At 42.5% G+C, this 72,089-nt stretch overlaps 1 protein-coding gene across 2 annotated transcripts; it reads left to right on the top strand.

Annotated features, from left to right (window-relative positions):
• The first annotated feature begins 15,325 nt into the window (after nt 1-15,325).
• DYRK2 (dual specificity tyrosine phosphorylation regulated kinase 2) lies at nt 15,326-25,394 on the top strand. 2 transcript variants are annotated; one of them, XM_065743289.1, is made up of 3 exons: nt 15,326-15,589; nt 15,777-15,904; nt 23,722-25,394. In XM_065743289.1, exons 1-3 carry the CDS (start codon nt 15,535-15,537, stop codon nt 25,321-25,323), a joined length of 1,785 nt encoding a protein of 594 aa, XP_065599361.1. In that variant the 5' UTR covers nt 15,326-15,534; the 3' UTR covers nt 25,324-25,394. The 2 variants fall into 2 exon arrangements, with proteins under 2 accessions (XP_065599361.1, XP_065599362.1); XM_065743290.1 differs by lacking the exon at nt 15,777-15,904 and having other exon boundaries at nt 15,327-15,589.
• The last annotated feature ends 46,695 nt before the right edge of the window (nt 25,395-72,089 follow it).

Genomic DNA, 72,089 nt, shown 5'->3' with positions numbered 1-72,089 from the left:
TATTCTTTGACTAGTTCATAGTTTTCGAACAATTTTGAATATTTGAATTAATAATATACCAAATTAATGTGATTTCCTTGGTAGTCACTCTCACTGTTAGCGTGCCCTCAAGATCCTCTGCATTTCGAAATGCAACACTCTGATGTCTAAGTTAAGCATCTCTAATTTAGGGCCACACTAATTACTGCTTCCAGTAGATTCCTGGTTTGTTTGCAAGCGTGCTGGGCCAAAGCTCCTAGGACTGACCTTTAGCTAGGCAGAACTTCTGGTCTTCCTATCCAGCCCAAACAGGCAAAATGTCATAATTCAGAATGTATTTTTACCTGTATACCAGCCATAAGAGCCCATTGCCATGTGCACTGGAGGAGAAACGACTACATAACATAAAAGAAAGTGATAGCAGACAAGGAAATTCTCTATGCCTATGGACAACAGGGATGGCTACATCAGACTGAGATTCCTATTTGGAAACAATCATATAGAAAGTCATAAATCAAGACCTTCCAAGGCTACAGTTTCAAGCTATATTTTGGTCTGTGCCTCAGAAGCATGTCCCCAGATATGCTGTGCCCATCTGCCAAAGTGCTGCCTGTGCCCCATGATGGTTGGACAGCCAGGGCCTCCCCTACCTCCCAGCGACCTCCCCTCATCACTACTTGGCCTGGCTCAATCCGAAACACTCAGATCCTCTGAGAAGAAGGAAGAGATTCACTTGGAGACATCTGGATGGAGACATTCTTCCTCTCCAATGGCAAGAACCTTTTTTGGCATGTTAGTATGCATCATGCTCTACTCCTGCTGTCACCTGTGCCCTAAGGTGATAAATCTTCAGGAGGGAGTCTCACAGCTGGTGGGACCTGTCTGCACCTGGGGCTCTGCTGATGACTGACCCATTGATGCATATGAAGAGAAAAAGCCTGAGCAAACAGGACGTGCTGTTACATTCCCTTATTTCCCTGTTATTTCAGGATAACGTGACTGAATAGCCAATATCATGTTATTAGTTCGTAGCTACCTGCAGTGAAATGCATTTTTAATTTCTGTATTAGGCACATTCTCTTCTCCACATACCTTATTTCCGTGCATGTTTCCCCAGTTTGCCTGTGGGCACTTGCAGCCTCACTCTCATTTATATTCATCTCTCTCCTGGTAGTGATGAGGGGTCTCAAAAAGGTCATAAATAAAGATTATAGCATTTCTAAGGCTCTTTCTCACTGCCACACTTGTGTGAAGTCCAGTGGCCTGAGTGTACCTTGCCTGGTAATGTTGGCAAGCAATGTTGGCATAAATCTATTTTTGCATATATATATATAGGCAAAAATAACATATATATTATATGGTCTTACTTAAACACATTTTGACTTGTACTGTGGCAAGCCCTGAATTTAGAAAGGTTTTCTTTCCTCTGTCTGGAATTTTTTGAATGCACATTGTCCAACTATGTGCAGTTACATCACTTACATCACATATTTATAGGCCTTTACTCCCAATAGCTTTGAAGTGTGGCTGTGATACATTAAATATCATACAAAATATATACTAAAACTGATACTTGATCTTGTGTAAACACAGATTTTATTTCACTGGTCAGTTAAACAGTGAATGAAAGAAAAATTAATCTAACCTCTAGCCTAAGCAAAATGAAACACATGTATTTTTCAGTGTTCAGCCCTGAACATCAAACAAATGAATTAATTCACTTCTGAATTTACTGTTGAGCTGCCAGAAGTGTTTTGGAATAATCAGGAACAAAAGAAATCGATTCAAACCCAGTAAGTGATGTTTACCTGAGCATAACTCATTTCATCCAAAAGAATACAAAGGCACTTGTGCAGATCCAGTTCCACTGACGCAGTCACATGATTAATCTTCCTGAGCCTGGCCTTGCCCCACCGTTTATGCTCTGTAGCTCTTTCCAGAGGCAGCAAAGTATTCCTCTTCTCAGCTGGCTACATTTTAGGGCAGTGCCTAAAACCATTGGTAGTGGTGTCGTTAGGAAAGAGAGTACCCCTGACAGAGTAAAATGAAACAGGATCAGATGTGACACATGAGAAGCGCTGAATGGAATTGGTCCCATGTTTCAGGGGTGTATATGGTCTACATGCAGAATATTATTACCAGTTTTACCATAACTGTATCAGAATAAAATAATCCTCTCCAGCCAAATCATGCTGTATATAAAGGTAATGTACATTAGCTGTGAGGCCTGGATGAATAATTAGTTACAATATCATACATTTCATTTGAAATCAAGGAAAGGTTTATAAAAATAAAGAAGATTATGCTCAGCAACAAATGGCTAATAGGAGGCAAGATTGATGTATATACTGTCAATTTCTGAGTTACATACTTATTTTCTGCTAAGGACAGAGAAAAATAAGCCAGCAGCCATGCAGATTCAATGTGCCTTGGTTGGTGTTTTTTGCATGTTTTTTTTTATTTTGCATGTGTCATTTTTCTCAATAATCACTGCAGCTTGATCTTTGCGATTGATGCAAAGGTTGTTCTACCCAGCAGCAATCACAATACAATTTGCAAGCAGCAGGCAAAATGTGACAAAATGTTCCCCAGAAGCAAGAACAGTTAATGTTCATTCTGAAAAACAAACAAAAATCAACCAACAAAAATAAACATGTATTCTGCAATGTCGTATTAATTCATCTTGAAATACACATAATTTTTATTGAATTTACACACTAGGGTCTAAAGAAAGATTTCTACCTGTGCAACCTGGGCTAGGGAGCTGCTTTGGCAGGGGGTTGGACTCGATGATCTCTGGAGGCCCCTTCCAACCCCTACAGGTCTGTGATTCTGTGATTCTTTTTTGCCAAGTCCCAAGGCCTGTATTACGTAAGCCTTCAGCCAGTGTGATCTCCATTGAACTGTCTGAACTTAAAATCTATGAATCCACGCATTGAAACAGCTTTGAAATCAGAATGCCAATAGATAGGTTCTTGTCCCAGGTAGATGCTGAGAACTCTGGGATAATTTACATTTTGACCCATTTCTGAGATTTAGAGCTTCTGCTGTAGAATATGTTCTTGACCCACTTTTGCATCTGTCTCCTCTTCTGACAATAGCGATCCTGTTTCAATATTCTCATATCCTTTTCTATGGCTTGCAGTTGAGATGCAGTTTTTTGACCAAAAAGCAGACTAGATTTGGAAGCTACTCTTCAACTGTCTAGCAAGAAAAATGCCTGTACGCTGAAAATAGAATGGGTAATCTAGATCCAGCTGATAGATTGGTTACACTGAGGATATCACAGCTGATCTTCAAACACGAAACAAAACTGATAAAAGAGCACTGATAAGGTGAACTAGCAAGGTGAATGAAACAGGAACAGTGGAGATCAGAGGTTGTGCAGCCTTGACTAATTCTACAGCTATATATGTTTCTCCTTTCCCATCTTGTTAGATATGTGTGCATATGTGCCTTCTTGACAGATTAGCTAGAGACACAAAACCTACAGGGAGATCTGATTTACCAAGCAGAGCTGTCGACTTTGTGCATCATTCGTGTGTGACCGGAGATTCCCAGAGATCCACAGAGTTCACTCCCATCACCTCAGAAGTGAGAATGAGTCTCCCAGGGCATTTCTCACATTCTGTAGTATTTATGATAGCAATCCATTCTTGTTCAGTCAAGGTCATCATTGCTTTTTGAAGTTGTTTGTGCCTGGCAGATTCTTTGATATCGCATATGAAAAGAGTACTCCATATGTTCTGAAAAAGTCTGAAGGAGCTGACAAAGATTCCTTGGTATTACTAAATTGAGTAAGAAACCTTAACAGTAGCAAGCCATCAGTTTACTCTCAAAGAGCCCCCTGTTTCCAGGACTCTGCTCCACAAGCATGTCCATCTACCACATCAGCTCTCAGTTCCCTGTCCACACTGTGCTCTGGCTTGTTGCTGACAGGCCATGGCAGACACAGAATTCCCTAGTTTCCCTCTCAATATCATCACATCCTTCTCTTTACCATATCCTTCCCCTGCTCCTGGCTTCCATCACTGTAACAGCATCAAAGACTGCAAAGCCTCAAAAATGAAAAGATGGGGCAATCGCAGCCTGAGGGGACAAAGTCATAGGCAGTTGAGGGCAGCAGGAAAGGTTAGGGCTTGTCATAGATGTGCAAAGATGCTCTCTGCACAGCACTGAAGAGACTGGAGCCCCATGGAAGCTTGCAGTGTTATTCTTGCCTGGGGCACTGTGGAAATTAGTGTCTAGGAGGACATGTCTCTAAGGAAACGTACAACCCTTAAAGATACAACACTATTTTTTTTTTTACAAGCACAGGCTATAAACTTGTGTTACTAAGAACTGGACATCACATCACTGATTTAAAATAGATGTTAAAGGTGTGAATTTTAGTAGGTGATTCTGTTGATCTTGTGTTATATCGTGGGGAACAGCAAAACAATGTTGAATTTCCTAATTAAAGATTAATGAAGAGCCCATTTGTGGAAATATCTACCAGGATGATGCTGATACTGAGCATTCCACTCAGGGTGTGCAGGATTCTGGGTTTACCATAGTGTCTATTACTTCTGAGACTCTTATCTCAAGTCTTTCTTCTGCTCTGAGCAAAGCAGCATCAGGATGTTCCATCTACATCCCCAGGATCTGTATCAAAATGGAAATTACACTCAAAGTGTATCCAGGGGACAAAAATGGCAGTCTTGACATTTTATGACCCACGTGGGAAAAAATGGCTCAAGCATTCTGTTGCCTTCTCTCTTCTGAAGATGCCTTGCCGTTTTTCAAAGTTCTACAAGGTTTACATCTAGGTAGAAAAAGGACAAAAACCAAGCGACCCTTGTATGACTTGTCTGGACTAAGCTGACAAGCATACTGTATGGGTGATTTATATTTAGAGCAAGGCCCAGGGGTGTCTAAAACAATCTACTTTTAGAAGCTGTCATATTCTATATCTGCTCTTAAAGGAAGCTGGACCTCAGTGTTACTCTGTCATTAAAACACATAACAATCAGAAGAGAGGGCAGTGCGTGAGAACAAGCACATAATGTCCAGGTTAGTGAGGCACCTGTTTTCACTCCTTCATGGCTGCAGATTAATGACTAAAGCAATTCTGTTCTTATCATTCAGTTGTACAAATGGTATTTCTGCAACTGATGGACATTCTTACACAAATTACTTCTTTGATTGTAGATGACTGGATTTTGCTAATTACCCCCATCTTCTTACATGTGCTACTCCTGCACAGGTGCTGCATTGGGTGCAGTTTTGTAAGCTGATGTCTTCCTCACAGCTGCTGGAACTACAGCATGTCCCCAGGGTACGCTGTCTGCCTGGGTTCCTGCACCGATTCTTTATTACTTTGCTACCACTGTCATTTCAATGAGTTCATATCACAGAGCTTGGGGGAGATGGAAAATGAAAAGGCTCTCCTTGTGGGAGACTCAATTGCTTGAGGTGAAGGCTTTTATCTTTCTCAAGCAAACATTTCTTCTCAACTGGAGGTGTGTTCACAGATGGCCATGCTTCATGGCTGAGACATTCTGTTGATCTTCCAGTTACCCTTTCATGTAGATTTTTGAGGATTTTTCTCCACACTAGCAAAGAAAATGTTCAAATTTTCATGAGGATAGGTCAAAATAAATGAAGAAGGTTTATTTATCTCTCCATGCTACTCTGTGTAGCAAACATGTGAGCATTCACAGCTTTCTCTACAAAGAACACGAAGCAGTCAGGTGTCATGTCTTTTTCCCCCCAAGCTTTATTCAACACCTACCAACATCACAACAACCACTGTGAATGGTCTTCTTGTCAAACAGGTTCCTCAACTGCTTCGAGCTCCCTAGCAGTGAGCATGTGGGATCTGCTATATTCAGCTACTGCCCTTACAGCACATTTATGATATATGAATATTTGCTCAGGAAGTCTTCAGAAGGAGTTGATACGTTTGATCATTTCTCTTCCCATTTAAAAATAAATACATACACATATGAAGAAATGATTTTCATCTGCACATACTTCTTTGCACTTCAACTTTCAGCTTGAAAAGAGAAAGCCCTTTTGAAATGAATGCCACGTGAAAACACTATAGACCAAAATATTCTGTGTTCTTCCAGGATCTGGGAAAAGTTGTGGAGAAGTGTGGAGTTTTCACTCTAAGCCTTGGAAGTAATAACCATGACTTTGGCTAAAAGCCAAAAGAGGAAGATGATAAATATAGAAAAGAAAAATAAATCAGTTATCCTTGGAAGAATTGTGCTCTATACTTCTTCAGCTCCTGTGTCTCTGGCCCTCTAGTTTGCTTCCTGTGGTTCTGGGATTTTGAATAGAGATTTTCATCTCACGAATGAAGGAGAGAGAGAGAGAGAGAGAGAGAGAGAGAGTAGCATGTATTTATACTGAATTGCTTCACTAAAATGCCTGAAAGGAGCATTTGCTATGAAAAACAACTGTTTTAACTATCTTTTTTGGCAGCACATATCATCTTTCTGTTATGTTCAGTGGCACTTTTCCATTTACTGAAGATGCCTTAGTTAGACCTGTGCTGTAACCTCCCATCACACATGCCCTGTGTCACCTCTGAGAAACAGAGCATTTAGCACATATCCCTGAAACTGCATTTTAGCTGCAGTCACCAGTCTGGCACCCCATTAAAACTTCCCGAAGAAGAAGACATACATTTCTTTTCAGTACACGCGACACCTTTTATCTGCTTGGATGAATCTTTGTGTGTCTAGTAGTTAAGGAATTCATTCCTTTGATCGCACCATTTTGAGGTGCCATTACATTCACAAGCTCTGAATTTTTGTCAGCATGCAATGGAACACTTCCTGCTATACAGGTTATCTCACAGTGACGCCTTCCTGAGCAACCACAAACCGGGCTGCCAAGGTACAGCTGATTTTATAGTCCTCCATGACAACAAAAGACGTAACAGTGGGAGAGGACGACCGAAGCATATGGGAAGAGCTTGCCCCTGCAATTGCTGACTGGATGAGGCTGTCAAGTTAAGGGACATGGTGAGAACCTAGAAATTAATGGAAAATAGGATCAAATAAAATATGGATTGAACAAAAATGGACAAAAATGAGCTTTCAAGAAGTAAACTTATTAGAAAATTTATTTATCTTTTTTTCTTTAATTTATCTGTCAGGGTCTCATCTTTCTCACCCAGTGCCCATTCCATGAGGTTTCCTTGTTTTGCAGCCACTTTCATTAGATAAAGACCTCAGGCAAAAATTCTGTGGCTGCAGGGGTAAGACAGCCCACAGGAAAGAAACTGAGGAATAGTGAGCTGTTTTCTTCAGCACACTTTAAGCCCACCAGTCATGCCCAGACCACCTCTTGTGCTCCCAGCTGTCCTTTTTCCAGTGGATGCCCTGCAGACAGTAGGACTCCAGCCTTCCCCCACCCTGACTCCTGGACAGAAGCAGCCCCATGACGGCATGATTTACTGAGGAAGGGACAGCTCCAGCCCGAGATGGACTGCTTATGGCACATGGGCTCCTTGTTGGCCAAAGGACAGTGCTAAGAAAGCTAGCAGACAAAAAGAAGTAGTAAGCAAAATGTTGGCCTAGGAGAGCTTGAATAGAAACAGCACTGAACAGACAGAAAAAGACAAAGGTCACACTACCAGGAAGCTAATGCTAGAAAATAAAAAAATGATTATGTCTTTGCTTTCTCATTTCATCCTCTTTATGTTCTCATCCATAATCTTTTTCTTTTTATTTTGTCTGTACATTGACTTCCTTTCTCCGAGGTATTTACTGCCTGTTTTCCTGTGTGTTTTCTGTTTACACAAACAGATCATTAGCCTTTACGAACTGAAGCTAAAATCTATTTGAAAATACTCATTCTGATTCCAAACCCTGACAAAGGCTACACAGTGCCTGACTGGGAAGAAAGAATGTGATTGTGCTGTATGTATGCTTTATTTTATTAAAAAAAAAACAAACAACAACAACAAAAAAAAACAACTTTAAAGACTTTCCCTCTCTAATGTCACAGTAATAGTCTTTTTCTTCTTTACTTCTTTAATTTCTGCTCTGTAACTCATTGTCCTTCTGGCCCAGTGAGTCCTGAATTCCTCTTTGCAGATGCAGTAGCTTGTAGCTTGTTGCACAGTTTCAGGAGCTGAAGTACAGAGCAGCACTGACCTTTCCCAGATTAGTTGTTTTGCCATTAGTCTACTGTACAGAAGGGGAGTCTGTGATGACAGCAACATTTTTTCTTGAAAGAATATGCACGTAACACCTCCAGGAGATGTTCCTGAATTGACTATCCTGTGTAGGTTGGAGTGTTATGTCTCAGGGCTACTCCAGACATCTGTGGTTTCTGTGTCTGCTTTGACATCTCCTTACAGCATAGTTTTCCAAGTACTGGAATGAGCACAGGCACCTATCTTTCTGCCCCAGAAATTTCCTTATGTGAGTTAGCCACATTTAGACGTATCCCCAAATGTTTAGCATTACCCATTTTTGTATCTAACCAAATCTCAGTTTATAAGGAGTTACCTATCGTTAGCAGCTTCAACCTTTCTGCAAATTAAAATTAAATCAGCACTAAGAAAATAATTTGTTGCCAGATTTAAAGCCTGAATCCTAATCACAGGTGGAACTTTTGTGAGTGGTCCTTTTGAAGTCATTAGGATTAATTCCACGAGTAAAGTAGCACACATACAGAAGGGCTCCCTTGGGCCTCCTTCTTTTTCTCTATTTGTAGAACGTCTAGAGGAATTCCCCTTTGTTTACTTAATTTTCCAAATTATAGAGTGTTTTTATATTGCAGTTTTCTGAATTAATAGTGAACTGCTTGTATGTTAAGGTGTATATTTATTTCTTTGGAAGGAGATTACAAATAATAACAGTGAGTAAAAGCTTCCATTTCACTCTCACAGCACGTATTTGCTGTTTTTCTTCCCTGACTCTTCACACCTGAATATGCACACAGTCACCAAGCATTCACCCAGCAATCTCAATGAGTGGCCAGGAGGCTTAGGGTATTTTCAGACCAAAGGACCAGTAGTGAGGTACAGTGGGCGTTATTAGGGAGTTGACTCTTAACTTCCCCTCCCCAGTGTAAATATATGCCTGCACATCCCTTACTGTTACCCAAATATCACTCTGACCATGACCCCTCGGGATACTTTTCACATTTCTGTGATGGAAGAAGGCTCATTATGGAAGTATTGTAACTGTAGTGCCTCCTATCCTTAGGGAGCATGGGTAGAGCTTCTCTAACAACTCACATAGTCTGGCTTTCCCACACTGAGTCAGTGTGAGGCTTGAACCCTGTGAAATGGGGAACTGAACAACTCTCCACAGCTGTCTGATACCTTCAGTTCCCAGCTTGAGGAGAGCTCGGTTTAACTAAGTACACTGGATTGGTTCCTCTCTTGTTGCCCTAACAAACCCTGATTATATTTTAATGAGAAAGTCCCTTCCCAGCGTGTAGCCTTAAATTTGCTTTTCAGCAGGTGGCTCACGGTTTAACTCAAAGATCACCATGTAAATCCTGACAGTAGATTATACTCGTTAATAATATGACACTCAGGCCCTGGGACATCAACTTAATGATTCATTTTCCTTTTAATATTAATATATTCTGCCCAGTGCAAGTTCAGGTAAGGAAAAGAATTTAGCCAGTTTTTTTTCTTTTTTTTTTTGATTATGAGTTCCTCTGGCCCATTATCTTTTAATTATGTCTCATTTTTGTACTTTTGTAGAGTAGTGATTTAATGGTATTAATAAGATTTAGCACAAGTGAGTGAGATATGTAATTTCTCAATTTCAGTGCACCCTATGAGATACTGGGCTCCCAGACACCCGAGAGCTGAAATCTCTCAGCATCTGATGGAATTAAGTTTCAGTTTCAATAAAACACTGCTGTGGAGAGTAACTGGCTGCCATAAAGCCTTTAATGGTAAGGCTCTTACAGTTTTACATGTGGAATTGCATGAGCAAAGGTTACCAGAGTTTCAACAAGCCCGGGCTAAGCCTGTGTGCGAACAGATGTGTTTGAAACAGCCCCAATAAGCATGTGAAGGATTACACTGAGTTTCTGTATTGATCTTCAACGTGGTTAGGAAAGGAAACCGAATTCACAGAATGAGGTTTAATAACCTTGTACTTTCTCTGCAAAATAGTTTGGTAGAAATCCTAATGATCAACTGCATAGTAATCTTGCAGTGACAATTATTTTATGGGATTTCTTCAGGAAAGATCAACACTCAAGAGAGAGGCAGTTTGCATAGCTGGGGGAATGGAAGAGCTTCACAAATGAGGTGGGAAACGTCCGTGCAGGAAGAGCCAAAAGCGCACTTATTTCCTTCCTTTCTTGTTCCAGAGGTTCATTTTTTTTCTGAGTGCATACAGGAGTGTGTCAGTGACTAAAAAGGATCAGCCACCAGTAGGCTTTTCCCTGAGATTGGTTTTGTATTAATGCCACTTCAGTGACTCCATCAGGATTGCTTTGGTTATACAAGAATGGAAAACAGGAACCTTTTCCTCCCATTATGCATGCTGGGAGTTTACACAAAGGAATAAGTCTAATGTTCTAATGAATATTAATGTTAAAAGAACCCAGAAAGGATACAGAAAATAAATAATATAGATACTTAGAAACCTTGGCATGGTCTGGGGAAATGGGAAAACGTTTTCCTTAATGTGTAATTTACCAGCAGTAAAATACAAATATATTGTGAGATAATCTCCTGCAAAATAATAATAATAATAAAAAAGAATAAAAAATTACCATATGCTTGCATACACTCAGGATCTGACAATCTTCACTGACCAATAAAACACTGCTCCTTGTTTTAGTGCTGTAACTGATATAGTGAACTTATGTGTTCAACAGCAGAAAGAGCAAATCCCTGAGCACAGAATAAAGCTTAGCCATGACAGAACATACATCGAAATAAAGGCCAACACAACTCTGAACACAGCAAGACAGTTTGGCTTCATATATGCTCATGTCAGTATGAATATGTACTAGCAAATGGACTTGTGGCAGTGATTCTCTGCACTCTTACTCTGAATACGTAACCAATTTTTAAGAATTGTATTGAAATACAATTTTATTTTAAGTTGAGGGTTATGCTATGAAATTTTTTTCCATGGAGGGTAGAGAGAGGGAGGAGTTGCAAACCTTTCTGGTGTACCACGCAGTGAAGTACAAATCTGAGGGCTAGCTGAGTCCCTACCTGTGTGCTCTCCATCTGCACTGCTTGCATTAGTAGATTGCTGTATTTTGGTTCTCAAGTGCCTACGCTGTGCTCAGCTTGAAATGCTGAAAGACCACATTGTTGTATACTCAGCCCCGTTCATGTCCAAATTATCCACAACACATTAATGAGACCCTGGTGCCGATTGTGTTCAGGCCCTTCTGAGGCAACCACTCACTGGGCTTAAGGGTTTTCTTTCAAAATACAGATTACTGCCTGAGAGAACACACTTGGACTTATCTTTAATTGATGGTGAGACATATCCTAAGTGTTTTAATATTTCAAGCTCAGAATGCAAGTTCTGTTTCACAAAAAACAATGGGAAAAAATATTTAAATGGCTTAGATTCTCAAACATTTTAAAAGAAGCTGAGAGTGTAGATTCTCCTCCTTATGCAAATTCTGTTTAGAATGAGAGGATGAGAGAAGTGAAGAAAAAAGAGGCAAGACTTTCTGTGACATACATCAGAATTATTTTTTCCGCTTCCTCCATGCCAATCATATTTTTGAGTAGCCTTGCATTTGCTCGGTCTGCTTGTCATTTATCTGTAACCAAAATAGTTAGCTGTGCCAGGTGAGAACTGTCAGAGCATACCAAGGTGCTGAGCACCGGCTGCATCCGTCACTGTGGGAGTCCCCAGAGTCATCATCTCAGCTTTGGATGTGCGTGGCTGCCAGGAATTCCCTGGTGGCTGACCACACAAGTATTTGTAATACCACAGCAGCAAAGATGCCAGGTGACTGACTGGCTATACTCTCCCACCCTACTGCATACCAAAGCCCCATATAATTAAACTCAAACCAGCATCCACCTTGGAGATGTAAAAAGATTGACATGGCTGTGGGGGGAGAGGAGGGATTCACTGTGACTCTTAGGAGGTTCAGGTTGGATATTAGGAAAAAACTATTCTCAGAATGAGTAGTGAGGCATTAGAAGAGGCTGCCCAGAGAAGTGGTGGAGTCACTGTCCCTAGAGGTAGATGTGGCACTGAAGGACATGGTTTAGTAGGCATGGTGGTGATGGGATGACAGCTGGACTAGATGCTCTTAGTAGTCCTTTCCACGCTTTATAATTCTGATTCTATGATACAGTACACTAATAGGACAATTAGAGATGAGCTGTGTCCTGAGGCACTCTGGCAAAACAGACCTTGCTGACCCTTCACAGTTTGCTTGGAATTAGTGTCTCTCGGTCACAAGGCAGAGCCTTAATCAAGGCAGGGCTCATGAAACACAGTGTGCTCTGTGCTTCTCACTGTACTAGTGTATTATCTTCTGTAATGCATTTTAATGTACCATGTGGGCAGGAATACTGTTAGATAAAATTTTACAGATATGATGTTTTGTTCTAGACTATTCTGGTTCTTTTTTTTTTTTTAACTGAATTTTAATTCTCTCATTCAATGCTTGTGATTTAACCACTTTATTTTTACCGAGCGTTGCTAAGTTTTGTTCTAGGACGCTTTGTACAGCTTATCACAGGAGGGTGATACCTGTAACAGCCCATGCTAAGCTTCATCAGCACAGATGCTTTCTTGCTTTTCCCTTGCAATGAGCAGCTTTCTGATCTCACCTGCAGCCCAACTTCTTCCTCCTCTTCTTTCTGTGGCCACTGTGGTGAACAACCTGTGTAGGGCTGAGCTAGCACCTTCCTATCTGCAGGGCTGTTTAGGTGCCTGTCTGGAAAAAGCAAAACAAAAACAAAAACAGTTTTCAAATGATTTCTCTTAAAAGCTTTGAGAACACTACTTTACAAGCCACTTGCACATACTCGGACACTCATCAATACTGAGTACATTATTCCAAGAAAGAGAAGACTAATGTTCTGTCATTAGGTATCAGTTCACACTCCTGGGTGACAAAAGCTGAGGTGGCAGGAAAATGGATCAAGAAAACCCTGATTCATTTTGCCCTCCGACTTTTGAGCACTGTATGCTTCCTCCTGCCAGGTGTCTAATAAATGTTTCTGCCCTGGGAACTGAAGTCTGTTGAACTCATCTACGTGTAGCAGTGGTCTGGAAAGTGCTGATACGTTCAGTTGGCCAGTATGAAAAAGAAGAAAGTTCTGTGGCCACTCAGTGAGACATACTTCAGATTCCTGAGTGTAATAGTTGGAATGAAAAAAATTAATCTTTGCTTTGTCCTCGAGTATTTAGGCTTTTTTTTTTTTTTTCAGATCTGTGACTGATTTTGCAGAAGAATGTTAAAGGCATTGGTATTTGCATCAGCCTGGGTATTTTAAAATTATATTAGCATGTTCTTCCTCTTTGTAAACCTAAATCCTGCGTGAAAGAGGCTTTTTAATTTAAGCTTCTTGAATTACATTTGGGGGAATCAAGAGGGCCTTGATTTTCCCTGATTTTTTTATTTCCTCCTGAGTTTCCCTCCAGACTCCATCAGGTAGTACCATCCTTGATATCAGATGCCAAGACAGACTGGATTGGAAAAGAGACAGAGACAAAGAGGGAAGCATCTAGGGAGTCCCACGGCTTTAAGACTTGGTGCTGAAAGCTTACCATGCGCACAGCTTTAGAAAGGGAATAGCTGGACAGGTACCAGTGCAATGAGTTCCCACTAACTTAATTAAGAAGTTGCTTATTGCATGACGCACTAACTCAGTTTTTCATATATCTTTCATAGTGGTTGAAGGTTGCTCAAACTGTGTGAGGCAAATTGTGAACGGTGTGCCTGATTGGAAAGGGTTTGGAACAGGATGCAGGCTTTCTCTTATCTTGATGTTTAGGTGTAACTAATCCCAGAACATGCATGAAGCTGTCTGTTACTTGATAGGCAAAGAATACACATCCTTTAAGATGGCGAAGTAAGAAATCCTGCAAGCCCTCAGAAGAGATTAATTGACATCAACTTCATTTTCTTTTTCTTTCTATCTGGCTGGAATGTGACCAAGCCTTTTCCCCCTTCCCCTCCTTAGGATAGACAGAAAAGTACCTCTTCCTCCACCATTCCCGGAACATTGAAGTTATCTGCAAGTTATTTAGATACTTTTGATGCACACGTGATGTTTGTGAAAACACTGGGAAAATACAGCAAAAAGCCCTGACAGTGAAAGGAAGGGAAACTTGGGGTGTCTGGGTACATCTGGGGGATATCGAGGGAAACAAAGCTTGTCTTCTACTGCAGTGAAGGGAAAAGGTTGGGTGGGTGTGGGCGGGAAAAGGTAGGATTGTTTCCTCCGTGTGACAGGAGGGGCTGGGGAAAGTGTTTATTTCTTTGTACCAGCACGGGAAATGTCTTTGTTTACACACTTATCTGTGGCACTGGAAAAGGCAAAGTCTTCCTCTCTGGCTGCAGGGATGGAATTCTTGTGCTCAGGCATAGGGAAAAAAAGGGAGGGGGGGTGTCCATTTTTCTGCCTTTCTGTGTGGCAGGCGACGAAGGGAGGTCTGTCTGCTTTCAGAAGGGAAAATATGCGCGGTCCGTACAGATTTCCAACAGGGTTGAGTGCAGGCAGGAGAGTTCATTTCGACGCCGACCCGGGCTGAGCAAATGTTCAGCTATCTATTTTTGGCACTCGTGACGTTCAAGCTGACAAACCAGGAATTCAAAGCATTGTACTCCACGAGGCACGCTGTACAGGGCCCACCAACTGCTCCCTCCCTCTGGCCGGAGGCACGGGCCGCTCCCGGGCGATGCCCAAAGCTCTCCCAAAGCACCGCCATGTTTTAAGTTTCCATCCCCTCGCACCTTCCGCGTTGCCACGGCAGTCGCGGTGACCCCCCTCGGGACAGGCCCTAAGATGGCCGTGACCTCCGGGGTGACCAACGGCTTCCCCCACTTCCCTCCCTTCCCCCACTCCCCGCAGCCCCGCGGGCTGAGCCGAAGTGCGGGCGCCCGCGAGGAGCGCACGGGAACGCGGCGGAGAGGTACGGGGAGGGGGGCGCGGCGGCGGGGAGGAGCGGAGCGAAGGGAGGCGGCCGGAGGGGCGGGCAGTGCCCCTCGGTGCGCCGTTTGTTCTCGTTCCGCCGCCCGAGGAGGTGGGCCCTGTCCGGCCGCCTTCTGCTGCCCCCTCCTCCGCGCGAGGGGACCGGGGCGATCGGGGCGGGGGCGGGGGAGGTGATGAGCTTGGGCCGGGGGCTGCGGCGGCGGCGCGGCTGCTGCTGCTGCTGCTGCGGCTGCGGCTGCGGCGGGAGGAGACGGCGGGCCGAGGGAGGCTGTGTCCGGCCGGCCCGGGGCCGGGGGGATGCGGCGGAGGACGCGTCGGGCGCTGGGTGTAGCTGATCGGCGAGGAGAGGCAGCCGCCGCCCAGAGAGGCCGAGGAGAAGCGGAGGAGAGCCGCCCTGACATGCATTTTCCTCTCCCTCCTCTCCAGCGGCCATGTTAACCAAGAAACCCTCAGCGAGCGCCGCCGCCGGCGCTGCCTACCCGGCCGGTAAGGAGCGGACCGGGGCCGCGGGGCCGGAACAATGCTGCGGCGCCGGGGGGGGTGGGGGGGTGGAGGGGGTTACGGCCGTTGGTGCGAGCGCGGGGCCGCGGCGGCCATCGGCTTCCGATGGTGGTGCCCGGAGCGGCGAGGGACCGCCGTTGCCCTCCGCGCTCACCTCCTCTGCTCTCCGCAGGCAGGGCAGGGGACAGCGGCCGCCCGCTGCAGTCTTCCCCGGGCGCCGGAGCCGGGGTCTCCCGGGCAGGAGCTGGGACCGGCCCGCCATCGCCCCTCGCATTGCCGCCGCTCAGGGCCAGCAACACGGTGAGCGCGGGGAAGGGGTCGGGGTGGAGGTGCGGTGGGGGGGTGGGATCGGGGCCGCTTCTGCAAACTCGGAGCGGAGGAGCGTGTGGGTTGCGGGGCTGGCAGCGTGTAACCGCGCTGCGGAGCGGCTCCCCCTCCCTGCAGCCCTCGTTCGCTCTGCTTGTACGTCTCGTTTTCGGTAACAAATCAGATCTTCTACGCACGCTTCGAGGAGCTGTTCCGGTAAATGCCTTTTTGGGGTTGGCGTTCTTTTGGCAATGAGGTTAGTCACTGCGATTAAAGGGTCGCGTGAGCTGTGGTGAGAAAGGAAGGCTGCTCTCCCCTGGTGTCTGCGATTAGCTCAGGCCGATAGCTGTCTTCCCTGGAAACAGCTGTCGTTGTACTCGGGGGCGACGATTGGACGGATCTGACTTTATTGCTGCGGTAGTTTACCTAAAGAAATAAGCACCGACGCTATGAAAAGGATGTTATTTTCCGGTTCTGTGATATCTCACGTTATCTCCCTCTCCTAGTTAATCTACTAGGAACGGCACTTCCCGAGTATGCCACTATATATGGACGAGAGAGCTGATCTCTGTCCTGAGGGCACGACGGAGTAGAGAGAGGGGTCTGTGCACTGTCGTGTTAATGCAAAATATCTGAAATTTTTATTGCATACATTTCCTTTTCAATGATGAAAGATCTCACAGTGACCCTGAAAGGCATTGATGGCATACTTGGCTTAGAATTAATGAGTTCTCCACGGATGCTCACGTACTATCTTTGTAAACATATGGCAGAGCTTTAAACGGTAATGTGATTACGGGCAAGTGGAAGGTGAAACTATGCATTTAGATATTAGTGTTTCAGTGACTTTCTGTGTAGCTTCAGGGGTAAAAGCATCTTATTCAAATCCAGTTATAGAAAGAATTGGCTTAAATAATAAAAAAAAAAAAAAGCAAGCCTGTGTGGGATGTTTTCAAAAAGAATGATGAATATTCTGCAGATTCAAGATGGAGCAGCAAGCATGCTTTAGGTCGACATAGGTGTATCTTTATGTAGCTAGGATATATATCTGAATTGTTCTTTACTGCCAAAGATAGCTTTTTGCACTTTTGCATTCCAGTTAACTGTGGGTTGATTTTAGAAGTGAGAGAGTGGTTTACTTTATCTTTAAAACTAGAAAATAATTGTTGTACTAACGGGCAGGGCATGGGTTGTGAAAATGCACATTCAGATGGGCCCACTAACAGCCGGGGCTGATTTGTAACAGAGCCCAGACTTAATTTAGAGTCTGTGAAAGCCCAGTGGTCCAGTCGTGTATCTGGGACTGCTGACTAATTTTGGAAGCAGGGAAACACGGTATTTTTATAGATTTGTTTGTGTGTGTGTTATACATAGTGTATGTAGATAGATACATATGTATGTGTATAAAGATGAAGTCTTTACCAAAGTGTGCAAGGAGTGCTTGAGTATTGCATTTCTGTTTCCAGTTTTTTTGTAAATATATCACTGTGTATGTATGCATGTGTTATATATAGCATATATGCCTGTGGATAGATATATACGCATAGATGAAACACTTATGGAAGCATAGAAGGATGATCAAGCATTGTACCGCTGTGTTTCGAGTCCCTCTGTGTTCTGACTGCTGCAGACTCTGCTATGCCTTTGTGACACAGATTCTACTCCTCAGTCTTTATTTTACCTTGAGTGCTATTACAGAAGTACCTCCAGCTGGCTCTCTGAATTTTGTGGGTTATTATTTTGTGGTTGCCTAACGTGACTTGTGGTAAGGAGCAGATGTGACATCAGAATGCTGGACATAAACAATGGTTATATATGTTATGGAAGCCTTCTATAAGCTTCAGCCTGCTGACCTCAGCTGACACTGACTGAAACTCTTGGTTTCATCCACTACTTCCTTAAGTGAAATGTGTTTAGAAAGGAACTTTTCAGTTTTCTTAAACCGTTTTCTTTCTCTGTATTCATTTACTTACTCTGTTTTCATCCTTGCTGTGTCTGTGCAACTTCTCCAATAGCTAAAAATGAAATGAGTATTTCTGTTTGGTGTTGCAGACTTTCAGAAGGCATAGTTTCCTTAAGCAGTTAAGTTGCCAGTGGCAGGCTGCACACGTGTGCATTGCGTATACACTAATTGTGAAGAGACCACACTGTGGTGGAAGAGAAATTTTTGGTTGAGCCAAAAAGTTTTTCTTTTCATTCAGATGGAGAAGCCCACTCCTTGTTGTAGGTCTTGCAGCAGCTGCATAATCCAGCCTCTAGCAAAACTATTGATTCTTGCTTTTTAGTGAAGTCAAGTTGTTTGGCAGAATACAGGAGCGAGGGAGAACATGGAGGGAGAAGCAGGGAGATGCTGTCTTACCCAGGCTTCATGTAACAGGGCAGACGTTTTGGCTGCAGTCTTTGCAATCACAGCAACCTTTGTTGCTAAGCAGACTATTGTGTATTGTACCAGGAAAAGGTTTTGTTTGTTTTCAAAAATCTGGGGCTTCATCATAGGCTTTTTCTTGTCTGTTTTCATCTTTGACTTTATCTTTTTGGATGCTCGTGATGGAAAACATGAACTCATTTCCAACCTCTTGTCCTTCTCATTTTCCTTTCCAAGACACTGCTTTCTACTTTGAAGCCTTAAGTTTTTGCTTTGATGATTGGAGCCTTTTTCTGTTCGCTCTTTCTTGTTTCATTATGGTGTTCTTGCAGCCACTTGACATACTGCAGTAGAGATTTATCTTGCTTGCCTGCTGCTCTGCTTGTGTAAATCCCCACCCGTCTGTGAGTCTCTCTCCCAGACTTTTGTCTCCTGCCTACCTCCATCTCTGTTCTTTCTTATTAGGCACATATCCCTGCGTTCTGCACTCTTCCTGTTTCCCTTGCAATAAAGCCGTCTTAATCTTTTTCTCCTCCTGTCTAGGGCTGTAACAGCAGCCCATTTACAGTGCCTGATTCAGTGCCCTCTTTCTTCAAGGCCTTTCCAAGATTTTCCTGCAGCCAGGGCTGTTTTCTTTTGCCACTAAGGATGAGTGTCCATTCATATTCTTTTGCATCATTCAGTCTTAATCTTAAAATTAACTAATAATAATAAAGTTACTTGATAATGGAACAGGGATTCCCATACCCTGCTACCTGAAAATCTGCTCCAAATTTTTATTGCATGCAGCTGCTTTAGAGCAGATAAAACCAAAGAAAATATCTGCCTACCATGCTGTTCTGCATGTAATAAGTTGGCACAGAAATGCTGTTATGTTTGAGTGGAAATAAATATATAGCTCTGACCTGGGCTTTGCAATATCTAGGTTTCTTTGTACGTTTCTTCCTCTACTTAAAACTTTTACCTCGGGAGAGTGTGCAACTAACTTTCCTGGGATATCTGCAGTAAATCTGGACACATCTCATACGCATCAGCGTACCTGAAGGTTTGTTTTAATGTGTGCTGACTGTCCTTGATCTCTATGTGCATAAAACATGAAGTAATTGGGCTCACTGCACATGCCCAACATAGCCCAGACAGGAGGGAATGAATATATCAATCAGTATCACTCTTCAAGTATAGTTCTGTCTCTAAATATATTTTCAATATAAAGCCAAGGTTAACTTTTGAAAAATAAGTTTATATTGACTGTGTGTGACAGCAGCAAAATATCCATACGGTATGTTTTTTTTTCTATAGCTCTTGTTGAGCACAAGCTCTTTAGGACAAGGGCTTAGTCTTTCTTGGTGTATAAAACCCAGACTCATAATAAAGCCATTATGATAATCCTTCATTATTGTTATTGTGCTAATTAGCAGCTATTTTTAGTTCTGAACAGAGGAATACTGTTGAATTCATTTGTCAGGGGAAAAGGGCCTTTTGTTCACATTTGCTAGGGCTGTAGTCAACAGAGTAGGCATCGAAGTGTGCTACACCTGATACTGTATCCCTGTAGCATATTAGATAAGTGGGACTCATACCTACAAGCACTGCAAAGACCACTGCTGGTGTGGTGCTGGATCCCATAGTGACTGTAGCTCTGGCAGAAGGATTTTAGAATGACTGTTGTGTTGGCAGAGTGGTACCTCAGGGGAGCTGTCAGTTTACCTTCTTTGTTAGCAGGATGGAGTCAGTTTTATGCTACCACTATGTTGTAACAGCTTTGTCATCTAGACATGGTACTGTAGCCTGCTTCTGTCCTTAAGCCCATTTCTGAGAGGAAAAAAAAGGAAGAAAAAATATATGCATATATTTCTGGTTATGTTTTCGCTTGTGTCTGTTTCAGTTTTAAAATCAGGTGAATGTTTCTGGCAAACCATCTACTTCCATAAACTGAGCAAACTAAAATTAAAACAAAATCATATAAATGGTTTTGAAGTTATGAAACAATGCAGATGGAGAGAAAAAAAGCATCGTAACACACCCTGTTTTACAGTTGGTGTGGCCGGAAGATTCAGGATTAATTCTTTGAATTCAAGCTTACCTGGTTTTTAAGTATGTTCTATTTGGAAGTGTATATGCATCAATAGGTTTTTGAAGATGAATGCTATAAAAATAAATCTTAGAAAGCATAGACAGATCTGAGCACGGGCAATAAAATATGGCAGTAAGTACACTGCATAAGTGCGTGCAGGTTGCTGGTTCTGGAATTCGCAGGCCTGCTTGCATCAGCAGACGCATCATAAACGTCTCTGGCTTCCAAAAGGCCCATAGAGCTTCAGTGTACAGTTCAGTGTGGGGCTAGGAAGGCTGTAGCTCCATGTAGCCTTCCCAAGCCCATTAGCTGTGGTTCGGAGAACTTGCAGTGTCCCCGGTAAAGCCTACGGAGCTGTAACAGTGCGAGCCTAAACTTGACAGCGATCTTGGACAGCCAGTAGGCAGAAGTAGATACGCAGCTAAGCTCTGGAGGGAATCCAGCCCTCTGCTCATCCAGACAGGAAGCAAAGGGTGATTCCTCAGCCGGCAGGACCCTGAGACTGTGGGCAGACCCTGAAACGGGTGGTCCAGTTTTTCACGTTGACGTTGTTGCTGTGGTGAGTCTGAAACCTCTGAAACTCCTGTGGGGGTTTTGAAAGAAAAGTGAGCTCTGATCTCCCCCACAAGTTTTGGAACGGAGCCTGCACTAATTTGGTCTTTTTTCATCTGCAAAGAAAACCAGTGCTACTGTCTGCATCTGCATTTGCATTCCCAAGCAGCAGCTGACTGAAACTGGCCAAACCGGTCACTTTGAGGTGAAGCTGGGTAATGCTGGTGATTTCATTCTGCTGCTTGGAAAAAAAAAAAACCAGAAAAACAACAATAAAACCCATGAATAGAAAGAGAAACTGATGCTGCCTGAAGGTAAGGAAGCAGAGGTACACAGTTTACACTTGAGAGATGTGTTTGCAAACATACTTTTTGGAAAAGAACAACAGCAGACTTTTGCAGCAGTTAAAAGTGTGCATTTTTTTTCTTCTTTTTTTCAAAATCCTCATACAAAGCAAATAATTGAAGTTTGAAGAATCCTGCAGTACATCTATTGAACCATGCAGTGCTTAGGATAGGCAGGAGATAGTTAATTGTGAAAAGAGATGACTCAAGTGAAAAAAAAAAAAGTAAAATTAATTCAGTATGAGAACTGTGTCAATGAGCGCTTGAGTTAAGAAATTCTGAAAAGCAGTTTTCTCCCCTCTGCTGTTTCTTCCTGTACATTAGTACTGTCTGCTCACAGTTTTTCTGCTTTGCTGGTCAACCAGCGCTGCAGAAGAAATGTTTGTACTTGGATTTTCCTGGCTTAGGTACTTGGAGTCCGTAGAGTTACTCTGCTGCTTCACTGTGCTTTTCTCACTTAACACAGTTCTGCAATCCTGCATGTGCTGAACCTCCAAGCACGTCTTACTAACTAGGTGCAGTTCTTCTGAGGTGTACTGTGTAGCAGTTCTTGGGGCCGGATTCTCTACTGTTCAGTCACTGTTGCACATACAGCGTCAGGACAGCCCTCAGGAGACTGCTGCAGGAGTGTGCTTCAAACTTGGCCTGAAGGAATTCCCTGTGGGCTCTGTGGGCTCGTTAAGTCCCCCTTATGATCTAATTCCCAGTGCTTTGGGACATCAAACCAGGAAGAAGGCAATTAATGTCAATATCCTCATAGACTTTCACTGCGTTTGAATGTTACAAGTGCCCTTGCTCTGAATTGTCATTGTGTGGTAACACTTTCTACGAGATCAGTCGAATTTGAGAGCGTGAGCAGAAATTGCTCCGCAAATGAACATATGCAGTCTGACTGCAGTGATGAAATAAAATGGACCAGTTATTCAACATGAGTCAGAATGGAAACAGAACAGTGAGCTCAGCAGAAACAGTCCCTGAGAGCTCGTGTTGTTACACTGCTTGAGCTTTGAAGCTGTAAATTTCAAAATATTATTCAAAGGTGAAGCTGGTGTCCAGCTGGCTATTCCTTGGGAGTGAGTTACTGGGTTTACAAAAGCACATTTTTGCCGTGTCATAGTGACAACAGAAGCAAAAAGCATGCTACAGTCTGCACTGTATGTCCTGGCTTTCTCATTAGAGAAACTGTGTCTGCAGTTGCAGCACGGATTTCATTACCTCATCACAGCATACAACTGGCATTTTCTGATTTAATTTCAGCGACCTTATGTGAACAGGGAATGTGTTTTCCTCAGCTACATAGAAAAAATAAGGTTCAGATTAAATGTGCTCTCAGCCTTGGCTTGATCATCTGTCTTGACAGTATCTGTGAACTTTGAGTTAGTAGTTTGGCATGAATATTAAGGCTGGTGAATCAGCTGGAGAGACGGCATGGGAATTCTTCCCATGTTTGTATAAGACCAGGCAGAAAAGACAGACTAATTATCCTCTACTTGAGAGCAAATTGAAGAATTTTTAGGACAGCTATTTTAGTGGCAGATATATGCGTGTAAATTTCTTGTTTCTCCTTAAAAGTAACACGTTTCATGCAATAGCTGTTTTCACACCCCAGTACTTCTAGTGTTCCCTTTGCTTGAAAATACTGAATGCTTTTTCCCCCTTGCAAAAACTGTCAAGAACAACTGTCAACTAATACTGTTTCCATCCCTTTAAAATAAAGCTGCGTGCATGATCTTCAAGGCAAAGATTTTCTTTCCATTCAAGTCTGTATCAGGTCCCAGATCTCATCTTGGTTAAAAGTCATTACAAGACTGGCTTGGCAACGTGCTGGAGGATGTACTTATACTTCACTGATTTGAATGCTTTGCCAAATAGTGACTGTCTCAACTGCTAGCAGTGAATGGCATCTCTTGAGCTTCAGAAGTGTCCAGGTTCTTCTCCTCCTTGTGTGTGTCACAACACCTTCCTCATTGCTTAAAATTTTATCTGTCCTTTCTGGTATTCAGCAAATTTTAGAGCAAGCTGAAATCTCGATTTCTGAGAGCAGATGACAAGGAGAGCCTTATCCAAGTAAAATCTAGAAGATGTTATGCATCGATCTTCAGCATAAATAAAAGTGATACTGTGAAGATCTGATTTAATATCCCTTGAGCATACTGCTCGATGTAATAGGACTGTTGCTTTGGAGGTTCCTTGGAGGAATTGTTAGCTTATCAGAGTAAGACACTGTGGACTCTTGTTGCAGCCATTTCAGAGAGTCAGAAACAAGGATCTGGAAAACATAGTAGCATCTAGCAGTATCCGTAGTATATAAACTGTGTTTTTAAATTGTGTAGACAACTGTATTATTATAAGTGTATTATGAGAATAATAACACACTTAGTTTTGAGGTAATTTAGGCAGGATGGTGGGTTGCATAATAAATGTGAAGCAGGATTCATGCTTTTATTGTTAACTGTGTATTTATTTTCAATTTTAGGTTGGAGGCAGTAAGCACACAATGAATGAGCACCTCCATGTTGGTAGCCATGGACAAATCCAGGTTCAGCAACTGTTTGAAGATAACAGTAACAAGAGAACGGTTCTGACAACACAGCCAAATGGACTTACAACGCTAGGCAAATCCGGATTGCCAGTGGTTCAGGACAGACAGGGTGAGGGTGCTCACAGACGACAAGGGAGCTCCAGCTCTTTAAAATCTACGGATGGGACAGGGAAGGTGAAAGCTTCCGTTATGACACCAGAGCAGGCAATGAAGCAATACATGCAAAAACTAACAACTTTTGAACATCATGAGATTTTTGGCTACACTGAAATACACTTTTTGGGTCCAAATGCAAAGAAGCGGCAAGGTGTGGTTGGTGGTCCAAACAATTGTGGGTATGATGATGACCAGGGGTCTTACATACAAGTACCCCACGATCATATTGCGTACAGATACGAAGTCCTGAAAGTTATAGGGAAAGGAAGCTTTGGGCAGGTGGTGAAAGCCTACGATCACAAGATGCATCAACATGTGGCACTAAAAATGGTGAGAAATGAGAAGCGTTTCCACCGCCAAGCTGCGGAAGAAATTCGGATTCTGGAGCATCTCCGGAAACAAGATAAGGATAACAACATGAACGTTATTCACATGTTGGAAAACTTCACATTCCGCAGCCATATCTGCATGACGTTTGAATTGCTGAGCATGAACCTGTATGAATTAATAAAGAAGAACAAGTTTCAGGGCTTCAGCCTGCCTTTGGTCCGCAAGTTTGCCCACTCCATTTTACAGTGCTTGGATGCTTTGCACAAAAACAGAATTATTCACTGTGACCTTAAACCTGAGAACATTCTGTTAAAGCAGCAGGGCCGAAGCGGTATCAAAGTGATCGATTTTGGCTCAAGTTGTTATGAGCATCAGCGTGTCTACACTTACATTCAGTCACGTTTTTATCGTGCGCCTGAAGTCATCCTCGGTGCTCGTTACGGGATGCCCATCGATATGTGGAGCTTGGGGTGTATTCTAGCAGAGCTTCTCACCGGCTATCCACTTCTACCTGGAGAAGATGAAGGAGACCAGCTGGCTTGTATGATCGAGCTGTTGGGCATGCCTTCCCCAAAACTTTTAGACTCATCCAAGCGAGCCAAAAACTTTGTGAGCTCCAAGGGTTATCCCCGCTACTGCACCATCACAACTTTGTCTGATGGTTCTGTAATACTGAACGGCGGACGCTCTCGGAGGGGAAAATTACGTGGCCCACCAGAGAGCAGAGAATGGGGTAACGCATTAAAGGGGTGTGACGATCCCCTGTTCCTTGACTTTTTAAAACAGTGTTTAGAATGGGATCCTGCCATCCGAATGACACCCAGCCAGGCTTTGCGACATCCCTGGCTACGGCGACGGCTGCCGAAGCCTCCGACTGGGGAGAAGGCCTCAGCAAAGAGAATTACAGAGAGCACTGGTGCTATAACGTCCATCTCCAAGTTACCTCCGACTTCAAGCTCAGCTTCAAAACTGAGGACTAATTTGGCACAGATGACAGATGCCAATGGGAATATTCAGCAGAGAACAGTGTTGCCAAAACTCGTTAGCTGAGTTTGAAAAACCCAATGCTGTTAATACAAGAGATACAATGTGGCTGAGCCTTATTTGTATGAAAAAAAGAAGTAGCTCAGATATACGTTTTTATTTGCTCGATAACTTTATTCATTTGTATCTTTCAGCACTCATTTTAAATGTAAGAAATGTGGATTTTGTTTTTATAAAAACATGGGGACAATGCTTTAAGTTTTTATACTTATTTTTTAAAATGTTTGTCTTCTACAGTACAAATAGCCTTACTGTAACTAGTGTGACACAGTAATAAACATCAGTGGCTGGCCACTGGTTACAACATGACTGTCATGCATTGCAGCGTGGTGTCAAAGGTATTACCTTTCTCTTCCATGGTTCATAATAAGTTTCAACTGGGGTAAATTTGTAAGACTCTAACTTTACGGGTATGGGTCTTGATCCTGCAAACAATAACACTCAGACCTGACTGGACTCCAGGGAGAATGCGGTTAAGCACCTGTAAACTACTTATCTAAAGTCATTTTCTGTATGGTAGCCCAGAAAAAAAGTAATGATATCACTTAGTAATGATGCAGTCACCTCCTGCAGAATGTTCTCTTTAATTCACAGTGATGGTAAAATGAGCATATAATGAAAAGGAAAAAAAAATCCAAACCAGCAAAACTCAAAAAGAACTTCTAGGGCTACAGTGACTCTTACCTTAAATGCCACATGCTAGAGTTTGAAGAACAGGCAGTCGCAGCATGACGATGGAACTATGTCTGTTCCTCTAAATCTGAAAGTTGTTTCTTAAACCAGAAGTCAGGCAAGACAAAACATTCTGGACTTCCTTTCAGGTATATAACACTGAGCATTCACACTTGGTTTCTCTTAGGTTTTTTTCCTCTTCTGTTTCCTAATACACAGCTTGGCTTCCTAAATCACATAGACAGAAGTGCTTATTTTTTCAGTTTTATACTGTAACTTCCAGACTGTTAATGCTACATGAATTTCACAGGTTGTTTGTATTTCCTCTGACAACATCTATCTGAGTGACTGTGACCTCTCTGGTACATTTACACTTCCGTTCACATCTGTATGTAGGGACAAACACTATGTTACTGTATGGTTTTCTATAGAGAAGTACTTCCCATTAGCGTGGCTGTAGATGCAGAGATCTCTTTGGAAAGATTTTTAATTGATGGACACCATCTTAGATGTTTACTAATAGAGGCAGAATATCAAAGGAAAGTTAAATGACTGGAATTTGGATTGATCTTTGATATTTGTAGCTGAAGATGACTTTGAAGGAACAGTTAGAAACACGTGTAGATTTGTTCACGTGTGCGTGTGTGCTAATGTTTGGTTTTTCTTTTTTTTACTTTGAACTGTGTTCATGGAAGAAAGACGGTCTTTACTGAGGAATAGTCTTTACTGAGGAATAGTGTCTAGACCTACCTGAGAAATATTTACACATTGTAGCATGTTTTCAACAGGAACAGTTTAAAATCTAAGACCATTATTTCATCACATTCAATGGCTGTGGTCTACATTGGATGTCTGAAACAACATACAAAAAGGGAATTTTAAAGGAAGTAGAATATAGTCTAGAAGGGTTTGCGGATGTTACGAGAGAGACTAGAATGGATTGCATAAAACCTCGATAATAACTTCACTATAAACAAACATTATATGCACAGATCTTAAGTTACATGTACAAATGATTAAAAACACTTAAAGCATGGTCCCCTGAGAGGCCAAGAAAGTTTCCGGTTAAGTTCTCCTACGTATTCATAAAGATTTACCACTTACTGCCTGATTTTGTTTGTTTGTTTGTTTGAGTTTGTTTCTAATTTAATGTGAGACTGGGGGAAGGATATAAACATGAAATGATAGAATTCTCAGGAAACATATCACTCAACTTCTTGCCAAAAACTCAACACCTGAAGAAGCTTCAAAAGTAATTTCTGAGTATTTGTTGATTGATAACTGTAAAAAGTAGAGCATCAATCAACCATTTTTAGTACTTTTTTTTTTGAAGAGTGTTTCCTGCCTCTAGTCAAATTAAATTATTTAGTGTTCAGTGTTCACAACTTTATACAATGTGTGTAAGTGCAATATGTAAACATGTATGAAATCATGTTAAAAAATGACATATAATAATACAACTGAGAAAAGTGGCTTCTGGAATATGAATATCCAGTAAGTTATGGTCAGTAAATCCTAAATCTGGAAAAGAGATATATTAATTTTCATAACTGACTCCCATGCCTGGGAATACAATACTGTGTATTTTTATACAGTGGCTGGGATTCTTTACTTCCTCCACCAACTACTTGGCTTTACCAATCCTTTCTACCTTAGCAATTTCTACAGAAGCTAAGAAGTAGGGTTGCTAAAGTTAGGAATTGAAAAAGAATCACCTCCCCCTCGATATATTTTAAGGATAACGTTGATACATATTCCTGCCTTTCACGACAATTGAAGGTAAAAGCATTCATCGTGTTTGTGGGTCATTAATGGGCTAAAAACCACTACGTGTTCTTTTCCACATAACCAGTTCTTAATGCCAATAACGCATTTATGACAAACCTTCTTCATAAATGCTACCGGAAACTTTAAGGCCAAAATAGAGTGTGCAGAGCTATTTTTTTAACCCAAATATAGTGGAATTTCCTCTATAATAAAGAAGCAGCTACATCAAGGTTTTTAAATTATGTGGCTGCTTTTTATTGTAGCTTATTTATACCTGTAAAAAAAGGAGGGAGGGGGGGAAGGAATGTTGCCTCTTGCTTTGGTGTGATTTTATTATAAGGGCTCTGATAATTAGGCTGATAGAAGTTGGCTTGGAAACAGTGCTTAGTCTCACATGTTACCATTGTCTGGAGATGTCTGAGCTATTTTCAGATTTAGTAATAGCACAGTGTTGTCTTGTCTTTGGTTGCAGTCTCACTTGGCTCAGTTTCTTGCACCACTGGAGTGTTCATTACCGATGAAGTGTATTGGAACAACAGAGTGATGCAAGATGTGTAGATCAACAGTAGAAGATGGATTGTGCCCTTGGTGTTAACAATGTGCCTTTTGTTACAAATGCCATGTTGTAGGGCATGCATCTCGGCCTCTTTAACCCTTTGAATACTGGATAGTAGGGTTGAAATCTATTTTTAAATGCTATACCTGTCTTAAAACATCCTGTAGATTACTGAGGCCTTAAAAGAAACAATAAGGCAATCACACTGCTAGGGTGGAAAGGACACTCTGATCTTGTAGAACGTCTCGTTAAGGGGTTAAAGATGGCCCTTCCTCATTGGTTATACTTTAACATCAAATTGATTTTTTTTTTTTAATAAATCGTTGTTATGGTGACATTAGACAGAAATCAACTGCATTTGTAAAAATTTACCTCAAACTCTTTAGTTTTATAGTGTGATTTAATCCCAGGGCATTTGGTATGAACCAAAGTGCATTCCTTTTATATGTGCCTGGCTCTTAATAAAGGCGGCCAGGGATTTTTACAATTTGGGTGCAAGGCACTTAAGCCACTTTTAACTTGGTGGGTGGTTTGGAGTTATAAATGACTTCATGGGAATGTTGGAAACACTTTAGACACAAGTAGCATTGGGCAATATTAGAATCTTTAGGAAAGAGTGTGCATCATTGAATGCTCTCCATTTTTTTTAGTACTTTTTCCATCAATAATATATGTGATAAGTACGAAAAGAACTCTTTATCGTTTTTCCAGCCATTAAAGATTAGAATATTGCCCATTTTAATGCTATGGTAGCATTGAAACAAAACAAACAGACAAAAAAATTGTGAATTATTGTTTCTAGGGGCTTGTACATCTGTGCTACAAATTGTAATTACTCAGTTGAACTGCTACAATTACGTCTAAGCAGTAGCTTGGGTTTTTATTGGGCAACGACTTAGACACGTGACTGTAATATGCTGCAACTGTGTGTACTGAAAACGTGAAAAACAATTGAATGTGGACTGTGTATATATGTATGTATAACTTTCTGTGAGATGCTGCTGTTGCCACTTAACATTAAAGATGTTGTAGTGGGTTTTAATCCTAGTGGCCAGTTTTATGATACTGTATGTATTGTACAGCTGATGACAGGAGTTAAGACTGTTCTAGTGAATATTTGTTACATTTTATTGTTGTGGCCAGAGATCATTTCAGAATAAAATTTTATGTCCTACTTTACTTCTCTCCACCGTAGTTTGGATTATTATTATTTTTCTGATCAAAAAGACAATGGTTGGGAGTGCTGGTATTTCATTAACATAGAAAGGCCTTATCTCAACCCAATGAAGTCATTGCCAGCAGTGCCTTTGTCCCTCAGAACTGATACCTGTGTGCTATTACTGCATTACTATGGCATTCGTGCTACCTTAGCTGCCATGAATATTGCCCAAAGGATGCTTTTGACCTCAACTTTCTGAAGTTCTTCTCAGGACTTAGAAAGTAATATAATGTTGGGTTTTTTTTTCTTTGCCCCATGCTCTAGAGAAAAACCGACCAGGAATTTTGCCTGCATCGACATTGAAATGTAAACTGTTTTGTCTTTAACTTCTTTTTAATGAAAGTTGTAAGAAGAAGTATAAGAAGTATTTCACTGAAAAAAAAAAGGCAACGTTTATTATTTGTTCCTTTCAAAAACACTTTAAGAAAACCTCACCAAAACTGACAAGATGGATTTCTGCACTGATTTTTGAACCAGATTGACCTTTAAGAGTTGGTCTCACCATACTGAGAATGTACTGCACAGAGCTGATAGGCTCTGTTTTCCTAAACTTGCTTCACATACAGACCCAGAGTAATTTCGCTAGTTGGTGCAGAACTATCTTCTGGGTAATGTCCACGTTCTCTTCCTGGTAATACCAATGTATGCCCAGAGCAGTTATACTGAAAAGCTTTCTGATTCAAGTGAGCACAGGCAGAAATCATGGGATTTTAGCAGTACTCCAGTGTCCACTGCTTAACGCAGCTGGGAGATTCAAAAGCATAAAAAGCATCAAGATTAAATATAGATAAACACTGTTTACCCTAAAAGCCCTAAAAGTACAGTGAGCTAAAAATTAAATCCTTGTGCATTAAAACCTCCTTGTTCTCTGAGGAAAAAGGGGATGTTTTAAAAAGTTTTATTTTTTTATTACTGTTATCTTTCTAAATGGATTTTTTTTCATTCTAATCTGTGTGTTCCACACTCCCCTCTAGCTACCTGACCCTCTTGCTAGCTCTGTATGCTCCTCATATCTATTTTTCCTTCTGAAGAAGGAAAGGAAATATCTCATTTGATTTCAGTTGTCTGGGGGGGTCTTTTCTCTTTTAAGTCTTTTTTAGGTCTAAAGGGTCTTTTCTCTACGTAGAACTTACTTATGTTTCAAAAGTGTAATTTATAATGGGAATAGATTGCTAGCATAGTCTTGTGCTTTTTACTCTAAAGTTTTAAGAGGAAGTTTTTGTCCCAAGTAGACAGCACTAGGAGTCTCCCCACCCTGAAACCCAGTTGGAGAATAAAAGTAGCATTTATAACATTGGTTTCTGCCCCTTCACAGAAATTGTCTGCGACTCTTGGAACTGGGGTTTTTCTGTGTCATTTTCCCTATTTGGCTTTGTGTCTGTTTGTTTATGTGCTTGTTCATTTGTTTGTGTTTAAGAAGCGCTTTCCAGCCTCTGACTGTGGTGAGCCTTGGATTTCTGCCTGCTGTCAAGCTCTTTGGAATCTGTGATAGAGTACTGTAACTGTACAAATAGTGTTTTTCAGCTTTTTTTTTTCTTCTCAATGCTAAACAGAAAATCTAGGTTAGTACCAAACAGAAAAGTCAGGAGATGCACATTCATCTCCAACCACTGGGCTCTAGTGTCCAAACCGTCCTTTAACCTGGTTCCTTAACCTTTGCACAAAGGTCAAAAGAAATGCTAAGAAAAAAGAAGTGACTTCTAAAGCAAGATTGTGACATCTTTGCAGAGGTTTGGGACATCGCTGGAGTTAAGGAGAGTCCTGCTGGGAAGTTCTCAGGCTGGCAGCTCCACACAGTGCTGTGGGGGGTGGCAAACACAGTGTTCCCTCTAACAGGGCTGGAATTGTTTTTCCCTCTTTGTAGATGGTACTTTCAATTTTTTGCTTTGCTTTGGTTATCTGCAAGTGGTACTGACCACGTGTAATTTAACATACCGAAAGATACAATCTGGAGCAACTGCAAATGCCAAAATTTCACTTCATAGCTGACATTGGCCTTGGGAAAACCAGAGTTTCTCATTCAGTGGCTGTCAGACCTGATGTGTCTTATGCACAGCACCCACAGAGTACATGTAGGTATGCCTGTCTAACTGCAAAGCACTGCAAGAGAGAGGTGCAGTGAAGTATTAAACCTTGATTAAACATAACGTGGGAGCGAAACACAAGAAAAGAAAAACAATTGACAATTGTATTCTGGAATCTTTGTGCCAAATTCAGTTCTCAAGCATAGCAGTGATGCGTTTTGTAAGAAGTAATATTAAAATTTACTTAAATTTCACTGTGGCAGCAGAGTTTGTAAAGCCCACGGCAAAAATGAAAATGGGTTTCTAAGGATCCTAGCACTCATCATGCCCAACCATGGTATTTCCAAAGCATCACAAAGACGTGGAAGATCTTTTCAAAGGTTTTGGGAAACCAGCTTTGCCCAGGACAGCCTGGCTGTTGCAAGGCAGGAGGCAGCTGGTGGCCCTGTCTGCAGCTGGTGGCCCTGCCCACACACTGCTTGTCAAAGGCTGCGAGTTCCTAGAACACGGCTTTGAAGATGAAGTTGCTGTCATAGAGTGTGCCGGCGAGGCTCGTCGATGGGAGCTATGAGGAGCTGTGCACCCCATCAATGTGACACTGTCCTGCTTCCCTCAGGTGCTGCTGTCCCTGATGTTGGGCATGGGGCAGAGATGCTGCCGTGAAACTCAAGCACTGTGCTCACATAGGAGGAAGAAACAGTCCAAACAGGGGTGGGGGGCTGGAAGCTTCAAGTGAAGCAGCTCAGAGCTTGTTTGGGGTGTGAGGAGGCTGTCACAATGTGCTGCTGGAAAGGGGGTAATGTTTCCTCTCACCAGCATTTGCAGATGGCCTGTCTTAATTAGCTTTGACAAGTACCTAAGTTGCTGTAAGTTATGCCACAAACGAGATTCTGAAACTTCCATTTTTGTCACTTTTAACTAAAGCATTTTCGCTCCTCCCTCTACAGCATTTCCATTTTTCTTTCCATGTAAGGCTCTGGAGATGAAATGAGATCTTTGCATAGCTGAGGAGCTGTATTTTGATTGACTAAGTGATTTATAATTAGGAGGTAACTCCTGCCAGTACTCCTCATACTCATGATTGAGAATTGCCTGCAGCAAATCAATGCAGGCAGGGTTGCCAGAAAGGCAACGCTGGTGTGTTCACACAGCAGATAACTTTCAGCCCTAAATTTCCTTCTTCCTCTGCTACTGACTCAGACAAATTATGGCCAACGGCTCTCTAGGCATTACCAGGCTGCCCTCTGAGGGCTCCGTTCAGTGATTTATGACCCTCTGTGTGGAAGCGGAGGTGCTGGCAGGCTTTTCAGGGCCTATGAGCAGTGTGCGTGTGAAACTAAGATGAGGGCATGAGGTTTTTTGGAGGATGTGAAGCAGAGATCTTTCCCCATGTGGTAGAGGCCACTTGGCCCGTTCCCACCAAGCCTCTCAGGTGGGCTTGCCTAGGCAAGGGTAGGAGAGAGCTGGATGCTACCGGGCTTCGAGGAGATGCAAAGAGGACTCTTCCCCCTCTGACAAAACCACAGCACAGGCAGCTGTGGGGATGTGACCAGGCAGGAGCTGGGATTGTGCTCAATTCCCAAGTGTACTAGAGAAGCAAGACCACTCCCACTTGGTCTGGTCCCCCTTGGCTGAGGTAGGCCACTCTCTGGCCAAAGCTGAGGGTGTCCTTTGAGGGTGTCTCCCTGAGAGCAGACAGGTCAGGGACTGTGGTGGTCACAGGGAGAGGGCAGTCAGCACTGAACAAGGGATTGCTTTCCTTCTCTCACTGTTTTCACCCAACCTGCTATTGCACTGAGCTTGAGTATCAGGCAACTACTACCTGCCCAAGCCTCAAGCACCTTGAAAAAACAGCCCAAGTGACATAAACTCAGAGGATTAAAACAAGTTACTATACTGCCTTAAGACATCCCAGCTTTCAAAGTTTATGTTTATCTATTTTTTTCCTTCCTTCCAACTGTGACAGCCAGAACCTTTCCAGGATCATAAAGCCTACAGGACGCCCACTATTACTGCATATCATAAATTCCCTTACATAAATTTACTATTTTTCTGCTATAAAAGTACTTAGCTTACTAGCTCCTACTGCTCCTGTTGGAAAGCTTTTACAAAACACCATTTCTCCGACAGTCAGAAACATGCTTTCAGCTTAAAATAGTTGATAAGAATTTTTTTTCATGCTACTTGTTCTCGTGCCAACATTGTCTTCTAGCTTCAATGATTCTTCAGCCCTGACGGTATTTGGGAACGTATTTATAAAGCGTAATTGTATCTCTCTCAGCCTGAATTTTGCTAGGCTAACCCCATTAAGCTATATTTGTCTCATCTATAAAACTGAGTCCCCGGTCCCATCCTCCCTGGTCGCTGCACCTGTTCCAGCTCGAGCTGAGGCTGGCCTTCTGGCTGCACTCCCACTGGGGCTGTGTGTAGCACACAGCGTGTCTCTCCCTGCTGCTGCTGCAGTGCTTCCCCATGCACCCCAGGGATGTCCTGCCCTGTGTCATGTGGGCAGCACACAGCTGTTCCTCATTCACTCTGCTGCCCTCCTCCCTCTGTTGTTTGCAGATGAGAAACAAGTTACAGCAAAATATCGCTTGGCTGGTTTGCTCTGTTCAATCTCCATTGTCTTACTCTAAGAAACTGAACCTCTCTTGAGTATTATTTGAGAAGCTGGGGCTTTCAGGAGAACATCAGAAATGATGTGACCAAGACAAATCAATCATATTTGTCATTCTGTTTTCAGAGATACGCTATAGGCAGTGATGCAGTTGGCAACTGAAGGATCAAGGTGTTGCCACTAAACAAAAACAAAAACAAAAGAAGTTTTCATTACTAAGCTGCCAGTTCTCATTTCAACTGGTGTTCTTCCTCAGTTTCTCACTCCTAAAATTTTTGTGGCCTAATGAAAGAAGCCAGAGGAAATCACCTTAAATCTAAAAATGAAAATGATGCAAAATTTGTGTACAGAGCTTTCATTTTCAGGCACACAGAAAATTCACTGAAAAAAGATCTGTAAAAAAGATGAAACAAGTCTAGATTTGGGTATACCACGCACAGAAGCTTTAGCTGGCTAAAACTCCAGTCCTATGAAGATTTTAGTTCCTGTTTAGCTTAATATACATAAACATTTGCTGTTGCCAGGGTGGAATTAGAAGTCATATACAAAGTGCTTCTATGAAGCTTTTAAAGAAGAACTCACCTCTTTGGTCACCAGAAAGTATGAGAAGATTGGGTCTGGCACTGGCCATTGCTGGATAGGTGCATGCTCATACCCAAGTTTGAGCTTTATTTTTTGAGGAGGGCTTAGCAGTAAATTTTGCTGCTTTGAGAATGACATTTGAATTCAGTCAGCTTAGGAGAATGTCGTTTTTTCTACCTGGCAAGGAGTGCAGTCAGGTACAATTTTATTCTGACCTGAGGCTGAGGTAGATTTTTCTTTTGCATTAGTTGCCCATCCAGGTGCAGCAGCATCCATCTGAGCTGAGGGTTGACACCAACAGTCATGTGCTGCCATGGAGCTGTGCGGGGCTGCACTTCCTGCTGAGGGGCTTTGGATTGCACAGTGAGAGCAGCAGCCTTCAAAATGTCCTTGGAGGCCACTGCATGGGAATGAGGAAAGACAGTGAGCTCCCCGAGAGAACAACGAAGCTTAAACTGAGAAAATGTAAGGTTGGTGCTCCAAGACTGTTTGCACAGATGCCCTGTGGTGAACCTCTCGTGAGTTCGCCCAACTCAAGGAGACTATTTTCCCACATACTGGACTGTAATCCTGCAATTATTTGTGTTTGGTTTTTGTTCACCTTGGTTTGTGAACTCTGGCTATTCAAATAGCCAATTCTGACTGGAAGAGGGTAATTTTGTCATATTTGAAAAGAAGTTGGCTTAGGAGTAAGTTGTTACAAGCCCATGAAAATGGCACGTTGCTTATGCACCGTGTAAAATTTTCCACCCAGGCTCATATTTTCAAAAACTGCCTCTAATTTAGGGGATCCAAATTTAGGCAGCCAGTGGCTGGCTGCCTTGTGGAGATACCACTGCCCACAAGTCCAGGCATGTACACTTCCCAGCCCCCAGAATAGCTCCTTCAACCAGCACAGCCGTCTCTCCCAGGTTAAACCTTAGCCATGGCTGTGAGCTTTCTGCTCCTGAACTCTAGTAAAGTGTTGTTGTTGTTATTGTTGGTGTTTGTTTGTTTGTTTTTCCCAGAGTTTTTGATATTGCCCTAGTTGGAAAGTGTCCTTCCCACCTGAATGGCATACAATTGTGTAACCACTGGCAGATGATAGCTGTGAGGACAAAAAGAGACACTGAGAGCACATCAAGTGTTTTAAGGATGCCTACATGTGCAACCTGGGCTAGGGAGCTGCTTTGGCAGGGGAGTTGGACTCCATGATCTCTAGAGGACCTTTCCAACCCCTACAGTTCTGTGATTCTGTGAATGCAGAAAGGATGATCCCTCATCAAAGAAACCCGTGTATGTTTGTTGTGCAGTTGCATGAGCTATCTAGTACTTCACTGTACGCCAACTGTAAAATGTTCACTTTGGTGCTTCTTCCTCCTGTGGAGAAGAGAAATCCAGAGGAATTTTCCTTTGAACATGATGGGGTGACAGGAACAGGGTGAAAAAAAATTGGAATTCAAAATGTTTAAAGTGCTTAAATTTTTGTTAGTTTGGTTTCTTTTATGCTAACCTTGCAAAAAGCAGGGAGCTTACTGCTTTCTCACTGCGTTTTCCCCTTGCCTGCTTGCACTTCTTTGCAGGGAATCTTTTCTCATTTTCTGATCTAATAACAAGTTAAAATGCAATGTTCGCTCTCAAATGCAGTGTGATTTAAGGAAAAAAAATAAAAATAAAAAAAGAAAGAAAGATATGTATGTGTTAATGCACCGGTTTCCAAAAATAAATGGAAGAATACCCTGGTGAGTTGTGGTGATCGCAGGATTAATGCTGTCTCATTACTGAATCCATTCAGGTAGCATTAAAAGGGACTGAAAAACCACAGGGGACCCTGTAGGGTGCTTTTATGTTCCCAAGACAAAAAAAGCAAGCCTCCTTTCAGTTACACTGCAATTTCCAGAGACAGATGAGAAGCACTGGCACCATAAGTAGGTACCCTGTGACACAGGATGGGGCTGACAGGGGCTGGATGCCACCAAAAATGGTGTTTCTCCTAGCTGCTCCTATAGTCATGGAAGCCAAACATCCCCTCTTCCCCTGGGTGCTTCAAAATGCCCATAGAACATGAGGTTAAATGCTTACAGTAACGGATGTCATGTTCACGGTGGTATAGCCCAGAAAATAACGACAAAGGAAAAGCTGTGCACCTCTTTTCAGACTGAAAGAGGAGGTGAGGACGATCCCAGTGCAAGGGACTGCTGCCACTGCCAAGGAGGACGTGTTCTGGACCAAGCTCGCAGCAGAGTGAGGAGCAGAGCACTGCATGAGGATGTATGTTGGGAACACTCGAGTGAGCTCCTCTCACATTCTCTTGTGCAACAGACCTGGCATTGACTGACAATTTTGCAGATGTGCATGAGGAAAAAGAATGGAAACTTTCAGCTCTTATACCACAAGACACTGCAGCACCAGCTTTTGCCCATCTCCTGTGATACTGCTGTCTAGTGCTGTCTGTCTTGCTTGTCCTTCAAAGAGCAAGTGATGAGTCTGTAAAAGACTACCTAGTCCTGCTGGGGTATGGGAAGGTGGCAGGACCCTGCTATGCATGGGGTGGGAGCCATTTATAGTTTTACCTGCCCACTGTTGAACAATCTTTCCTGCCCTCACAGTGGGAACCTGCAAGGCTGTACCTTTTGGACACATGGATATGTACTGGCATTTCCCAGCTGCAGGATGTGATCCATCTTCTCTTTTTATGCAGGACTCCCATGCCACCAGCTGTTCAACTCTTGGTGTTGACACAGAGATGGCAGCAGGTTCCCCTGTCCCCACTGGAACTGCTTGGCATTACCCACATGGAATACCTCTTATGTGAGAAACTTTGCTCTGGAGTGTCAATGGGAGATGATCTATCAAAAACGTGGCAACCCTGACAAAGAAACCTCCCCTGAGACACCCGCTGCCAGGTGGGCTAAGCACTGGGGTGTCACAAGCCCTATTCTTGTTTATGGTTTATACCAGCTGTCCACCTGTGCTCAGGTGTAGTCCAGATATCTACTGTAAGCATCTTGTTACTTAAGTGGGCAGATAGTGACGAGACAAGAATGGTCTTAAAGTAAAATAATGGAGACTGAGGTTAGATGTAAGGAGGAAATTTTTTGTTCAGAGAACAGTGAGACACTGGCACACACTTCCCAGAGGAGCTTTGGGTGCCCCATCCCTGGAGGCCCCAAGGCCAGGTTGGATGGGGCCCTGGGCAGCCTGAGCTGGTGAGTGATGTCCTGCCCATGGCAGGGGTTGGAACAGGATGGGCTTTAAGGTTCCTTCCAATCCAAACCATTCTGTGATTCTATGATCTTATGATAAGTAATTTTCCTTGTCTAATTCTCTGGAGAGCAAGCTTCTTTGATATTTGCTCAATGAGTTAGTGCTAAAACTGTATATTCCCTTTTATTTCTGTGTGCTGAGATCACAACAGCCACTCTACAAATTGTTCTGTATTTCAATAATTTTAATGAATGTTGCTCATGCATGTGTATTTGTCAAGTTAGGTTAATGTTTCCATGACTTGCTCTGAAATTGAGGATTAACCTGTACCAAAGTGCTATATCCAGACTTCACTCCAAGACAGGGATATCTACTAGACTGAGCAGGGAAGTGTTACCAGTGCAACACGTAATTGATCCTGGCAATGACAAGTTCCACCTGAGGAAGGCAGAGCTTTGAGATATTAAAGGGTAATTATGGATCCTTTTACTGAGGTTCTAGAATTGATTTCCTTAAATGTTACATAGCATATCTGATGAAGATCTCCTGAGATTTGGAACAATATTGTAAAATACTATCAATTTCTAGTTCCCTTCGTAATCATTTAATGAAGCCAGGGTGTCCTTTGTTAAATGGGCCCATTCATTCTCTGGGTGAATTAGGTGCAATTATAATTAAACTTTAGTTTAGAATTTGAACTAAATTAAAATCACATAAATAACTGAATCTTCAGGATTGCCTTTCCTAATTAATTTCCTCTTGCACGAATAGTCTTTTCATGATGCATTAATAACTCCCAATTCCTACTGCATATTTATCTAAGGCAATAGATTACATTTCCAATGTTTAACAGAAGATTCCCATAAGAAAACCTCTAATCAAGTGCTCTATTAGATGTCGTGTGTATTTAACTGTACTGCAGATTCAGTGTCTCCTGCTGCTCCTGAAAGAGGAGACAATAAATCTGTATTGCAGCATGGTGCCACATTTTATCCGAAACTCCACGAGATTCTTGGTACGCCATGCAGAATTCCAGCACGCTGCCTTGGGTAACCTGAGTGCTCACCAAAACCAACAAGTAGCATCACTTTGTTACATTTTTACCCCAGGACAAGTTTGATATGTATTCTGGAAACTTAGAAAATGATTCTACAAAACAACAGAAGCCTACGGTTGAGGATTTGGATTGCATTCAGAGTAGAGCAAGCATTACCCTACTATGTGGATTTTTGCCAGCTACAAACCCCAGGTCTCCTGTTCCTACGCATTGGGTTATCTTGTTTTCAGAAGATACTAAGTGGAGGTAAGCTATTAGGAATGATACAAGATTATGAAGTTCATTGTGTTAAATGTTTTCACTTATCAAACCAATTTTAAGTAGGTGAACTTCAAATCTGCTTAATGGATTGGTATAATTTAAGGTTGATACAGTTCAGTGAAGATGTTAGCAGTGAATAATGGGTGGAATTGGAGCAGTGCATGACACAGTGGCACAGAGCAACTTTTGTTTCTAAGAGTCTTTAATTGTAGAGGAAAAAAAGATGTTTTCGTCTATTGAGTACTGCAATAATTCTGGCAACTGAATTGAATCATTTGAGGGTGGTGAATGCAATAAAACTATTCTGTGGTTTGCTTTAACAGCTTCGATCAAGATTCTGGTTAGCTTTCTGGCACAGCCCTGCTGGAATGGATGTCATCATCTAGGAACTCTTCATGCTTTATTTAGTAATCAAGGCATTTAGAAACCATAACTCTGTGAGTCCTGTATATTATTTCGTGTATGCTATTGTGACGCTTCCATCGCTGATCTTAACTTGGGTTGTGGTAGGCACTGACTGTGGGGAATAGAGAGCAATGGACATTATGCATAAAAAATCACTTGGTCAAAACTGCATGGCATTTTTCACTGCTTTCTGCATAGATTCTTCTTCATGTCTATAAATCGTCATGTTTGCACACAGAGGCTTGAATCAGCTGCACCACTTGTTTTGAATGAAAAAGCATCTTCAAAAATAAATTCTAGTCTCTAATCACTGTATGTGCAACAAAAAAAGTCAGTAGATTAGTCACTTCATGTCAAGATGTACACAGACATAACAAATTTTATTGTTTCCCTCTCATTTTGAGTGATCCCTTCTCTCCTCCCTCCTTTATTGTGGAAAATGGCAAATATCAGAGCCTGTTTCATATTCCCTTAGTTCCTCTCCAAACTAAATAGTTCAAGATGTTGATTCTCCAGAGGTGTCGAGTAACCACATTTTGGCAGAATTTGTGCTTGGTCAAATTTCTTAACAAACACTTTGAAGTGGGAGTAAGAGTTGCGCATCTTGTATTGGTGGGTGGCCTGTTAGATGTCCTCTCCTGAGAAGTCCCATCTCAGCATTCCAAATATGATATCTGAAGTAATTTCCTACTTTTATGGAGGAAATTTCTCCTTTCTATCCCCTTTTGTAATGAAAGACATTTCACGCAACAAATATAACATTGAAGACAGCATCCCATCAGTGTTCATACTCTATAACAGCATATTTTAACAAAACACTTGATTCTCTCAAGTGGCATAATTTTTATTCATTTTATTACAATCATTTTGCCACAGACCTTCTTCTCATTCTACAACTGCCTTTGGGATGGAAAAGCATTCGCTAAGGCTGAACCTATTAAAAGGAGTATAGGGATGCCCCACTATCCCCAAGCAGTCAACTTCAAGCATAGACAATTTTATCAAGAAATTATAGAAAAATTATAGTATCTTTTAGGTTGTATGTGATCTCTGAAGATCATCTGATCCAGTCCTTGCTTGGAGCTGGGAAAACTTCCATCACATTGCTTAGGGCTGTGTCTAGTTGCATTTTGAATATCTCCAAGTAATGAGACTCCCCAGCCTATCTGGTCACTTGCTCTACTGTTCACAATGGTTGTTCATTGTCCTCTTTTTTTTCTTCATGCCTAATTGGAATTTCTTATGTGGCAGCTCACATACACTGCCTGGATAAATTTGCTGGATGAAAGATCTTTGCACAATGTGATATCAGGCTCCATTTGCTGTGTCTGCAGTGAAATTAGAGGCTTTATAACTATAAAGGCTGCTTGGACTGTTTGAAGTTAATGGTTGGTCTCAGTCCAGTGATGGCACCTGTACCCCAGAGCTGCCAAGGTCATTTCAACAGCTTGTCAAACTTACTAGTAGGCTGAACAGAGACCAGCAAAACTAGCCCCTTCTGGACCAGTAGTACTCCTTCCAGACAGGCTCAAAGGATACTGGCCAGTAGCCACCAATCCTTTGCTGTTCCTGTCAAGAGTTTCACTTCTTGCTAAGGAGAGAGGAGGTCTTTGCCAGTACAGTCATCACAGCACCTTCTGTGAGCACCATAGGCTGGCTCTTTGCACTCACCAAGCTCCAGCGACTGCTGCCAAACTGGTGCTCCATGACACAGACCCCTCTCCCAGCCCATCTGTCTCATCCATCAGGCCCAACACGAGCCCTAAGTCAGCATGGCACTGCCAATACACTCCCTATCTCCATCACACACACCTCTGTGCAGTCAAAGGAACAGAACAGTTGCAGTCCTGGTGTGAAATCCAACTACCCACCAGCCCACCTTCTGCAGAGCACAAGTATTCTCATTTCCTCTTCAGAGGAGTGCCAGCAATAACACAGCACTGAATTCTGGCCTGTTTTAACAATTGCACACACTTCATCTTGCAGATTATTGGACCTGCCTTCTTGGACCAAACTTTACCACAATAGTTACACCTTAATCATGTGGTCATGCGGGATCTTTAGACTCCCCAGTGCAGATTCTGCAGTCCAATTGTTTTTGATGCAGTTGTACCATACTTGGATTTTGCTGTGACAATTTGGTTCTCATTTCTTCGGCTTTAGACTTCCTTACTCTCTATGATAACAAGAGATCCTACAGTGCTGGAAAATAAGAAAAACAAAGGATGGGACACCCTCCTCACAGTAAATAAGTAAAAAAATATATCAGTAGGAAATATTTAAGGGATAAGAGGAAGTAGTGTGCCAATGGTCAGTGCAGTACACCAGACTTACAGGGATACTGATACTGGATAAACATTATGTGCCTATACAGAAGAATGTAAATCCAGCAGAGATAACCTTCTTATCGAGAATAAATTGCGTCAGGGCAGAAAAGTTTTCATCTATTCACCTGTAAAACTCTCACCACTAAAGCCCTGAATCTGGATAGTTTCTTATGGGCAAACTCCAACAGCACAGGCTTTATTCTGGAGGCACAGGATGCCTCTGCTGCTTGCCCTTGGCAAAGTGATGTTTCATCTTTCCCTATGTCTGTTGATTCTGACATGAAAAGTGGAACTCTTAGGTTGCCTGGAAAAACTTTCCCACCTCTGGATCCTTTTAAAATGTCTCTAGGAAGACATCCTTGGGATCTAATGCAATTTGATTTATTTTCATTGCTGACAACTCAGAGAGAGACAGAAAGTTCCCTTCATTTGGGGCACACCTGTTGCCATAGACCTGTCTTTAAATACCAGAGGGAGACTCGGCTGCTGACTTGTCAACCTTCAATATAAAAAAATAATAATCAACTGTCTTCAATCCAAAGAAAAGCATTTTTTTCTGCATGAGAAAAACCTTCCTGGAGTGGAGAGGGGGGAATCGTTCCCCTTACTGAGTGTCATTTTTTCTGGAAACAGGGAGGGTATATAATTGGAGGTAGATCTTCTCAAGACCATTTTTTGGGAGGTGAAAAAGCCCACTTTCTGTGACATAAATATATGGCTAATCTTGCTTGATAACTGACTAATTTCTCTTTGTCAGTACTTTGACTGATGCATTTTCAGCTTATCCGTTTCCCATTGTACCCTCTGTTAATAGTTTCACAGGGTCAAGTCCAGGTAATCACCTGAAATATTAACAGAGAAGGAACCCTATGGGCTGATTGGCAGTGGAAGTGAACGTCCTCAAGAAAGCAGGAGCATAGGAAAGCCACAGCACCACTTTCACTGAAACGCTCCTTGTACCATGGAGGGAATTAAAGCTTGATGGTTGCCCAAGTCTTGGCTAGGATTTTAGGCTAGGGCCTCCTGCATGCTTCTGAAACACTGATGAGCATTTTGGACATCTTGGCCATGCTGCCAGTCCTTGGCTCCTGAGAAACTGCTTTGACTTCCAGCACACTTGGAACGTGCATCGACTTCAAGGGTGTTGGTAGGTTGACAATCCAGCTGCACTTCTGAAGCGTAACCACAGACTCAGGAATCCAACTTAAGCATTGATTATTTTTTTTTTTTTGGAAAAGTATGCTTTCAATCAACAAAGCAGTACAGGACTCTGCCTGGCTTTCCTTAAAAGCTAGCAGCATTATTATGCAGCTTGTGCAGCCCGAGCTCTGCTTTCAGAAGACTGCGGCTCCCTCAGATAAACAGAGCCTTATCTAATTAGTTATTTATATATCAACAGTCACCACAGAGTGCTGAATGCTGCAAAATTATATCAGAGGTGCAAGAAGGAAATCAAGCTTCATGCTTCAAAATGGAAGAAGGCATTAACAATTTTGATGGCAACTTGCACCTTGCAATGTCCCTTCATGAGCTTCTTTCTGTGGTGCTGTTTGACCCCGAGGCTGAGCTCAGGAAAATAAATGCCAAAGCTTCAGCTCTGCATCTCTGAGTGGTGCCTTCTAACCTCTCATTCAGCCCTCCTGCCCACTGCAGTAGAGCTAGCCATGCAGCTTCAGCAATGCTCAGAGCCATCCCTCCCCAGGAATTAACAAGCAGGAGGGAATTGCAGCCCTTCACAGCTCCTGCAAGGTGCCTGCTGCAATGCAGGCAGCTGCCTGCCACAGATCTGGCTGTTTTCACCAGAGACCTTTGGAAGCTGCTCATTTTAGATGGCAGTCCAAAAGGTAAAGGCCTCTGTCCTGTTTGCAATCCAGCCTGCCATTTAAGCTTTTCCCCCTTTCTTTAAATATCAGAATTAAATTCCCACTTTACAGACAAATGCTTTGATAAGTGAGTGCCTAAAAGCCCTGGGGATGAATACAAAACATAATAAATACTCTGATCGACAGATGAGATTTTTAAAATATAGGATTGTTCTCGTTATATGGAAGGGGAGGTGGAACTCTGATTGCTGGATTTGGCAGGAGTGGCTCTATTTCTCTCCACGTTATTATCTTCTGCGCTGAATGAGCACTGACATTAAGAGACTCAAGCTGCACAGCACATGGAGCACTCATTAAACAGACACACTTGCAACTCCTGAGTCCTGGCAGTCTGCAGTGGAAGCCTCCCCCTTGCCCCAAGCAGGCTGCAGCCACAGTGCTAACAGCCAGAGGTGAGGTCAAGGCACAGCCAGAGACCAGCCTGCTCCCAGATGAGGGAGGTTTCCCAGGGTACATGAGTCCCTTTTCCCTAGGAAGGCTTCTTTCCCATAGCTGGAAAGATTATGTGTTCCCCCACAGGCAGCTGCGATGGAAGAAGTAAGCTGGCCATCCAGAGCCACTCAGCAGCTTTGCAGCACAACAGAAATGCTCTGCAGAGATGCAGACCTTGCTGGCTTCCTGCCAGACTGCCTCAGCCCTCCCAGAGTCCTGGATTTTGAAAGAAATAGGAAAGAAAATTGAATTTAGAAAAATAACGGACAAACCATTTTTGTAAATCTAATGAGACACCTGAGTGCGTGTGCTAATTGAGTAATGCTGCTGCAAGCACACCTGGGGCAGGCTGATACCAGAGTGTCTGAGAAGCTTGTTGGAACTGGCTTCTGGAGCCCTGCTTGTACAGAACAGCTCGATGCCAAAGCCTACATCCTTCCTTTCCCTTGTAGCTCTTTGGAGACTGGGAGAATTCTGGAGGTTGTTTTTCTTTCTTTCTAGAAAAGCTTCCTTTCACTCCATAATGCAGGTTGGTCACCTCACTCAGTCTCTACACTAAACCATATTTATTGCATTCTGCTGTACTGTAATTGACTGTACCCTCCCATTCCTCATCTTTACAACAACAATAAACCCTTAAAATTAAAGCAATTTCATTTTAGATAGAAAAATGTAATAAGCCCTTGAGTGAACCTCTGAAAGGTCATAGTTCTTTCAAATTAATATTAAAATTAATGCACGATCTTGGAGAATTCTCAGGGGATATCTTTATTAAAACCAGCTCTTAGTTTTTAGTAAAAGAATCTGTGAGATTAAATAGTAAGAGTCTTAATGTCTGCATACAGGTGAACATAAACACATGTGCCACTGATGTGCCACAGCATTGGCTGTGACTCCAAATTGTGAAGTCTTTCGCAGGCACTAGTTAAAGGAAATATAAATTCTTAATACGAATTCGATCAAGGTAGAAAGATGATGTAAAAAGAGAGGGGTGTTTTTTAATTAGCCTAAGCCTCGTTACTATTCTGCCAGCAACGGTTTCACTCTGCAGAACTTACCTGCAAAGCTGGTCACGGTAGAGGTTTCATTTTGCTATGCGTAGAAAACCATATTCTCAGTCTTGGAGTATGTGCAACATGGGGAACAAGAGGAAGCAGGAAGAGGGGCAGCGCGAACACCTTTTTCCTCTCTGGGGAGTGGAAGAGTTTGCTCGCTGCATGACCATCCTTCCTCAGATTGTTTCTTCTGGACAGTTTGTGAAGACAGCATGTTCTGAGGTGGGTGGGGGAAAGCTGTCTCAGTAAGAGGTTTTGCCCACTGAGAGGGGACAAGGAGGTAAAAGCAAACGAGGTCTTGGGGGAGGAACGGAGACTTGGGTGACTGGGATGCTTCTGGTTATGGTGTGGCCATGACAGTCCTTCTGTATGTGAGATAATATGGCAAGGGGTTAGGGAAGAGAGGACAGAAAGCTGTGTCTGATGTGGTGGAAGGTGAAACCAGTGAGGTCATTTGCAGGAGTTAGGAAGGAAGTACAGAAAAAATGGTCCTAGTGGTGATATTTCTTGTATTTATTATTGCTTTTATGCTTATGGTGGTCATGATGTCAAAGGAAGGGACAGCAGTGTGCCAGGCCTGTGTTGTGCTGAGGTCATATTTTATTATTTCATTGCGCATTTCTAATCAGCTACATCAAATATTTCCCATTAAAACAGCTCCTTCTGAGCTCTTTGCTCAGAATGGTGTTTAAATTAAACACAACTTTGGTTACCTTCCCCTTTCGATAGCCTTTCTGCTCCTGCGATAGGGCAAACTGTGCCACAATTCACACGACATAATGAGGGTTATCAGTTGGGTGATTAAATCATTGTGTTTAACCACCCTGTTAGATCTTCATGCCATTGGAACAGACTGTGCGGCTGCTAACATTTTCACAACGGATAACGTGAAATTGCCTGGTCCTCCTGGGATTCTGATCTTCTAAACCTGTGAGCTGTGGCTTATGTGATCAGAACGTGCATTTTGTTGCAGGCAGAACAAGGACATAATTCCATCTCTCACAGGTTGAAGAGAACTTAGCCCGCAATGAGGAATGCAGCTGAAAAAGCCCTGCTTGCAGGAGCTGAGAGTGGGGCATGGAACAATCAGCTCACATGCTATGGCACATGGTGTGCAGCACATCCCATTACCTGCACCACATATTAAATTACAGAGCAGAAATTGATCTCATAATGAATCTCTGATTAGGTTACTTGCTTTAGTTATGCGCAGAAGGAGAAGAGAATCTGCTGCTGCTTTTTTAAGCACCTTTTTATGGAGCAACTCTTCTTGCCAAGAACATAAGTGAAGGACTGGTTGTATCCCTGGTACAGGAGACAACTGACCTGAGGGATGTATCTGAAGCTCATGTGAGATGTGGGTTCCTCCTGGAGGTGGGGTGGGGAATGTGGTTCCGTGGCCAGACCTTTTTGGGGAGGGGTCCCACATGCTCAAAGGAGCCTCCATCTGCTTCTCAGCCCTTCTGCAGGGGCTTGCTGTTCTGGGGCAGCGAATGCTGACCCCATCAACATTCCTCTTCTACAGCTCGTGGTTTCCTTGCTGTTTTCCCTCACTAAGAAGCCTCTTCACGGTTGTTTTCTTGCTCTGCTTCTGCCTCCTGGGACAGCACTCTTACTTGTAGGAGTAATTTGCTGAGTCTCTGGGGTCTTGAAGTTGAAGGAGCAGAGCTGATGTTTCCTTCCTTGTACTTTCCACCTCCTCTCTCCCAGCAGGGAGCCCAGGAACCGGGCAATAAGGAATTAACCATCTGCTTCAGTGTTTATTTATATTTTTTATGCACAAAATTTTTGTATATATATATAAAGCAAACTACGAACTCTTTATTTCTCAAAAGGTGATACAAAATACAGTATAAAAACATAGGCTCTAGTATGAGACTCACAGTTGCAGCAGCAACTTCTAGAACACAATATCCAGTGCACGAAGCAGTAAGAAAGTAAGGCGCATTCCAGCCAAGCCAAGGGACCATGAGTAAACAAGCCTGGGCAAGGCCACTGTGAGCTCTTCAGAGTGCAACAGTCTCATTGTTTTTGTGTTCTTTGGGGAGATTTTTAAAGCAGCTCAGCCTCTCCTTGGAGCATTAATAATTGTTTGGGTCTTTGCTTAAAAAATAAAAAATAATAATAATGGAATAATGGCAAGCTAGAACATCTAAATAACATCTAAATTAGAGCGATTGGTGCCAAGCATATCAGTGCTAAGCCAAAAATCCAGAGTCCTGAAAAACAGATCGCTCAGCTAGTTGATGTATATTCATTAATTTTTATGGGAGCAGGGAGATGACAATGCACAAATGGAACTGAATTTCTGGTTTTGGATTATGAATACAAATATTGAAATGGGGCTGCTTTTGTTTCATTGTTAAATTCCAGAGGTTTTTTTCAGAAACACACTCTTAGTCCCAGCAAAGATTTGGAGAAACAATAGCTAATTTAATTTATCATCTTTTGCATGCACAGCTGTGGATGGCAAGCAGAGCTCTGTTTTGGCATCAAAGACCCTGAGCTCTGCTAACTTTAAGCCATTTTAAGAATAAATCCTGGTTACTAATCAATGTGTGAGTAAATTCAGAGCTCTTTGAAAGTTGGAAAGGTTGAGTTCAGCCTGGAAGTCAGTTCCAACCTTGGGACTGCCTTGCTGTGTGTTGTCCTCCCGTTGCTTAGCGCTGCCTCTTTCACAGCACTTCATGGCAGGATTGCAGGACCACATGTAGAGCAGGCTGCAAATAGCAGCTCACAGCAAAGAGTTAGGCTCAGAAGGGTTTCCCCTGTTCTCTGAAAGCCTTCACTGAATAGTGACACATGTTCTGTATAGTGGCCGTACATTTGTCTCCTGAGTAGTGATCATGGGAGCAGGAGGGAGGTTCCTGGTCCATCTCATGTGCAAGGAAGTGCAAAGATGTGCGATCCACCTCTCCCAGGCCTAGAGGTGAGGATGCTGCCTTCAGCAGCCAGCACAGACTGCCTGCAGAGTACTTTCCCCAGCAGCAGCTACAGGGACAGACAGACAAGTCAGCAAGGACAGACACAGGCTATGAACAGTGCTCCTCATCTCTGCTAGCCTGCAACAGATCAGAAATATTACTGAGAAGTTGTGCACACCCGGCTGGCTTGGGGCTGCCACAGAAAGAGAGATTCAGTTTCTAGAGAGTGCAGGCCATCAGCCCAGCTGTGCTCAGCCTTTTACAGCTGTGTGTGTTGGAAAGCAAACAGTGCATCCAGCTAGAAACTACAGCTGGCGTAAAGCTGAATGAAGGAAACACTACAGTGAATATTTAAGCCTAGAAATCCATGTGGAGATCACTGCAGATATTTTGCTTTCTGTAGGTGGCTTCTCCTGAGCTTGCTTCACTTTACAGCCTGCCTCCATTAGCCAAAATTACTGGGAAATGGAAAGCAAGAGGTAGCTGTGTTGTCTGGGACAAAGCTGTCTAGAAATGAAAAGATGAGTGGGAGAGCCGCAGATCTTATTTCCAAGTGTTTTTATCGTAAGTGGAGACCTTTGGATAAAAAAACAAAACACTAACACTTGACATTTTGGGCTATTCTTTTTCAATAGCCATCAAAATGTTTCTGTTAAACAGATTCCCAGAGCTGTATCCAGATCTCCTTCAGCTGTATTAGCAAAGGCTTTAAAGAAGAACAGTCCAGTTCTTTCTTAATGGTGTTTTAATTGTGATCTCTTTATAAAACTGTTGTAAAACCTTATTTGTGGCAAAAAGAGCTGCTTTGTTTCCACCCAGAGAACTACAGCATGATGCAAAAAAGCAGGAAAACAGAATATTGTATTCCAATACAAGGGTCACTAGTTTTTCCTTCAGTGGCAAAAACAAATCAATGGAACAGGGCTGTGAAGCCAATCCCTGTGCTCTGCAGCTGACCTGACATACGCTGTGCAGGCTCTGCGATGCTGCCCCATGCCTCTTCACTGTCCAAGTCCATCTGCCTTTCTGTGGCTGGAGGCTGCTGGAAGGCACTGGAAGATGATAGCTGTGAGCACAGCAAGCAGGTTTTCAGCTCATGTGAGAGAAGGGCTCAGTTTAAATTGCCTTATCCAATGGTGCAGGTAAAAAGTTTAGTTTTGCTGGCAGCTTAGCTCTGTGCATGGTGGGAGCCAGGTGGGAGGGATGTATGGCCTCCGAGTGACTATATGACCTTAAGCTTCCTGCAGGTGTTCAGATTTTCCTCCAGGTTCTCCCTTTACGCTAATGCAGAAGTATCCAAATCATTTCAAGGACTCTTTGCACAAGACTCTACATGTTAATGCTCATTCTCACAGAGATGAAAATCCCACTTGAAAATTCCTGGGGTTCAAATCATCCTATAATGATATTCAATTTCTTCCCCTTAGATCTCCCTACTCTTGTTGTGTTTTTCACTACTTATCAAACAGATTTCTGCTGTTTTCAGAAGGAAACCTATGATTAGTTGGCTGGTTTGGGATGGGTTGCGTCTTTATTACAAACTGCTGTACCTGAGATTTTGTGCCCTTAAAATCCTTCAAGGAAAGGACAGCTCTGCAATAGGGTAAGGAAAAGGAAATTATGTTATTGCAGGGAAACCAAGCTCACAGGATCTTAAGGACTGGTCTGACACCATACTCAGTTGTTTATGTAATGCGAACAATGAGGTGGTGACTTCAGAGCAGGGCATTTCTGCACTTCCTAATCTCAGGAGTGTTTATCAGCAGCTGGAATGCTATTCAAAAAATCTGCAAGAGTGTTTTGTCCATGAAGAAGCCAGCCCTCCTGTAGGCACAATTCTGCCTTGAACAGTGATCTGTTGCTGTTCTGGAAGGGCCTTGTAGAGGCGTGAGGTTTGTAGGTGACAGTTGGCGGTGACCCTGTGTACTGCTACTCTTCATTGTCTGTATCTGCTTCTGCATTGAGCTCATATTTAACCACCTCCCCAGTCAGTTGCTGCACTTCACCTTCAGATCCTCTTGGCCTGACTAAAATAACATGAACATCCCACACCAATAGACTCCTTTTTCTGTTCCCTTTTGATCCTAGACCCTGATTTGCACTTAGCTAGTTCTTAATTTAAGGTTTATTCAGCTACTATCTAGAAATTGCCTCCTGCCTGCAGTACAGTTTTTTAATCTGCCTGTCACTTCCTGAGCCAGTCTTCAACAAATTACTCAATTTTTATTCTTGAAGCTAGTGGATATAGTGCCAATTTAAGTTGTTTTTACCTTTTTTTTTTTTTTTCTGTGTGTGTGTGTGAAATAGACAGCTTGTGTAGTCTGTGGAAAGCAATTTTAATAGGCTTGTGCCACACTTTTAAGAACATATCAAAATGTACTTTTAAAACCAAACCAAATGGAGATTAACCTTCTGGTTAAAGTAATAACTTACCTTTGCTGCAATGTAGTTGCATTGAATCATCTCTCGAAACACAGATTAAAAACTGTGTGTTCTGGTCCTTAAGCCTCACTTGTGTTGAGATTTTTGCATATGGCAAGAGGAAATAGTTATTACTTCCAGTAAATGTCATGTCTGTGACTTGGTACAGAAGAACACTATATTTACTGAACTTGCCTAGAGAGCAAAATAGGCAAAAATCTTGTATTACATCCTTTTTCATTCATTTACATCACTGGTATTTATACAAATGCCTTAAGCTTATCTCAAATTCTCTTTTATTAAAGACATTTCTGAGTTCATCCTAAATGTTTGTTTGCTTTCCTTTGAAAGCAAAAGTTAGCTGTGATGAGCAAAAAGGTTAGCTGGAAAGATACATTACTTAGAAGCATGTGAGAACAAGCACAAAGCAGGCTGCTCTTCTATCAACAGCCGTGCAAAGGTTTACTTCTGAATGGGGCTTTAAAAAGTTTGCCATGAGTACAAAATAAACATTTGCTCTTGCAGGATTCTCTGTTGAGACAATCCTTCCAGCCAGCCCTGGAAAGATGTTGCCAGTGCCATTCAGGAATACTCTGCAGATCACAGGAGGTCTTCTCGAGGACAGCCTTGTTCCCTGGAATGAGCCCACAGGGTCACATTTCCAGGTTCTTCCCCGCACTCCTGACAGCAGCAAGGTTTCCTTGCTTTCCTAACAGTTCCATCAGGAGCCATGCATCTTGCTTCTCAGGGCATTAGTGAGTGCCAAGCAGGGAGTGCCACCCTGTTTTACTGCCCTAAGCAGATGCCGAGCCTGCCCTCACCCTCTCTTAGACCTTGTTCATGTAGTATCTACCTTAGAGAGCCATTTGCATAAGTATTTTCAGTTTTCCAAAGGAGACAGGAGGGCCACTTGCAACGCTCCCAATGCTGGGCTGCCTTGGCTGATGCCAGCCCCACTGTCGTGGTGCCTCAGCTGCTCTTGCACCTGGCCTTGAGCTCTGCCTTCATATCTTCGTTACAAAGAGCACATTAAGGCTGCCAAGAGGATGGCATTGTTTGCTCAAGGGTCTGAGGTAAGCTTTGTACACATGTAAAGTAGCAAGGCGGAGTTTGTAACTGGGATTAAATTTAAATCATGTATGGGTGCAAATACAAAGTTTTGCACTGACTAACACTCCCATTTTTGATGTTAAAAACGATTGGCCTGACTACGTTAGGGGAGTAATTTGAAAAAGTCTTTCCTATCTACAAAGTACAATTCTCTGAGCTTCTCATACAAACAGGAGTGCCTCATATCAGCTATATGAACAGCCGCTGCTCATGATGGTCCCACATCTGCCCACATGGAGCTGCACAGCCAGTTCTCTGAGGCAGCATTCAAACCATTTTGGTCTGAAATCTTGGGCTCTAGCATGCACAAAAGTCATGCCAGGTTAACCACAAAAGTCAGCCTGAGAGAGAGCCCAACCTGACCTGCTGCTTTTTGCCCTAAAGCAGAATTACTGCATCACTCTTCAGTGGAAGGGCCCTGGGAAAGACACCTCACCCAAATGGGTGCTGTGACTGGCTCTGTCACCAGCATGTGTTGAACTGATGGTGCTGGTGAGTCTGGGGAAAAGAACCTGCAACCCCTGAATAATACCTACCTTAAACTACTGACTAGAGCCCAGAGGGTGAAAGTCCAAGCAAGTCATGTTGGTGACTTCCTGGTCAGCATGGGTGGCTTTTCCATGACAGAAATGAAGCACATTTGCACACATGGAAGGAAAATACTGCTTGGTGCAGTGCTTCACTGCCTTGCAACAAGAACTTGTTTATGAAGTCTTTCCTAAACATCTCCCACAAACACCATCTTGCTCTAAAATGAGCACAAACAGAAAAAAAAGAACAGCCTGATGAGTCTAGGTTTTACAAGTGATAGCATACAAAGGAGAAAACTGCTTTGTCTTGTAACTGTTCTTTGAGATGGGAAAGGAACAAAGAAAGACCAAATGGATCTGTGGTGGCTACTTTTTCTGCTGGGCTAATTGGAAATTGGCAGACCAACTTCTGCAAGATTGTTAAACAGATCAAACAGAGCAGTGATATAGCACTGAGCACATGCACGCGTGCTCAGGTCTGTTTCTTTAATCATATACTTCAAGACTCCTTGATTTACTCTGTTCATGATCCTGAAGACTGAAATTAGAGTGATCATCTATAAAGTTAAGTGTCTGCCAGTCTCCTGTCTCCCAGCTGAGCCTCATCGGCAAATACATTGGATTTCTATTCATTTACGAATCCCAGATGTGAGACTGCCAGTTGCAGGCTGAGTGTATGAAACTACGTATTCCTAAGATGGTAACAAGACAAACTGGCATCTTTTTTCTAGGACTATCTACCTTAGTCAAATATCTTTCTTGCAAAATAAATTAACAGTTTTCCATGTCAACTGACTTTTTGTTGCCCAAGCTCAGCTGTGATCGCAGAGAAACAATGGAAATATTTGCACACATAAACACAAGGCACCTAGGCAACAAAATAGAGGAACCTGACCTACTTGTGCAGGATGTGAAAACAGCTATTACAGGGAAGACAGAAACACGATGGAGCAACTAAAGTCACTAGAAGACAAATATTGGAGGGTAGGAATTGCTGAGAGTTGGTGGTATAAATGCAGAAGTAGTGACTGTCAGTGAGTATTGTGGATATGAGAGTAGAAGTATTAACTAACAGAAAGTTGATTTGGTCCAGATCTTTTGGTGGAAGGAAGTAAAATATCTGTTGAGATGGTGTAGGGAGCTTGCTAAAGCACTTCTCCTCTCACAACCATCACATCACCAAACCTGAAAGTTTCCCCTAATAGAACAGTAGAAATTTAGGAGATTGTTTAAAATATGTCTGTGGGTAAATCTCAGGAGGGAAAAAAAATGGGGGTAACAGCATAAATGGTGTTTACTGGCCATGAATACACTGTGGCTTGAAATTAGAAAACTGTCCCTTGTCATTAGAAGATGTAAACTCTGGAAGTGCCTCCTATTGTCAACTTGTTTTCCCCTTTTCCATTTTCTCAGATGAAAGGACACTTGAGAGCTGTGCCATGGACTGGCAGACAGGGATAGTGCAGCAAAGCTTCCTTCCTTAGCCACCATTTCTTCTCCTTTCCCCTCCCTTGCTACCTCACAAATCTATGCCTTAACTCATCTGTCCAATTCTGCTACTGGGTTTCTCCTTGTCTTTCACTTCTCAGGCTGTGGGCAGCCTTTTATTGCTCTTCAGGATATAATGCATCAGAAATCTTCACAGTTAGTTTGCAAAGTGTTGGAGCTGGCAGCACCTGCATTTCATGTAGCCAGAATAATTGCCCAGTTTATTCAAAATACATGGAAACTTCACATTTCAGGAATGAAGATCTTGGGAAACAGCTCTGGAGAGAATGGGAAGCCAGGTCTGTCAGATAAAAAATGGCTCTTCAGGGCAGCATCCCTGAGGCCCCCCACACACCCTCCCATCTCCAAGGCATTGCAAGTGCCGGTGTAGATTCAGTGTGCCAACACAGCTGTATATCGTGTCCTAAAGGTGAGGACTCACTGAGGGCTGCTGCAAGAAGAGCTTGATCCCTCTTCGGGCAATCAGCATGGCGTTCCTCATGCTCCATGGTCCTCCTCACAGGAAAAATCTGAGCTAATGTGGAGCAGAGTACACAGCCACAGATGGGTTGAGGATTTTTATCCCAGTATTTACATGATTTTTCACAGTAAAAGTATCAGCCCGTCTGAATGGGGTAGAAGGAACAGTTGGTGATTAGAAATCTCTCAGGCTTAGAAGTGTTCTAGAATAACTGGGGACTAAGGCATCATAAACACATATCCCTCAGAGATTACACAGATTGATAAAGGTTACATCCTTCCTGTCTGTAACCAGATAGATGGCATTCTATCTAATATGGCTCACTGCTTGAACATCCTCTCATTACCTGTCAGGCTTCACATCCATTTGGCAGGACCATTTCCTACAGCTGAGGTTGGCAAAGGAGTGCTTTCTGTGTCACAGTGTAAGGAAGTCCATGAAAATCTCTTTCTTGATTTAGATTTAGAAGCAATATATTTCTTCAATTGAAAACTCAAGATTTAAAAGAAAAAATATATTATTCATCTATTATTAGAGAACATCACACTTCTAGGAATTAAGTGAGGAAGCCTGTGAGAATGAAGGAGTGTTGTATGTTGAAAAGAATAATAGCGTGCTGGTGTTGTGTGTATGATGCAAGGTAAATGAGCAGTTTTTAAATAACTTAGTATAGACTGAATTGAGATGAATCACCTTAATTTTCAAGGACAGCCTGTCCCTGGCATGGAAAAATCCAGTCTGTACGTCCATCCAAATGCAAGAATGTGGGAGTTTGTGTATTCAGGCCTTCACTCCACCAAGGGCTCCTTCACACAGGGTGTCTTTCATGCTTCAGAGGTAAGGGTGGAATAGAATTAAGGTCAAAATGCTCAGCTGCTCCACGAACGAGGATTCAGTGCTCACCTTTCTTGCAGCAGCCCTGTAGAGAGCTGCCCCACTGAGCCTTCATCCAACAGGCTCTATGCTGGGCAAGATCTTCAGCTCATGCCAAGCTGTGCATTTCTGCAGCCACAATGGTACCAGGATCTGCTTCCTGCTGGTTCAACCTATAGCACTAAAGATGTGGGGGGAACAGGAGGCTGTGGGTTAAGCACATTTGGCTTGTAAGAGGAGAGAGAGAACTGTAAACACCTTGGTCTGCTGTGGGTGGGAACTGTAAATATTTGCAGAGGCACGTTTAAACAAGCACTATTTAGGCCTCTGCTCAGTATGTCTTGATCATCTTCTAATAGTGCCTCAGTGTCACCATTTCTGCTTGGGAGAGGCTAAGGGACCATCACAGAACTGCACAGGGTTGAGCTGCTGCTTCTGTCCTCCTGCAGCCATGTTTAGGACATGGAGGTGTCAGTGCTCTTTGAACAAGGCTTCTTGCAACAGGTGATGGATTAAGTCAAAATGGCGAACAGCCATGTTCTCAGCCAACAACTTCAGACAAAGCTGACCACAGCATCCACCCTGCCTTCACTGACAGGATCTGGCAAGACTTGGTCATTAGATCAGTTTTTTCCCTGTCAGGAGACTGAGAGGTGCATCCCACCAGCCTCGTTCTGTCACAGCTCCTGCTGAGTGTATGCGTGGCAGCAGTGGCTTGGCTGCTGTGCCATCAGTGTGCCGGTGACATTCTGCTCTATGTCTTTTTTTCATCAGATCCAGATGGTGTAATTTCCTCTCCTTCTCTGAACCTGGCCAGGACAGAGGGCTGGATGAGAATCAGCTGGCAGGCTGCCGGGCAGAGGGATGCAAGGAGACGGGCGAGAGGAGCAACCCGAGGTGCAGCCATAAGCCACAACTGCACGGCCGTGGCCTGACAGCACCTACCTTTGCCAATGAGATTGGCTGCTCTCGAGAATTTACAGAATCCACCAGCTAGGTTCCCACAAGATGAATTTTCCAGTCAGTGTCTTCCAAAGCAGTGCCTCAACCAAGAGGCTGGACCCTGATGTTTCTCAGTCTCGCTCCAGGTTGGCCTAGTGCAAGGCGCGTGTCTGGTGCAGCTTGGGGGCTGTGCACGGGGCATGGCCAGCACCTCACTCACTTCTATCTGCTCCTGGGAAATCTTCTGCCTAAATTTCTGCCTGCTTCTGCGATCTGTGCTGTCTAATCTACATCATCACCCTCATTCATTTTTTGGGCAGCTCCTGGTAGCAATTTGAAGCACTCTGACCTGAGCCTAGGACCTTGAAAGAAACTGAGCAGGCTGGTGTTCAAATCTGTCTTTTCTGTACAGTCTGGATTTGGCAACATCATCACATTTGTGTGTGTGTGTGTGTGTGTGTGTGTGTGTGTGTGTGTGTGTGTGTGTTTGTTTGTTTTAATTGCTTAAATTTTGGGGAAGAAAACAAGAATGAAATGCTCAGAAGCTCAGGATTTTTGCTTAAATTTTCTCAAAAGTACACGGAACTGATTTTTCATATTTATAGAAATTAGATAATAAGGAAAAAAAAACATTTGAAATCCAACAAAATACAACTTTTGATGTGATATATCTGTGGTTGATAAGCTATAAAGTTAGGATTTTCTGACCTGACAGAATTCCTGAGTCATAGGCATTCACATGAGAAGGCAATGGTGGTGTACAGCACAATAAAGACAAGCAGGCAAGCTGCTCAGATAGTGATCAACAGAAAGACTCTGCAGGAGGGTATATTCATATTTCCTAGCTTCCATACCCTGATTTGCCTAAATTCATATCTAAACTAGCTTGAAGCAGGTGGGGTGATTATGTTCCGTCAGTGCACCGATGGAAAGAGAAATGAGTACAGCCTTTCACATCAGAGCAATACCTCCAATCTGCACCTTTTTTCCTGGTGGCCCACTTCTGAGGGCAGGTGTTCTAGATCACACTTCTGATTTATTATTGATCAGTACTAGCTGGTTGTTTGGATCAATGTATGAAAAGTCTGTCACACTGTCTTAACAAGGCAGTGCAGGGCAATGAATTTACTCAATTTATACTGATGGAAGCACACACAGTAACTACAGGCTTCTTCTGACTATAAATAACATGTATTTGTCACTCACAGTACTGAGGGAACCTGAGCAACAGGAAACCTGTGTTTATCAGCATTTTTAGCTTGCTTCATGCATCACTAATCGTGGAAATGGAACACATCAAAAAAAAAAAGATGAGAGCTCTGCCATCAGTTTCACTGGAGCTCTAACATGCTGTGAGACATTCCTGTGGGAAGTTCCCATCCGCCTTTACCTCGCAGAGTTACAGGAGCATATCCACCCACAGCAGCCACAAAGACAGAACTGTTTTCAAGTAGTAAATGCTTTCCTGAGTATTAGATCCTACTAGAGATGTCTTTGGTCCAAAGATTTTAGAATTTGGGGTGTTCCATCTCTCTATTGCAATCTAAATAAATGACCTTGGTTTTCTGTGCATTGTTGCTTCTTCTCCTATACCAATAAAAAGGAATGAGTGGTTACAGTATGCTATAAATGACTCATTTCTAAACAGTATATATTTTGACAAACAAGTTCTTTCTCCTTCTCCTCCCCACTTTTGTGCTAATAACAAGTTACACTTTGCTACTTCTTCACATTTTCTTTCTCCATGTCTTTTTCATCGTGAATTCTGCTTAGGCTGGCCTTTGTGCACTACAGCCTTATAAAATATATTTCCCTGTGAAGCTCCAAAGAGCTGCAAGTGTGTAAATGAGTGCTTCTACATGCCCAAAGGCTCCTTTATGGTTTGGGTAACCACTGCCCCGAAGCTGAAAGTCCAACACACACACTGCAGGGCTCCTGTTGTCTGCAGGTCTATGTCAGAGGGAGCAGAGATGCTCGAGGGGCTGGACACTTTGGAGAGTGGGCTTTGGAGCAAAAATGCACAGTGAGTGGAAGAGGGCTAGCAGACTGTGCCACATTTACAGCTTTTTGCACGCAAACCCACACAGAGGCCGGTTTTCTCCCTGCAGCTCTGTTGATGGAGTTCCAGGATTTGTGGCTTCGAGGACTCCTGCTAAACTAATACAGTCATGCAGGAAAGATTTTAAAATTAGTAATAAAAACACTGGCAAGTAGTTGTAGATGAAATCAACTGTTGCTCTCTGGAATAATCTCCCAGGCTCTGCCTCAATGGCCCCCACAGCTCAGCACCCTGCAGAGATGTGTGAGCCAGCACTGCACACAGGGTTTGTCCTGCTCATAAAACTGGGATGGGAGGGTGACTGCCGTGACCTCCATGTTGCCTTACATTTCCATTTATGAACCTATAACACATCCACAGCAAACACTGCCAGCTCTTCATCCCTTCTTGCCCTGAACCAGATGTTTCTGTGAGGTTTGTGGCTGGGAGAAACAAGTGGGAACATTTGACACAAGTGTCAACTGGACATCGGCGTCACTCGGTGTCGCACACTTGTGCGCTTTCATGAGAAGCTGGCTGGCTTCACTGACAGCTGATCCGCAGCCAAAAACCAAGAGGTTACAGCACAGCCTCTCTGCGACTGCTGCATTTCCCGTGATGTTGGCAGGGATGTGGAGAAGGACCCCCCTCACCCACCCGGCTCCTCTCCGAGCACACACCCATCTGCGGTGCTCCGGCCATATTAGGAGTGCACAGAGCGAGAAGCAGGAGCCTGGAGCAGGATCTCTCTCCACCAGTCTGCTGCAGGCTGCTATATTTAGCAGTGGGCACATGGGAATAGCAGCTCTGCATGGGAGAGGGGTGCTGGAGCACAGGGACCTGTCTGAATCCACTCAGCTCTAATGGGAACTCTGACAGGACCTTTAGAGGGTCCTGTACAGAAATTAATTTCATTTTCCTATTTTATTTTATTTTATTTTATTTTTGCTATAAAAAGAAAAGTAATTTAGCTGTCATATACCTCCACCACAATAGTTTGAATGAACTGCAATTACTGCACAGCAAAATAAAGCTCTCCTTAAGTGTTTATTTACCTTCTTGTTTAAGTAGAAGGCAAATTAATCAGCACGAGTGCGTTGCATTTAAATGTGATTATGGCAGCCATTTTAATAGGAACAACAGCTCCATTGGTTGTGGGTTTTTTTCTTATTTTCATGAAGTGTTACTTGAAGATGAGAGAAAGACTCACCTTGTGTTTTAAAAGCCCAAATACAAAAGTGAACACGTATTGTTAGGAGCTGCTGGCCTTTCACTTGTAGTTAACACAGGTATTTTCCCTGTCTATAAACCAACATTCCCCCTTACACTGAGTGACTATAAAACAAGAGAAAGCATCCTAAACAATTAAATCAATACAGTGTGTGGTAGCAGCCAAATTTGTCTGGTCAGCTCCACTTATTTTAACAAAAATATACATCTGTTCTTGATCCAGAAGAGGGTTTTCTGTGCAGTGAACAGCAATGTCCAACACATTTTTCCTTCTCCATTTTCCACCTGGGTTGAGAGCTCTCTCCGAAGGTCAAGTGACTCCTGCAAGGCACAGTTCTAATTCAGGAGCTAAATTGGGATCTAGGATTCCCCTCATTCCCCTCATCCACCAGTCACTCAGAAGTACAATCTCTAGGAAGAGCACATGGGGCAGAATCACTGCAAGGATATCTGAGGAAAGAAATTTGGCTGAAATCCCCTTTTGGAGATTGATTGCCTCAGCACATCCAAAGAGAGGGAGGCAGAAATTTGCCACTAATGACCCATAGATGAGGTGATGTTGATTCTTTTCCTGAACTTGCACACACATCTTCATATGCACTTTCTTTAGAGCAACTAGTGCCCTTTGACAACATTTTATGTTTGTACAACTTTCAATAATAAAAATACCTCTTAATGAGTGGACTGTTGGATAACAGTATTACCAGAGCAGTATTTCCTTCCCAACCTTTTAATCCCAAAACAGGACACCACTCCTGCTCGGCCTGTTGCAGGCAGGAGTTCACAGCTCAGGTTAGGTAATGTGTGGAGACTCACCTGGTCCTGAGGCACATGCAGTCACCATCATTTGGAAATGGCTGGAAACAATGGTAATTTTCACCCACACCAGAAGTGGAAATAACACCTGTGTCCAGAACTGCCATAGGAGAAGTTCTTGTGTGTGAGTTTTGGGTTTTATTTTGTTATTGGACTCTCCAGTTACAACAGATGCTCCAGCACAATGAGGTAAAGCTGTTTTCTAATGTAAATTGCTTTCTCTGCCTTCCACCACTATTATCATTTTGTGAGTATAGTGCCATGTTGACATGGAGTTTTCCTGAAAATATGGAGGTAAATTTAACAAAACAATGTGGAGACATCAGAGCCTCTTCAGAAGGAGTGATCTCAGTTGCCAGCCTTTGACTTGGCTTAAATCATTCTCCAGGCAGTTTCACCCCCTTTTTTTCTCTCTAAGCTGTTGCTGAGGAAAATAGCAAAGAAAATTAAATTCTGTACAAAAAGTAAGGGTTTTGTTTGTTTGTCAGAGTGTACCCAGTGCTCACTCTGCCATTTTTCACGTACTGTACCAGGAAACACAAAGTCATTCAATGATGAACACTTTGTAGCAGCCAGGTATGCTGAGCTGGCTTTCAAGAACAATGTTTTGATCTACAAGGCTGAACAGAGGCATCAATACCTCCTGAGTATGAAAACCTTTAGTCTGGTGTATGGTGATTTATGGTTCAGAGGCCTTGATCAGTGAGATACGAATGAGAGATGAGGGAGAGATGTTTCAGGGAGGTTAGAGAAGTTCCCCCCTTTGTCACTGTTCAGCTCTCATTTCCTTTGGCATATTGACTCAGAAGATCAGAAACTGCCCTGCTCAGAAGTGTTGGCTTGTGTCAGGTATCCAGCTGCTCCACTCTTTGATCTCTGTCTGTATCTGTCTGGGTTTCCATGTCACTTGCATTGCTATTATCCCTGCAGATAAGTGAACAAATGCAATTGCAACTTCCATTTCTCTACTAAGGAAATAAAATCTGAAATTTCTCCCCTTATCTGATAACTGCCACTGGAAGAGCTGTTGAGTCATCCTGGGCAACACTTGTTTCCAGTTCAAGCAGGGATTTGAGAGGTTTCTCAGCTCTTGGAGAACAGTACATCACTGATCTGTTCTCCTCAGAGACCTCTGTCAATCAGTGTTAGCCTTGCTTTGCTCACAACTGCCCAGGGTGCCTAAAAACGGTCTTTGTTTGGCACAATGAGTTGCATTTTTGTAATTGAGAGGAGGGATAATAGAAATACTTGCTGAGAAAATGTAGGCCTTTGTGATATTATTTTTGGCCACTTATCTTAGAAAGAAATCAAGGGAAAGACTGCATTATTTCCAGTGGCTTTCAATTGTAGTTAAAAAATCACACTTGAAAATGTATTTTTTTAATCCCACTATATCTAGAATTCATCTGGGGAGCAAGACAGAACAACCCCTTTCCCACACTTCCCATTACCAGCTAAGAGACCACTCTAGGTTTATGAGCCCTTGTTTCACTAACAAATGATGCTTCAAACTATCAGCCATAAAAAGCCGATGAACCCATCTGCTCTTTACTCTGGTGGGTGCAAGAAGCCTATGGGTCTAGGCAAAACACTAAACATACCTGTAAGTGCTTTCCTATGTAATTTCCTTCTTTTGCTTACAGTCCCCTTCCGCCTGTTCCAGAGGATCACTCCAATGAGGCAGCCTGTGCCTAAGCTGTTTCCACTTATAGGGTTAAACAAATTCTTCCACAGAAAAAAAAAAAAAACAAAAAGAAAAAAAAAAAACCATCAACAACATCAACAACAACAAAAAAAAATGAATGTAAAGGTTTTCTCTAAGTGTTAGAAAGAAATGTCCTGGTCAGGGACCTGGTCCAGCTCTAGGTTGAAATTTAATGTGCATCAGCCATCGGCTGATGTCTTGCTCTGAGCCCCAGGTGGAATATCAAACTGGTATGGAAAGTTGAACCGGCAAATATTCAGGTGGGATCTGGACTCCTTGACAGAACTAAAGGCTTCCAGAAACTAACCAGCTGTAAAAAATGTGTCGGTGGGGACAAGGGAGAGAGAAGCAGAGCTGACTAGAGAAAAGATGTGATGTCATGTGTGTTCCAGTGGGTGTGAACTGTTCAGTCTCAAAGGTGACAAATGAGGCTAAAGAAATTTGTTGTTTCCTGTGAAGCTGCTTTGGATTTCATCAGCAGTCATTAATTCTCTCTAAGTTGAGGAGGGAAAGTTTTGGGTTTCAGGTATAGACAGACGATTCAGGGAGGAAGGTCCTTGTTTGAGAGGCATGAGTGAGAGCTGAAATCCTGGGAGACAGAGTCATCTGTTTGCAGAAAGCTTCCCCAGAGTACACTAAGCTAGATTTCTGCCTCCATAAATATTGTTCTTTCAGGACGCATTTACTAAATCATATCTAGTTCACAATCATTTGCCAGCTCCATTTAACTTCATTAGCTCAAGTCCAGTTCATATTGTTTAAAACACATACTATTTCTTGGGAACGGCACATACAGAATTATGTGAACTGTTCAGAATAGCTGCACCCTGAGCATTTAGCATGGGTAAGTTAAAAGGAATTTGAGAGAACTCCATTGTACTGACATGTTTCATTAAGGTCAGTAATGAAATAATGTGTGTGCATGAATACATGTGCTTGACAGTAAGAGAAGCATGCTGGCTCCCAGCAGGGTGTAGCCAGCCTTACTCCTTGCTGCACTGCTGCCTGCTTTGGCAGAGGTATAGCATGGCTGAATTTGCCTTTTTTGTTTCCTGTTGCAGTAACAGACACATGCATGCACTGAGAACATAGCACTGGAGGGTCATCTACAATTTTGGTGAATTCAGCAGGGATGTATCTATTGATCTCTCATTTGATCTGACCAAATACTCAATAATTGTTTCATATTAGCATTTGGGGGAGATTTATTCTTTATTCTTCTCATGGGGAGGATTGCACTACCTCTCCTGTGAGGTGCAGTCCCTTCAGAGTAAGTTCCCACTGAACTTGCTGATTGTTAAATGTTTTTAATTGCCTTCTAGCCTTTCTCTCTTTCCTTCCCTCCCTCCCCCATTAGCTCATTATTTGCTACAATGCTACTAATCCAGGCACTTACCAGACAGAGTGACTCAGTTTCTCCCAGACCAAGAGCCTCCTTGTAACTTGCATTGTATGGTACAGAAGTGTAGGTGTTTCAGAAACAGACTGTATTCATCCTGAAAGGGTATGTTTTATGTCGAAGAATAAGCATGCTGCTGTGAAGACTGCTGAGTAATGATTAGTAACTCTGGAAAATTAATTGTTTACCCAATGAGGTTCCCCCATGCTGACAAAGCTGCAGGGCAGGGTGGCCTACACCTGCCAGTGGGAACTCACAAATGGGAGTGCAGCACAGCAGCACTTCCAGGGTTCTCTGCTATCCTGAAAGGCTTCTCCCCTTGGAAAGACGTGGCAACGCAGTGGGATACCCTCAGCAATGTACCACAAGCTGGTGTTGGAGGAGGGGACTTTCCTTCCTCAAGCCACTCTACAGACCTAGCAATCTAGCCCTAAATAATGTCATACTCCACCCATCTTTTCCTTTAAATGCTCCAATTCTGTGCATTTATTTCTGAGGAGGTGCTGGAGACTGGGATAAATTGCATGTTTTACCACTTTTCTCATTTCACTGTCCTTAAGAAGCCACTGATAGTCTCACACAAAAGACTCCGTTTACATTTCAGAAATGTTTTGGATGCCTTCTTATTGTTGATTTATAAAGCAATAAGTGGATTAAAAAAAAAAAAAAAAGGAACTGTCACGGATGCCCATTCTACATCTCTCTCTCTCTGGCTGCCTCTCACAGTTTATTGGTGTAATTATTGCACGACTCTCTGTTCCCTTAGCAACAGATGAGGAGGTGGCTGGCTGCCCATCCACACTGTCGCCATGCCGGGAGGACATGAACACAAGTGGTGCCATTGTCTCCTGATGGGACCAGTCCCAGCAGGAAAATCTACGTCCATAAGCAGGGCAAGGTGCTTGGAGACCCTGCCTTGAAGTACCAGGTGGGGTTCGGGCAGGTTTTTCAGATGATACACCAAAATGTTCTTGATATTGTTAAGAATTTTGTAAGAAACATTGCTATCAAAAATAGGCAATCTCATTCCCACCTCCACAAACTGGAGGGATCTAGTGTGAGGATGTGGCTGCTTGCTTCTGCAGGCTGGCCAGGCTGCTGGCAGAGGGCTACCTGCAATCACAAGAACAAAAGTGTCTCACTGCCTTTGTAGTATGGTCAAATGCTTTATTCTTCAACTTACCATGTGCATTAGCAACTTCAATGGCAGAGTCTACCTGCATTACTGAGAGTCCCAACTGTTGTGTGCTTCCCTGGAAGACCTGAATCGGTCTTCAGAGCAAGACCTAGAATTGATGCTTAATGTTCCTTGGTGCTGATAGCCATGAATATTGTGAAGTAACAATCAAATAGATTCAATGCCCTCTGAGCAAAAGGGAGATAGATCAAAATAAGCAGATAACAGCCCCTTTGTCATCTTCCCAGGCCCCTTTCTCAGCATGTCTCGACTTTTTGTCATCTTTGGAGGTAGGAGCTGGGTCACTGTACCAGTGCTGTCATAGCTACATCCATTCTGAGATCTGTGGGTCAAAGAGAAAGTTGCTTGGTTCAGGAACACAAAGCAGATGTGAAACATGATGCCCTGTAACCTTCTACACCAGGCAGTCTCTAGGTAACATCGTGTTAACCAAACAGAAACTAAAAAATGGGAAGTGTTCTTGCTGTTGGTGAAAAGGTTCCCACACTACTAAAAGTGTCCTTCTTAAAACACCTTTCATGCTGATGATATCATGTCATTCATGCCAGTCCCCATGGACAAAGCCCAGCATCTGCCTGTGGCTGAGACCTGCTCAGGACAGGAGATTAAGGACCTAAACCTCACAGATAGCTCTAGAGTCTGCAGACGCAACCCCATTGAGGCCACGATCTGTACTTCCTGCAGCCCCCCATGTGATGGATGCTGCTAGCATGAAGAAAATTCCCAGCTGAAGACTGGAGTAAAAACCTGGCTCCTTCACAGCTCCACTAGACAGGGCTGAGCTCTGACTGCTCCCCAGCTGCTATCTCCTTGGCTCCTGTGTTTACTATGTTTCTGTTTGCAGAGCAAAGTTTCTTGCTCAGCAAGGAAGCATTATCCAAATAAAGACCCAGATGTTCTCAGAAAACTGCAATTCAAGGGAAATGCTTCGTCAGCCTCATTCTGTTAAGTTTAGCAAGATAAAGCTACTTGCATTGGAAAGAGCCTTGTCAAATCAAATCAAACCTATTCTGCTCTAAACAGCCCTGTGTGGAAATGAATCATCCCAGTTTATGCTGGAACAACCGTGTCTGCTGTGTCTCATATTTCCCACAGAGATTTTAAGGCCTCCATTCAGCCAAATCAAACTATAGTTTTCTGCTCTGCAGTTCCCTGCAAATTGTGGGTTTGGGCTTCAGTTCTGCACGTGCAAGGGCTTACTGGCAAGGCAAGAGTCCGGGGATGTGCAGAGCTAGAGAGGGGCTGGGCTTCAAATAGCTAGGTCTCCAGATTACCTTAGAAAGATATTTTGTCTTCAGACATTCCTGAATCTTTCATGGTTTTGTAGGACTGAGCATCAGTCCTACTTCCCAGTTAGATGGCAGCATGTGGCTTGGCAGTGGGACATATGTCTTCTGTATGATGCATGCCTCCAGGTGCCCCAAATTGCAAAGTTCCTTGTTCTTGAAAAAGTAATATATAAGTGTGTGACTGATAGACTAGGGGAAGGGTTTCCAGCTTCTTTCATAGGCAAAGTGAACATAATAGGAAATCTCGTTATTTTATAATGCAGGGTATGCTCCAGTGCAACTTCATTCACACTTCTACTCTTAAGTATGCTCAGAGTCATTGCTGCCAGCTAAAGACCACTTGCAAGTATGGGAAGAGAGTAGCCTTTGACTTTAAACCTGAGTGGAAAGGAAGGGGAAAGTTCAGTCAAATCACTAGTTTCTGTTTTAGTCACCAGGGTGAAATTTAGAAGTCTTCAGTTCAGTTGACCTTTGCAAGAATGAACCAACTCTGAGCAAGGGCCCAAAAACACAGGTGGGCAGGGCTCTGAGATGGCCGACTCTTGGGAAGTAGAAGGCAGTGGCTTTCTGTGAGAGAGGACATGCACACAAGGAAGCATAGTCTGTTTGACTATATACTCCATTTCACAGAGAGTTCGGAAGCAGGTTACTCCTGACTCTACAGCTGGAGGGTAGAGCTGAGCTCCTGACTGCAAGTCAGACTGAGGAGCAAACACAGACCCAAAATAGACCAGCTCTGGCTGCCTGTTGGCTGTGAACTGAAGCCACCAGCTGTTGACAGTACAAAAACTATTCAAGAAATGTGCAGTGCCTGGTGCAGCTTGGCTCCTTCCCTCCGCCTTGAATGACAACTGTAGGGAAACCTTTGGAAAGGCAGAGCATGCCTTTCCCCCCTTCTAGAAACAGAATCTGCCTTGGCTGACCCCAGCTGAAGGCTGCACTGATTGACATGCCAAATGCTGCATCCATTATACTCATGTTGCCTCAGACAGTGAATAAAAAGGTACAGATTAGCTACAAGCTCTGAATTCAAGTTGCTTCTTTCTACTTCAGCTCTTCCAAGAGACATGTCAAGTACTTCCACATTCATTTCCCTGCCTTCTCACCACTAGCTCTTCTAGATTCAGTGCCCTGCCAATGTCACTAGTGCTAAGTGACATGATCCTACACAGGCACTGATGACATGGACACTACTGAGCCTGCTGCCATTGGAATAACTTCTCCATTCCCTGGGAAAGCTGAGACCTGACAGAAGGCACTGTGGGTTTTCCCTTGACAGCCAAGCCATCTCCAAAAAAGCTGGTCCATCCACTCCTTTGATGCTAAGCAGCTTCACAGTCCACTCAAGCAAAGGCTTCAGGGCACCAGAAGACAGACCTCATCCATTTCTACGTTATCTCAACACTTGCACAAGTTCTTATCCTAAACTGTGGGAGATAACACATTTCCTGGGTTCAACCATACTTACCTCTTCCCACTCTCAAACCTTCTGAGAAACTGAAGCCCATAGATTGGCAAAGTATTTGAAGATGTCTTTTTATATATAAATGGTGATTATGGTGATACTATCATCTACTTCAATGATTTAGTTCAATATTATGGTGATACCATCATCTACTTCAGTGACTTAGTTTGGGAGTAGTGTAAAATACTATGGGAACCCTAGTCCCTGAAGTGCAGCACAAAGCTGCAAGTTTTGCTTCTCCAATTTTACTCTTCATATTCGTTCAACAAGTATCTGACTGCTTAGGCTGGAGGACATTATATAGAAAAATGTCACCCTGGTCAAGAATGATTTAAGCTCTTTTCTAAGCATCCACTATCAGTCTTAGATACAACCTCTGGTTTTGATGGATTTGATCCATTTCTGCTATTATCTTCTTGCACACATTTAGCCAAATCACTAACCTGACATACTGAATTAACTGTCTCAATGGGATTTTATACAGCATAAGGCAGACCTAATTTGACTAAAGAAAGCACATCCTGACCCACAGTGATCTACGTCATTAGTGCCTGAAGCAACAGCTATTCTCATTGTGGCAGCTACTGAAGCATCTTGGCCTATCTTGCAACGTAGGTCTAAATCACAGGCTACAGAGGGAGACAGCAGGAAACCTGAATGTGACACTCTTCAACATGAGGAGTCCTTAATAAACCTGGAGGTCTTTAATTTAGTCCCTTCCTGCAAACTGTATGCCATTACAAAGCAAGTGGACCTGAAGTAGTCTCCTTTGACCTCTGCCAATACACGTGCTTACTTATGCATTCTGCAGGCAACAAAAGAAATACACCCTATTTTCTAACCCTTATCTGTATGTGCCAGTGTCTGTACATCTTCTAAAATCCATTTCCATTACGTCTTGGGTCCAAGCCTACTTCTACATGAAGCAGTTGAAAAGCCACCCTGCAGATTGCCTTCCTCCCTCCCTTGTTCTCTGATCAGGGGAAGCAGTAACAGGAAAGGAGTCATCAGTGTTGTATTTTAAAACTCTTTTCAAATGTCTGTGTATTTCTGTGACAGTGCCTGGGGTTATGCTAGATGTGTTTCAAAAGTTTGCTTTGAATTAAAATGCATATTGCATGCATCATAGGTCATGAACACAGATGACTGGCATTCACTGAAAAGGACAGCTCTCTGGGCTCTTGTGTCTCTGAAAAAAAAAAAAAAAAGACTGGTTACTTACTTCATTGTAAAGCAAAAGCTCTACTTTTTACCTTTGTGAATTATTTATACCAGAGATCTATTTATTAATACTAAGGATAAAGGAGTTGTTGTGGAGTTTGTTACTTTTCAGCATCTTCTTTGCTTCTCTGTGTACTGTCTGTCTCTACTCTGCAGAATATGTTTAGGTGAAGTAAAACAAAGGCAAAAGTGTTTTCCCTTGGTTGGCTGTTGGTTTCTTTTGTTTTGATGCTCCCATTTCAGAAGGTAGCAGTAACAATATAGAAAAAAAGCCTTAAAATTACATCGATGTTCTTAAAATCAGGGGGTAAATGTCACCTTGCTAGATTTCAGTCTCCTACAAGGCATGAGACTGCTTTGAAAAGGTCAGTATTACCTTTTTCCCCTCTGCAATAAGCAAAGATCCCCATTTTATCCACCCCTCTCTCAGAAGCAGACAAGCTGTTCTTGACAGAGCTTACAAAACAAGTGTCCATGTAGTCTGACACACACTGAACCCATATGGAAAACTTCAGCTAAAAACTCAGACAAGCATCATAAACCAGTAAAAGCAATTACTTTGATGCTACAGTAATGACTTTTCAAGGGCAAGAATGGGTGAATTGGTTAAGACTTCAACATGCGAGCGGTTGGAGATTGCTGGCATTGGTGAAGGGTGTAGCCATCTTCAATCATTTTGCCTTTTTTGAGTATATGACTCCTCTTTTTTTTTTTTTTTCCTAAAATGATGGTTTATTTACTATTCTGCCATTAGACAGAACCTCTGTGCAATGACAGTTAAATAATCTGAAGAAATGTTTGTACTTGAACAACATTTCTGTGTATACTTCCGCATGCTATACCTGCTTGCTTGCTAGCAATAGTATGCTGTAATTAGCCACCCTGGGAATCTTAATTCCAGAAGCAAAGTCATTAATTTCATTGCATCCTTTTTCCAGTGTGTGTACACATACGTAGACAAATACAGTGTTCAGCTGCCAGAACCACATGTCTGAGTTCATACACACAGCACTTGACAACTCTTTTGAGAGCATTTCTATGTAAGGATACAATAACCATTAAATTCAGAAACAAGATAAACTAGTATTTCTGAACTGCTCTTTGACTTCTCACAGTATAATTTATCTAGGCATTTTTAAGTTGACCATAGTGCGTGCCTGACTTGCTGAGGTTATGTGGGATTTCTCATGAATAGCAGTGTATAAGCAGCAATTTGCCCTGATCAGTGTGAATTTCTTCAGAGCAGCTGTTGAATCCTTGTGTACTGGACAAGTGCTGATGCATTGTGGCTAATGGATTTCTTCTTACCAATTTGGTACCTTTTAAATTCTGTCTGCTTTTGATGAAGTCATGCCATGTCCCCTTTTTGAGCTCAGTTCCCTCTTTAGCCTACTTTCTCAGTCTGTGCTTGTGAGAGATCAATTTCCTTGCTGTCTTCTGGCAGATGAGAATTCTGTGTTTAATATGTAAATTATTTTTGTTCTTTTTATTAGCTTTATGTGAATTATGTTTAACCTACTGACATTTTCCATATTTTCAAACATGTCATATTCATCCATTTCAAGGATGTAGGGTGTTTGCTGGCAGAATAATCAAATCCATACCACTGTGTAATAAGAGTAAGTGAAGGGAAGGATGTGATTATGCGACTGGGGTGAGTAATCATGGCTTCAGCCTCACAGAAATATTATCTTAGATTTGGCTATGAAGTGCAAGATTTTCCTTAGTATTTTCCAAACAGCCCTTTTCCACCATTGTTGTTGCAGATATTTCATGGATGGTTCCAGTTGTTCTATGATTAATCCTACAATCTCTTCCCCAAAACTCAAGTCACTTGTGCCTCGGGAGAAAAACAAAACAAGTCTGAATTTCTAGGGGAAGACATAAGGAAAAAGCTAACAACATTTCTTCTCCACTGTTCCCCTCAACTGCCTTCTCTGTCTTTTATTCAGCTAATACTCTCCAAGTCCAATTCATCAATCTGCAGAAAATGACCAACCATTGTGTGTTTGAGCTGTGTCTCTGTGATGACCCCATCCCCAGGAGCCATCCAAAACACAGGAATGAACATTTTGCATCAGACCAAAGGGTCCCCTACCCCGCACTGAGGCTTTTCACAGCTGCAGAGGCCTGCAGAAAGAAATTACCAAAATCAGAGTAGGCATCTTCATCTGAGTTAGTCATCTCCCTCTGGAGAAAAAACTTTCATCCATGCAAGTGTTCAACCCACCTACCCCAAAGCAAATGCTTAAAATAAGGCTAATGAATTGCCCCCTGAAGCATGCCTATTTCTCTCCATTGAGCACGAAGGGAACTGGGATGACTGGGTCAACTGTCAGCATCTTGATTATCAATGTCTGGAGTTAAGAAATGTAATCCCTTACTCAAGCAGTGTTTTAATGGATAAACTTAGGATTTCTAGGGGTAAATTATGACTGAGGAAAGAAAGGGAGGAAAACCATGCTGTTATTGGAGTTAAAAAAAAAAAGAATGCATGAGAAATTGTAATTAACATAATGACTGTGCTGATTATTTTATTTACATTCTCCCAGTGGTGTTTAAGTTTTGGAGTCATACTGCTGTGTTTATGCACTGATAGAACCAACAGTAGTTCATTTATATTGGTCTTTTAGGGGTTATGGAATGTTTGCATTTTATGTCAGCAAGCTACTCTACAAAAGGTTTGTTATCCAGTAAACAAACATAGCCTGGAAGAAAGAAGGTTATAAAGTGATGTTTCTCTGCTGAATCTATTTTTAAGCATTCTGATCTATGCATAAAGAGTATATAATGACCTGTCTCTGTTTAATATACTTGTCTTCACAGTGAAAGGCAGGAGGGATGATTCAAGCCTGGTTTCTATTAATTGAGTTAAAATAATGAGCTCAAGCACTGTTTTCTACCAGCTCCTCCTAAAGCATCAATCCACCTATGCATGGCTGCTGAAGTTCAAGAGGCACATGTAAAGAAATCTCACAGGGGGAAAATAAAGGGAAAAAGAAGAAATAAAACCTTTAAAAAAACAAAAAAAAATCTAGAAATCAATTTTTTAATTTTTTAACAAACTTTCATGAGATAATACATGAGATGAGATATTTAGGTCATTTTACTCTTGGGAGAGATGTTCTTAATTACCACCTTTGTATTGCTGGCCTAAGTAGGAGAGGTAAAGATGTTGCTGCCACCAGGAAGTAGGAGGCACTGTAATGTTTTACAGAAGAAAGCTTCTTTTTATCCTAGTTTTAATACTCAGACAAGACTTCATGAAAACGATGGACCAAAAAAAAAATTTAACTTTTATTGTTCTTTTATAGACAGAATAGGGCAGGCTGAAAACCATAGGACACTGTACAAACCAATGCAACACTTAAATCACCATGTAATTGCAACTAGTATTTTTTAAAGGAAAGAAATAAATTAGTTTCATTGAGTTAAAATCAGTAATGTATATTTTCAACTCTTGTCAATTATATGAAAGGCATATTTCAGTTTTCCTGTTCTGGAAAAGATCTGGGAGAAGAGTGATGGAAATCAAAGAATCAAGTACAACTTGGAAGACATAGTCTGTCTGACTTTCCTGTAGAAGTGCAGCAGTGAAG

Source organism: Cyrtonyx montezumae, unplaced genomic scaffold (genome assembly GCF_038088225.1).
Source record: "Cyrtonyx montezumae isolate F1298 unplaced genomic scaffold, pur_monq_1.0 scaffold_3, whole genome shotgun sequence".
In the NCBI taxonomy this organism is placed as follows: domain Eukaryota; kingdom Metazoa; phylum Chordata; class Aves; order Galliformes; family Odontophoridae; genus Cyrtonyx; species Cyrtonyx montezumae.
Note: the sequence above shows the minus strand (reverse complement) of the source record. Positions and strands in the feature narration are given on the sequence as shown.

Excerpts from the sequence above, each read along its gene's own strand:
- DYRK2 (XM_065743289.1), top strand. The coding sequence starts at position 15,535 with ATGTTAACCAAGAAACCCTCAGCGAGCGCCGCCGCCGGCGCTGCCTAC. Across the intron at positions 15,590-15,776 it reads CGGCGCTGCCTACCCGGCCG|GCAGGGCAGGGGACAGCGGC; the intron begins GTAAGGAGCGGA and ends TGCTCTCCGCAG. Across the intron at positions 15,905-23,721 it reads CGCTCAGGGCCAGCAACACG|GTTGGAGGCAGTAAGCACAC; the intron begins GTGAGCGCGGGG and ends TTTCAATTTTAG.